At 45.0% G+C, this 72089-nt stretch overlaps 1 protein-coding gene across 1 annotated transcript; it reads left to right on the top strand.

The window, feature by feature from the left end:
- Positions 1-54367: 54367 nt before the first annotated feature.
- Positions 54368-57210, top strand: LOC123110319 (suppressor protein SRP40). The gene is made up of 7 exons (XM_044530808.1): positions 54368-54628; positions 54727-54791; positions 54916-54959; positions 55065-55945; positions 56495-56578; positions 56695-56756; positions 56848-57210. The coding sequence occupies exons 1-7, from the start codon at positions 54395-54397 to the stop codon at positions 56951-56953; spliced, it is 1476 nt and encodes a 491-aa protein (XP_044386743.1). The 5' UTR covers positions 54368-54394; the 3' UTR covers positions 56954-57210.
- The last annotated feature ends 14879 nt before the right edge of the window (positions 57211-72089 follow it).

Below are 72089 nucleotides of genomic sequence, written 5' to 3'. Positions count from 1 at the left end.
GGATCCTTATGAAGGGTAAATAGCAATTGGCATATCACGTTGTGGTTTTTGCATAGGTAAGAAATGTTCTTGCTAGAAACCCATAGCGGCCACGTAAAACACGCAAACAACAATTAGAGGACATCTAACTTGTTTTTGCAGGGCATGCTATGTGATGTGATATGGCCAAAAAGAATGTGATGAATGATATGTGATGTATGAGATTGATCATGTTCTTGTAATAGGAATCACGACTTGCATGTCGATGAGTATGACAACCGGCAGGAGCCATAGGAGTTGTCTTAATTTATTGTATGACCTGCGTGTCATTGAACAACACCATGTAATTACTTTACTTTATTGCTAAAACGTTAGCAGTAGTAGTAGAAGTAATAGTTGGCGAGACAACTTCATGGAGACACGATGATGGAGATCATGATGATGGAGATCATGGTGTCATGCCGGTGACGATGATGATCATGGAGCCCCGAAGATGGAGATCAAAAGGAGAAAAATGATATTGGCCATATCATGTCACTTTTTGATTGCATGTGATGTTTATCATGTTTATGCATCTTATTTGCTTAGAACGACGGTAGTAAATAAGATGATCCCTCATTAAAATTTGAAGAAAGTGTTCCCCCTAACTGTGCACCGTTGCGAAAGTTCGTTGTTTCAAAGCACCACGTGATGATCAGGTGTGATAGATTCTAACATTCACATACAACGGGTGTAAGCCAGATTTACACACGCGAAACACTTAGGTTGACTTGACGAGCCTAGCATGTACAGACATGGCCTCAGAACACAAGAGACCGAAAGGTCGAGCATGAGTCGTATGGTAGATACGATCAACATGAAGATGTTCACCGATGATGACTAGTCCATCTCAGGTGATGATCGGGCACGGCCTAGTTGACTTGGATCATGTAATCACTTAGATGACTAGAGGGATGTCTATCTGAGTGGGAGTTCATAAGATGAACTTAATTATCCTGAACATAGTCAAAAGGTTTTTGCAAATTATGTCGTAGCTCGCGCTTTAGTTCTACTGTTTTAGATATGTTCCTAGAGAAAATTTAGTTGAAAGTTGATAGTAGCAATTATGCGGACTGGGTCCGAAAACTGAGGATTGTCCTCATTGCTGCGTAGAAGGCTTATGTCCTTAATGCACCGCTTGGTGAGCTGAACCTCGAACATTGTCTGTGGATGTTGCAAACATTTGACATACACGTTTTGATACCTACGTGATAGTTCAGTAATGTTAAACGATTTAGAATTGAGGCATCAAAGACGATTTTGAAATGTCGCGGAACATATGAGATGTTTCGAGGGCTGAAATTGGGATTTCAGGCTCGTGCCCACGTCAAGAGGTATAAGACCTCCGACGATTTTCTTAGCCTGCAAACTAAGGGAGAAAAGCTCAATCATTGAGCTTGTGCTCAGATTGTCTAAGTACAACAATCACTTGAATCGAGTGGGAGTTGATCTTCCAGATGAGATAGTGATGTTTCTCCAAAGTCATTGCCACAAAGCTGTTAGAGCTTCGTGATGAACTATAACATATCAGGGATAGATATGATGATCCTTGAAATATTCGCGATGTTTGACACCGCGAAAGTAGAAATCAAGAAGGAGAATCAATTGTTGATGGTTAGTGAAACCACTAGTTTCAAGAAGGGCAAGGGCAAGAAGGGATACTTCATGAAACGGCAAATCAGCTGCTGCTCTAGTGAAGAAACCCAAGGTTGAACCCAAACCCGAGACTAAGTGCTTCTGTAATAAGGGGAACTGTCACTGGAGCAGAATTACCCTAGATACTTGGTAGATAAGAAGGCAGGCAAGGTCGACAGAAGTATATTGAATATACATTATATTAATGTGTACTCTACTAGTACTCCTACTAGCACCATGGTAATAGATACCAGTTCGGTTGCTAAGTGTTAGTAACTCGAAATAAAAGGCTATAGAATAAACGGAGACTAGCTAAAGGCGAGGTGACGATATGTGTTGGAAGTATTTCCAAGGTTGATGTGATCAAACATCGCACGCTCCCTCTACCATCGGGATCGGTGTTAAACCTAAATAATTGTTATTTGGTGTTCGCGTTGAGCATAGACATGAATGGATTATGTCTATTACAATACGGTTATTCATTTAAGGAGAATAATGGTTACTCTGCTTATTTGAATAATACCTTCAATGGTCTTGCACCTAAAATGAATGGTTCATACCAAAAGATATAAGATAGTAATGATAGTACCACCTACTTGTGGCACTGCCATGTAAGTCATATTGCTATAAAACACATGAAGAAGCTCCATGTTGATGGATCTGTGGACTCACTCGTTTTTGAAAAGATTGAGACATGTGAACCATGTCTATTGGTGTATACACATGAAGAAACTCCATGCAGATGGATCGTTTGGACTCACTTGATTTTGAATCACTTGAGACATGCAAATCATACCACATGGGCAAGATGACCGAAAAGCCTCGGTTTCAGTAAGATGGAACAAGAAAGCAACTTGTTAGAAGTAACACATTTTGATGTGTGCAGTCCAATGAGTGCTGAGGCATGCAGTGGATATCGTTATGTTTTTACTTCACAGATGATTTGAGTAGATGTTGAGTATATTTACTTGATAAAACACAAGTCTGAATTATTGAAAGGATCAAGTAATTTTAGAGTGAAGTTGAAGATCTTCGTGACAAGAGGATAAAATGTCTGTGATATGATCATAGAGATGAATATCTGAATCGCGAGTTTGGTACACAATTGAGACATTGTGGAAATTGTTTCACAACTAACACCGCCTGGAACACCATAGTGTGATGGTGTGTCCGAACATCATAGATGCACCCTATTGGATATGGGGCATACCATGATGTCTCTTATCGAATTACCACCAGCGTTCATGGGTTAGGCATTAGAGACAACCGCATTCACTTTAAATAGGGCACCATGCAATTCCGTTGAGGCGACACCGTATGAACTATGGTTTGGAGAAACCTAAGCTGTCGTTCCTTAAAAGTTTGGGGCTGCGACGCTTATGTGAAAAAAGTTTCCGAGTTGATAAGCTGGAAACCCAAAGCGGATAAATGCATCTTCATAGGACACCCAAAAACAGTTGGGTATACTTCTTGTCTCAGTTCCGGAAGCAAAAGTGATTGTTTCTTGAAACGAGTCCTTTCTCGAGGAAAAGTTTCTCTTGAAAGAATTGAGTGGGAGGATGGTGGAGACTTGATAAGGTTATTGAACCATCACTTCAACTAGTGTGTAGCAGGGCACAGGAAGTTGTTCCTGTGGCGCCTACACCAATTGAAGTAGAAGCTTATGATAGTTATCATGAAACTTCGGATCAAATCACTACCAAACCTGGTAGGTCGACAAGGATGCGTACTACTTCAGAGTGGTACGGTAATCCTGTCTTGGAAGTCATGTTGCTAGACAACAATGAACCTACAAGCCATGGAGAAGCGATGGTGGGCCCGGATTCCGGTGAATGGCTCGAGGCCATAAAATCCGGGAGAGGATCCATGTATGAAAACAAAGTGTAGACTTTGGAAGAACTACTTGATGGTCGTGAGGCTGTTGGGTACAGATGGATTTTAAAAGGAAGACGGACAATGATGGTAAGTATCACCATTAAGAAAGCTCGACTTGTCGTTAAGATGTTTTCCGACAAGTTCAAGGAGTTGACTACGATGAGACTTTCTCACTCGTAGAGATGCTAAGAGTCTGTTGGAATTATATTAGCAATTACTGCATGATTTATGAAATCTTGCAGATAGGATGTCAAAACATTATTTACTCGACGATATTATTGAGGAAAGGTTGTATGTGATACAACCAGAAGGTTTTGTCAATCCTGAAAGATGCTAACAAGTATGCAAAGCTCTAGCAATCCTTCTAAGGATTGGAGTAAGCATCTCGGAATTGGAATATACACTTTGATGAAGACGATCAAAGATTTTGGGCTTATACAAAGTTTATGAGAAACTTGTATTTCCAAAGAAGTGAGTGGGAGCACTATAGAATTTCTGATGAGTATATGTTGTTAACATATTGTTGATCAGAAATGTTGTAGAATTTCTGGAAAGCATATAGGGTTATTTGAAAAGTGTTTTTCAATGGAAAACCTGGATTAAGCTGCTTGAACATTGAGCATCAAGATCTATAAGGATAGATCAAAAGATGCTTAATAGTACTTTCAAATGAGTACATACCGTGACAAGATTTTGAAGGAGTTCAAAATAGATCGGCAAAGAAGGAGTCCTTGGCTGTGTTATGAGGTGTGAATATTGAGTAAGACTCAAGACATGACCACGGCAGAAGAGAGAGAAAGGACGAAGGTCATCCCCTATGCTTCAGACGTAGGCTATATAGTATGTTATGCTGTGTACCGCACCTGAAGTGTGCCTTGCCATGAGTCAGTCAAGGGGTACAAGAGTGATCCAAGAATGAATCACAGGACAGCGGTCAAACTTATCCTTAGTAACTAGTGTACTAAGGAATTTTCTCGATTATGGAGGTGGAAAAAGAGTTCGTCGTAAAGGGTTACGCCGATGCAAGCTTTGACACTAATCCAGATTATTTTGAGTAGTAAACCGGATTCGTATAGTAGAACGGTTATTTGGAATAGCTCCAAATAGAGCGTGGTAGCTGCATCTAGGAGATGACATAGAGATTTGCAAAACACACATGTTCAGATCCGTTGACTAAGAACCTCTCTCACAAGCGAGATATGCTCAAACCCCATGGATGTTGATTCATTACAATCACATAGTGATGTGAACTAGATTATTGACTCTGGTGCAAGTGGGAGACAGTTGGAAATATGCCCTAGAGGCAATAATAAAATGGTTATTATTATATTTCCTTGCATATGATAATTGTTTATTATCCATGCTAGAATTGTATTGATAGGAAACTCAGATACATGTGTGGATACATAGACAACACCATGTCCCTAGTAAGCCTCTAGTTGACTAGCTCCTTGATCAATAGATGGTTACGATTTCCTCACCATGGACATTGGATGTCGTTGATAACAGGATCACATCATTAGGAGAATGATGTGATGGACAAGACCCAATCCTAAGCCTAGCACAAGATCGTGTAATTCGTACGCTAAAGCTTTTCTAAATGTCAAGTATCTTTTCCTTAGACCATGAGATGGTGCAACTCCCGGATACCATAGGAATGCTTTGGGTGTACCAAACGTCACAACGTAACTGGGTGGATATAAAGGTACACTACGGGTATCTCCGAAAGTGTCTGTTGGGTTGGCACGAATCGAGACTGGGATTTGTCACTCTGTGTGACGGAGAGGTATCTCTGGGCCCACTCGGTAGGACATCATCATAATGTGCACAATGTGATCAAGGAGTTGATCACGGGATGATGTGTTATGGAACGAGTAAAGAGACTTGCTGGTAACGAGATTGAACAAGGTATCGGCATACCGACGATCGAATCTCGGGCAAGTACTATACCGGTAGACAAAGGGAATTGTATACAGGGTTGATTGAATCCTTGACATCGTGGTTCATCCGATGAGATCATCGTGGAACATGTGGGAGCCAACATGGGTATCCAGATCCCGCTGTTGGTTATTGGCCGGAGAGTTGTCTCGGTCATGTCTACATGGTTCCCGAACCCGTAGGGTCTACACACTTAAGGTTCGATGATGCTAGGGTTATAGCGAATAGATATACGTGGTTACCGAATGTTGTTCGGAGTCCCGGATGAGATCCCGGACGTCACGAGGAGTTCCGGAATGGTCCGGAGGTAAAGATTTATATATGGGAAGTCCTGTTTTGGTCACGGGAAAGGTTTCGGGTGCTATCGGTAACGTACCGGGACCACCGGGAGGGTCCCGGGGGTCCACCGGGTGGGGCCACCAGCCCCAGAGGGCTGCGTAGGCCAAGTGTGGGAGGGGACCAGCCCCAGGTGGGCTGGTGCCCCCCCCACCAAGGCTCAAGGCGCAGGGAGAGTGGGAGGGGGCAAACCCTAGGTCCAGATGGGCCTTAAGGCCCACCCTAGGGCGCCCCCCTCTCCCCCCCCCCTTGGCCGCATCCTAGATGGGTTTTGGGGGCTGTCGTGTAACGCCCCGGATCCGATGCGCCAGGTGTCTATCAGTTATTCGTCGTAGTTGCCATGTCATTTGCTTGCATGTTGCATTTTATCATGTCATCATGTGCATTTCATTTTGCATACGTGTTCGTCTCATGCATCCGAGCATTTTCCCCGTTGAACGTTTTGCAATCCGGCACTCCTATGTCCTCCGGCGTTCCCCTTTTGTCTTCTGTTGTGTGTGGGTGTTAAACGTTCTCGGAATGGACCGAGTCTTGCCAAGCGGCCTTGGTATACCACCGGTAGACCGCCTGTCAAGTTTCGTGCCATTTGGAGGTCGTTTGGTACTCCAACGGTTAACCAGGTAACCGTAAAAGCCTCCTTCTCTTTGCAGCCCAACACCCCTTCCAAAGTGGCCCAAAACTCATCTAACTCCCCTCCATGCTCTCGGTCGTTCGATCACGATCGCGTGGCCGAAAACCGCTCCTCATTTGGACTCTCCTAGCTCCCTCTACCTATAAATATGCCCTCTTCCCCGAAATTCCGGATCATTTCCCCCCAAACCCTAATTTCCCCTTCGCGCCGCGCCGGACATGTCCGGACTGGACCGGACACGTCCAGCCGCCGCCCCGCGCCCAACCAGCTCCCGCCACGTGTCCTCCGCCGCCGTCCCAGCGCCGCCGGCCCGTGGAGCCCATCCGGGGCCTGCGCGGGCCCAGATCCAGCACCGCCCGGCCTGCTCGTCCCCGCCGCCGGCCGCCGCCGCGCGCCGCCCGGCCGCGCCCCGCCTCCTCCCGCGTCGGCCCGGCTGCGCCCTCCGCCGCCGTTGCACCGTCGCCCCCGCCTCGGCTCCTCCCGAGCCGGCCCGCGCGTTGTGCGCGCCGTCCCCGCCGCCCTTCGCCGGCAACCGTCGCCGTGCCTCCTTTGCGGCCACGCCGCCCAGCCGCGAGCGCCCCGCCGCCTCCTCGCCTCCGTCGCGCCTCGCCCCGGGGCGGATCCGGCGAGATCCGCCCGGGAGCACCCCGTCCCCGCCTCCGCCGACCTTCTCCGGCGACGAACTCCGGCGAGATCCGCGGCGGTTGACTTTTCCCCGAGGTCCAAAAATTGTCTAAGTCCCTAAGTTTTTGTCATTTTCATGCCATGTTTAACGTGCTGTATCTCTGTGCATGTAGCTCCGTTTTGTGCGTGTAATATGTCAAATTGTTCGTCTCAACGAGTACATCATTTTATTCCATTGCATCATATTCATTTGTGGTCATCTAGATGCCTGAATCGTCGTTGTAAGAGTGCTTCATAATGTTTTCTGTTGTCTGTTAACAGAACGAGCTCTTTTGTCATTTTTGCCATGATTGATGTGTGCATCCTATGAGGTTGATGTCTTCATGTGTTTTGAACTATGCCATGCCATCTTTACAGGGGTGTTTACCATGTATTTTTGTGATCAATGTGGTGACTAGCACAAGCATGCAAACTAGGCATCGTGATGTTGCTGATTTTAGTCCCTGTTCTGCTGTTATTTTGATGCCATGTAAACTTGATGCTACAGAGAGATCCATGCATATTTTGAGATACTTCAGTAAGGGTGTTTTGAACATATGGTTATTGTCTATCCATTCATGCCTCTTGCTTGCTATTATGGAGTAGTCTAGCATGTCATTTTCGTGCTCTACTTTTGCTTCAAACTGTTTCCTGGCAGATTATTGTTATTCAATTTAGCCAAGGATGCTATAGTTGATCCTTGCATGCTATGGACTTGTTCTTGCCTTGGTTGGTTACACAAACATGTCTTCTTGATGATGCTATGCTTATCTTGTCATGCAATGACTTGTGGTGAGTGAATCGAGCTTGTTAAGTAGTGTACATGATGTTGCTGTTTTGCTAGGCTGAATCTGTTATTTCGTGATGCTATATAAACATGTTTCTACTAATCATTCTATGCATAATCTGGAGATGTTCTATAAACATGTTTTGATCTACATGTCATCCTCTATCCATCCATGCCCCTGGTTGCATTTATAGGTTGCTGTAGCCTGTTGTAATCCTGCTCTAAAGTTGCTTCATAATGTTGCTGCCAGCCTGTTAACATTAAGTTCAGTTGTTTCCATGTGTTTTCCTAGTGATCCATGCACCCTATGAACTTGTTATTGCCATGCTTAGCTTCACAAACATGTCTTCTTACTGTTTGTTGCCTTTCCATGCCATGTATTGCTCTGTAGTGAGTTGCACAAGCTCATCTACATGCCTTCATAATTCTGTTCCTGCCTTGTTTGAATCTGTATTGTAACTTGCCATGTTTACGTGGGTGCCATTATATTTTCTGATCCTTTTTGGCTTATGGTCAGTAAGGGTCTTTTGATCTATGAAATTAGTAGATTCATGCCATGCCTTTGTTTGCCATGATAAGTTCCTGTAACATATTGTTTGATAGCTCTAAACATTGCATCGTGATGTTATTTTCTGCAAAGTCTGAAATTGTTATTACTTGCAATCTCTCCATGCGTGTTTGAGCATGTTCTAGTGATTTCTGGAGATAGCTCAGTGTTCATGTTTTGTAATGCTTTACCTGTACATCATGCCCATGCCTTTTGTTAGTATGTTGAGGTGCTGTAGCATGTTGTTGTGATGCTTGCAATATGCTTAGTTGCTGCTTAGAATTGCATGTAGTTTCATATTATCATGTTGCATCCTTGTTTTGAGGTGTTTTCTTGATGTTTGTATGCATTTTGCATCAATGCCATGTTTAACTTGTTTTGCTCATATCTTCTAGGCCGTAGCTCCGAACTACATGAACTTTATATGTAACTTGACTAGAATCTCATGTAGATTATCTTGGTGCATCTTAACTTGATGTTTAACAACTTGAACATAAGGTTTATTCAGATCTGGACCAATTTCGAAATATGCGTGAGGACTTACCGGAATTGTTATATGTTGCTTCCGGCCTCATTTAAACTTGCCTTGATGTGTTGCTCTTGTTTGCATCATCTCTTGCCATGAGAAGCCTCATCTAGATTTTTCATGCATCATGCTTGTTGTGCATCATGCCTTGTTCATGTGCGGTGTGTTTACTATGTTGTGTGCTTCTTTTCGATAGTTCATGTTTCCGTTGCGATCGTGAGGACTCGTTCGTCTACGCTCGGTTCATCTTCGTGGATTCATCTTCTTCATGGACTCGTTCTTCTTCCTTGCAGGATTTCAGGCAAGATGACCGCTACCCTGGATCTCACTACTATCATTGCAATGCTAGTTTCTTTGTTCTATCACTATGCTGCGCTACCTATTACCTGTTTATCAAGCCATCCCAAATTGCCATGAACCTCTAACCTTTGACACCTTTCCTATGCAAACCGTTGTTTGGCTATGTTACCGCTTTGCTCAGCCCCTCTTATAGCATTGCTAGTTGCAGGTGAAGTTGAAGATTGCTCCATGGTGGACAGGATTTTGGTTGGGATATCACAATATCCTTTATAGTATTAATGCATCTATATACTTGGTAAAGGGTGGAAGACTCGGCCTTTTGCCTAGTGTTTTGTTCCACTCTTGCCGCCCTAGTTTCCGTCATACCGGTGTTATGTTCCCGGATTTTGCGTTCCTTATGTGGTCGGGTGATTTATGGGACCCCTTGACAGTTCGCTTTGAATAAAACTTCTCCAGCAAGGCCCAACCTTGGTTTTACCATTTGCCTCACCTAGCCCTTTTTCCCTTGGGAGTCGCGCTCTCGAGGGTCATCTTTATTTTATCCCCCCCGGGCCAGTGCTCGTCGTGAGTGTTGGTCCAAACTGTCAGCCGCCGGTGGCCACCAGGGGCAACTTTGGGCTGGCCTACCGGAAATTTGGACAATCCGGTGTGCCCTGAGAACGAGATATGTGCAGCTCCTATCGGGATTTGTCGGCGCATCGGGCGGTCTTGCTAGTCTTGTTTTACCATTATCGAAATGTCTTGTAAACCGGGATTCCGAGTCTGATCGGGTCTTCCTGGGAGAAGGTCTATTCCTTCGTTGATCGCGACAGCTTGTCATGGGCTAAGTTGGGACACCCCTGCAGGGTATAATCTTTCAAAAGCCGTGCCTGCGGTTATAGGCAGATGGGAATTTGTTAATGTCCGGTTGTAGATAACTTGATACCAGATCCGAATTAAAACGCATCAACCGCGTGTGTAGCCGTGATGGTCTCTTTTCGGCGGAGTCCGGGAAGTGAATACGGTTTCTGTGTTATGTTTGACGTAAGTAGGAGTTCAGGATCACTTCTTGATCATTACTAGTTGACGACCGTTCTGCTTGCTCTCTTCTCGCTCTTATTTGCGTATATTAGCCACCATATATGCTTAGTCGTTGGTGCAGCCTCACCACTTTACCCCTTCCTTTCCCTTTAAGCTTTGCTAGTCTTGATACCCATGGTAATGGGATTGCTGAGTCCTCGTGGCTCACAGATTACTACAACAACAGTTGCAGGTACAGGTTATACGATGATCATGACGCGAGAGCGATGCTTGCTTGCGTTGAGTTCTTCTTCTGCTTCTTCTTCGATCAGGGGATAGGTTCCAGGTCGGCAGCCTGGGCTAGCAGGGTGGATGTCGTTTGAGTTTCTATTTGTGATTCATCCGTAGCCGGATGTTGCTCTTATGTATTGTGATGTTGTATTCGTGTGGCATTGTATGTCTTATGTATGTATCCCCATCTATTATGTAATGTTGATGTAAAGATATCCACCTTGCAAAAGCGTTTCAATATGCGGGTCTATCCTTCGTGGGACCTTCGAGTTCCTTTTGGATAGGGTCGCATATTGGGCGTGACATGTTAGTATCAGATCCTCGACCAACCCTAGGAGCCCCCTTGATTGATCGTGTAGTTTGGCCGTTGTTGAGTCTAGAAGTAAACTGTTTTTCGGAGTCTAGTTATATCGGAGAGTAGGAATTCTTTTTACTCCTCGGTCCCTTCGTCGCTCTGGTAAGGAATCTGGACGTAGGTGTTTTGAATTACTCCTCTTCCCTTTCAAATTTTCTTTAGGATCACGCAGTTGGTTTTCCGATCGTTGGTTCTCTTCTCTTCATCCGGTGCATTTCTCATCAAGTTGACTCGAGCCTCTTCATCTTTGAGTTCAATCCTCAGTTGTTTTCTTTTCCCACCCGCCCTCCCCTTTTCTTCTCGAAGCCGGAGTCAGTAATCGAGTATCCATCCTACTCGTGCGAAGTCTTTGCTTTCTTTCCTCAATGACTTCAACCGGTGTTTCCTCTTCAAGATATTCGTCGATTTCCCCTTCCAATTTGCTTTTGTTTTCCCACCCTCCCACCCTTTTTCTTCCCGGAGTCTGACTCTCTCTCGACCATTAATTTCATTCGTGCGGAGCCCCTTCAGTCTTTTGTCAATTGTTTCAACCGGTGAATTCTCGTCTTGTTCGTCATTCTTCATCTCTTTATCTTCTCCGGTGGATTCAATTCAAGTTTTTCGGTAGTGATTATATTCTTTCCCTCAGCTCAAGTGTTTTCCCTGCTCGTTTGCCTCCCGCCAGATTGTCATTCCGGAGTGTTCTAGACATCTCTGGAGATTCGTCTGTGTTTGAATTGATTCGAGGTTGTCACCTCATTCAAATATTTCAATTGTTTCGGTGCATCATCTATCTCTTCAACAGTCCTTTTCAACGGTGTTTCTTTTAGTGGGCCCTAACCCATAGGTCTTTTTCCAGGATCTTACCTGACTCTTCTACTTCCCCGGAGTTATTCCTAAATTCTTTTCAAGTTTGACGTAAGTATGAATTTCATCAGTCAGATGCCTTTCCAAGATCGATTTCAATCATTTCATTGTTGGCTCAACCTCTTCGTTTTTCATTCCACCGGAGTATCTCAGTAATTTTGGTGATGTTTCTCGTCGTCATTTGAAGACCGAAGAAGAGTTTTTCCTCTAAATCTTGCCCGTTCTCTCGAAGTTTCGTGGTTCTAGCTTCATGTTATCCTCTTGAATTATTCCATTTGTCAGATATTCTTTTCATCCATCCGGAGTATTTCAGAAGTTGTTCCCCCGTTTCTTTTCACCAGAGGCCATCTTTCCATAAGATTTCTTCATCTTCACATTTTAGCTACCATTATCCAATTATCCCGGTGCTTCGTTCAAGTGTTCTTTAATCAGCTCGTGATCTCTTTGTTCTCTTGCATCTAATCCCCTCAAGAATATTTGTTCTTCTAATTCTTCCCGGTGATTCAGTCCCTTTCATCAGTCATTTTCATTTCTAACGGTGGTAAATTCACATTCTTTTTCCTTCTTTCAATACTACCGGTGGTTCACGAAGACCTTCTCAATTTTTCGATATGTCACTTCTCAATCCTTTTCAAGAAGAATAAGTGGTATGCGAAGTCCATTGCTTGTCATCAATTTAATTTGATGAAGGATAAGCATACAATAAATCTTATTCTTATTTCATCCAAGTGAGTAATCCCTTCCTTCGGAGTTTGTTCTTGATGAATAAATTCTAGTTCCAAGTGTTTCCCATCTTTTCTTTTCCGAAGTTCAACTTCCTCGGCCATTTCGTCGGAACCTCCATCTAAATCATCACAAGCTTTAATCTTATTCTTTCATCATTCATTGTATCTCGTCATCCTTTTGGTTACCGGAGTTCTTCATGGTGGTTCTTCATGATTTAGTTCATTCTTCAAGAGTTCATCAAGATATTGTTGGTGGAATTCAAGTATCTTTTCTTCTTGCATCTCAAAGTGCAATTAATCCTCCATATCCTTTTGACGTGGAGTTTTGCATTTCTTCGTTCTTCGCAGCTGTCCAATCTTTTCCGCTTGTGGTCGGTGATCACCTCATAATTTTGAGATGTTATCCATAAGTCCACAACAAGCTTATTATTTCATTGTTGATTTTCTCAACAACTCCATTCGATCTTTTCTTCTAAGGTTGCTTTATATTTCAGTCGTGGCACAAGTTGTCATTTTCTTAACCGTTCTTTTCATTCAACTCTTTTAATTCTTTCCGGAGGTTTTGTGTCATGTCTTCATCAAGTATCATTCCACCCTCTCAAGCTCGTGTTTTATTCCTTCCATTTTAGCCGGAGTGCTTCTCAAATCCTTTCAGTCTTATCCGTTTTCTTATCTCGTTCTAACCGGAGTGATTTCATAGTCTATCTAATTTCGTGAACATTTGATTCTCGTCATTCTCGTTGTTCCTCTCTTCTTCTCGAGTGCTCTCGATTCTTTGCTTCTTCTCTTGAGTTCTTGTTTCTCCTCATCCCTTTTATCTCCCGTCTCGGTCCTAAGATCTCGGGACGAGATCTCTTGTTAGTGGAGGAGTGTTGTAACGCCCCGGATCCGATGCGCCAGGTGTCTGTCAGTTATTCACCGTAGTTGTCATGTCATTTGCTTGCGTGTTGCATTTTATCATGTCATCATGTGCATTTCATTTTGCATACGTGTTTGTCTCATGCATCCGAGCATTTTCCCCGTTGTCCGTTTTGCAATTCGGCGCTCCTATGTCCTTCGGTGTTCCCCTTTTGTCTCCTGTTGTGTGTGGGTGATAAACGTTCTCGGAATGGATCGAGTCTTGCCAAGCGGCCTTGGTATACCACCGGTAGACTGCCTGTCAAGTTTCGTGCCATTTGGAGGTCGTTTGGTACTCCAACGGTTAACCGGGTAACCGTAAAAGCCTCCTTCTCTTTGCAGCCCAACACCCCTTCCAAAGTGGCCCAAAACCCATCTAACTCCCCTCCATGCTCTCGGTCGTTCGATCACGATCGTGTGGCCGAAAACCGCTCCTCATTTGGACTCTCCTAGCTCCCTCTACCTATAAATATGCCCTCTTCCCCGAAATTCCGGATCATTTCCCCCCAAACCCTAATTTCCCCTCCGCGCCGCGCCGGACATGTCCGGACCGGACAGGACACGTCCAGTCGCCGCCCCGCGCCCAACCAGCTCCCGCCACGTGTCCTCCGCCGCCGCCCCAGCGCCGCCGGCCCGCGGAGCCCATCCGGGGCCCGCGCGGGTCCAGATCTGGCGCCGCCCGGCCCGCTCGTCCCCGCCGCCTCGCGCCTCACCGCCGGCCGCTGCTGCAGGCGCCGCGCGCCGCCTGGCCGCGCCCTCCGCCGCCGTTGCGCCGTCGCCGCCGCCTCGGCTCCTCCCGAGCCGGCCCGCGCGTCGTGCGCACCGTCCCCGGCCGCCCTTCGCCGGCAACCGCCGCCGCCGGTTGCCCCGGGCGCCGCCGTGCCTCCTTCACGGCCGCGCCGCCCGGCCGTGAGCGCCTCGCCGCCTCCTTGCCTCCGTCGCGCCTCGCCCCGGGGCGGATCCGGCGAGATCCGCCCAGGAGCACCCCGTCCCCACCTCCGCCGACCTTCTCCGGCGACGAACTCCGGCGAGATCCGCGGCGGTTGACTTTTCCCCGAGGTCCAAAAGTCGTCTAAGTCCCTAAGTTTTTGTCATTTTCATGCCATGTTTAACCTGTTGTATCTCTATGCATGTAGCTCCGTTTTGTGCGTGTAATATGTCAAATTGTTCGTCTCAACGAGTACATCATTTTATTCCATTGCATCATATTCATTTGTGGTCATCTAGATGCCTGAATCGTTGTTGTAAGAGTGCTTCATAATGTTTTCTGTTGTCTGTTAACAGAACGAGCTCTTTTGTCATTTTTGCCATGATTGATGTGTGCATCCTATGAGGTTGATGTCTTCATGTGTTTTGAACTATGCCATGCCATCTTTATAGGGGTGTTTACCATGTATTTTTGTGATCAATGTGGTGACTAGCACAAGCATGCAAACTAGGCATCGTGATGTTGCTGATTTTAGTCCCTGTTCTGCTGTTATTTTGATGCCATGTAAACTTGATGCTACAGAGAGATCCATGCATATTTTGAGATACTTCAGTAAGGGTGTTTTGAACATATGGTTATTGTCTATCCATTCATGCCTCTTGCTTGCTATTATGGAGTAGTCTAGCATGTCATTTTCGTGCTCTACTTTTGCTTCAAAATGTTTCCTGGCAGATTGTTGTTATTCAATTTAGCCAAGGATGCTATAGTTGATCCTTGCATGCTATGGACTTGTTCTTGCCTTGGTTGGTTACACAAACATGTCTTCTTGATGATGCTATACTTATCTTGTCATGCAATGACTTGTGGTGAGTGAATCGAGCTTGTTAAGTAGTGTACATGATGTTGCTGTTTTGCTAGGCTGAATCTGTTATTTCGTGATGCTATATAAACATGTTTCTACCAATCATTCTATGCATAATCTGGAGATGTTCTATAAACATGTTTTGATCTACATGTCATCCTCTATCCATCCATGCCCCTGGTTGCATTTATAGGTTGTTGTAGCCTATTGTAATCCTGCTCTAAAGTTGCTTCATAATGTTGCTGCCAGCCTGTTAACATTAAGTTCAGTTGTTTCCATGTGTTTTCCTAGTGATACATGCACCCTATGAACTTGCTATTGCCATGCTTAGCTTCACAAACATGTCTTCTTACTGTTGGTTGCCTTGCCATGCCATGTATTGCTCTGTAGTGAGTTGCACAAGCTCATCTACATGCCTTCATAATTATGTTCCTGCCTTGGTTGAATCTGTATTATAACTTGCCATGTTTACGTGGGTGCCATTATATTTTCTGATCCTTTTTGGCTTATGGTCAGTAAGGGTCTTTTGATCTATGCAATTAGTAGATTCATGTCATGCCTTTGTTTGCCATGATAAGTTCCTGTAATATGTTGTTTGATATCTCTAAACATTGCATCATGATGTTATTTTCTGCAAAGTCTGAAATTGTTATTACTTGCAATCTCTCCATGCGTGTTTGAGCATGTTCTAGTGATTTCTGGAGATAGCTCAGTGTTCATGTTTTGTAATGCTTTACCTGTACATCATGCCCATGCCTTTTGTTAATATGTTGAGGTGCTGTAGCATGTTGTTGTGATGCTTGCAATATGCTTAGTTGCTGTTTTGGACAGATTGTTGCTATAACTTGTTTCATGTGTGTGTGTTGAACCGTTGCTCCGTTTTGAGTGTGCTCTATATAAAACTTGCTTAGAATTGCATGTAGTTTCATATTATCATGTTGCATCCTTGTTTTGAGGTGTTTTCTTGATGTTTGTATGCATTTTGCATCAATGCCATGTTTAACTTGTTTTGCTCATATCTTCTAGGCCGTAGCTCCGAACTAAATGAACTTTATATGTAACTTGACTAGAATCTCGTGTAGATCATCTTGGTGCATCTTAACTTGTTGTTTAACAACTTGAACATAAGGTTTATTCAGATCTGGACCAATTTCGAAAATGCATATGAGGACTTACCGGAATTGTTATATGTTGCTTCCGGCCTCATTTAAACTTGCCTTGATGTGTTGCTCTTGTTTGCATCATCTCTTGCCATGAGAAGCCTCATCTAGATTTGTCATGCATCATGTTTGTTGTGCATCATGCCTTGTTCATGTGTGGTGTGTTTACTATGTTGTGTGCTTCTTTTCGATAGTTCCTGTTTCCATTGCGATCGTGAGGACTCGTTCGTCTACGCTCGGTTCGTCTTCGTGGCTTCATCTTCTTCATGGACTCGTTCTTCTTCCTTGCGGGATTTCAGGCAAGATGACCGCTACCCTGGATCTCACTACTATCATTGCTATGCTAGTTGCTTCGTTCTATCGCTATGCTGCGCTACCTATTACCTGTTTATCAAGCCATCCCAAATTGCCATGAACCTCTAACCTTTGACACCTTTCGTATGCAAACCGTTGTTTGGCTATGTTACCGCTTTGCTCAGCCCCTCTTATAGCATTGCTAGTTGCAGGTGAAGTTGAAGATTGCTCCATGGTGGACAGGATTTTGGTTGGGATATCACAATATCCTTTATAGTATTAATGCATCTTATACTTGGTAAAGGGTGGAAGACTCGGCCTTTTGCCTAGTGTTTTGTTCCACTCTTGCCGCCCTAGTTTCCGTCATACCGGTGTTATGTTCCCGGATTTTGCGTTCCTTACGCGGTCGGGTGATTTATGGGACCCCCTTGACAGTTCGCTTTGAATAAAACTCCTCCAGCAAGGCCCAACCTTGGTTTTACCATTTGCCTCACCTAGCCCTTTTTCCCTTGGGAGTCGCGCTCTCGAGGGTCATCTTTATTTTATCCCCCCCGGGTCAGTGCTCGTCGTGAGTGTTGGTCCAAACTGTCAGCCGCCGGTGGCCACCAGGGGCAACTCTGGGCTAGCCTACCGGAAGTTTGGACAATCCGGTGTGCCCTGAGAACGAGATATGTGCATCTCCTATCGGGATTTGTCGGCGCATCGGGCGGTCTTGCTAGTCTTGTTTTACCATTGTCGAAATGTCTTGTCAACCGGGATTCCGAGTCTGATCGGGTCTTCCTGGGAGAAGGTCTATTCCTTCGTTGATCGCGACAGCTTGTCATGGGCTAAGTTGGGACACCCCTGCAGGGTATAATCTTTCAAAAGCCGTGCATGCGGTTATAGGCAGATGGGAATTTGTTAATGTCCGGTTGTAGATAACTTGACACCAGATCCGAATTAAAATGCATCAACCGCGTGTGTAGCCGTGATGGTCTCTTTTCGGCGGAGTCCGGGAAGTGAATACGGTTTCTGTGTTATGTTTGATGTAAGTAGGAGTTCAGGATCACTTCTTGATCATTACTAGTTGACGACCGTTCTGCTTGCTCTCTTCTCGCTCTTATTTGCGTATATTAGCCACCATATATGCTTAGTCGTTGTTGCAGCCTCACCACTTTACCCCTTCCTTTCCCTTTAAGCTTTGCTAGTCTTGATACCCATGGTAATGGGATTGCTGAGTCCTCGTGGCTCACAGATTACTACAACAACAGTTGCAGGTACAGGTTATACGATGATCATGACGCGAGAGCGATGCTTGCTTGCGTTGAGTTCTTCTTCTGCTTCTTCTTCGATCAGGGGATAGGTTCTAGGTCAGCAGCCTGGGCTAGCAGGGTGGATGTCGTTTGAGTTTCTATTTGTGATTCATCCGTAGCCGGATGTTGCTCTTATGTATTGTGATGTTGTATTCGTGTGGCCTTGTATGCCTTATGTATGTATCCCCATATATTATGTAATGTTGATGTAATGATATCCACCTTGCAAAAGCGTTTCAATATGCGGGTCTATCCTTGGTGGGACCTTCGAGTTCCTTTTGGATAGGGTCGCATATTGGGTGTGACATGCCGCCACCCCTAGGGAGGGAACCCTAGATGGGGGCGCAGCCCCTCCCCTTCCCCTATATATACTTGAGGTGTTGGGGGCTGCAAAACACACGAGTTATTCTCTCCAAGGCGCAGCCCTACCTCTCTCCCTCCTCGTCTCTCGCAGTGCTTGGCGAAGCCCTGTAAGAGTGCCACACTCCTCCACCACCACCATGCCGTCGTGCTGCTACTGGACGGAGTCTTCCCCAACCTCTCCCTCTCCCCTTGCTGGATCAAGGCACGGGAGACGTCATCGGGCTGCACGTGTGTTGAACGCGGAGGCGCCGTTGTTCGGCGCTTAGATCAGAATCAACCACGATCTAAATCGCTACGAGTACGACTCCTTCATCCGCGTTCTTATAACGCTTCCGCTTAGCAATCTACAAGGGTATGTAGATGCACTCCCATTTCCCTTGTTGCTAGATTACTCCATAGATTGATCTTGGTGATGCGTAGAAAATTTTAAATTTCTGCTACGATCCCCAACAGTGGCATCATGAGTTAGGTCTATGCGTAGTTTCTATGCACTAGTAGAACACAAGTTGTTGTGGGCATTGATTTTGTTCAATATGCATACCGTTACTAGTCCAATCTTGTTTCGACGGTATTGTGGGATGAAGCGGCCCGGACCGACCTTACACGTACACTTACATGAGACAGGTTCCACCGATTGACATGCACTTGTTGCATAAGGTGGCTAGCGGGTGCCAGTCTCTCCCACTTTAGTCGGATCGGATTCGATGAAAAGGATCCTTATGAAGGGAAAATAGCAATTGGCATATCACGTTGTCGTTTTTGCATAGGTAAGAAACGTTCTTACTAGAAACCCATAGCAGCCACGTAAAACACGCAAACAACAATTAGAGGATGTCTAACTTGTTTTTGCAGGGTATGCTATGTGATGTGATATGGCCAAACAGAATGTGATGAATGATATGTGATGTATGAGATTGATCATGTTCTTGTAATAGGAATCACGACTTGCATGTCGATGAGTGTGACAACCGGCAGGAGCCATAGGAGTTGTCTTAATTTATTGTATGACCTGCGTGTCATTGAACAACGCCATGTAATTACTTTACTTTATTGCTAAAACGTTAGACCTAGTAGTAGAAGTAATAGTTGGCGAGACAACTTCATGGAGACACGATGATGGAGATCATGATGATGGAGATCATGGTGTCATGCCGGTGACGATGATGATCATGGAGCCCCAAAGATGGAGATCAAAAGGAGCAAAATGATATTGGCCATATCATGTTACTTTTTGATTCCATGTGATGTTTATCATGTTTATGCATCTTATTTGCTTAGAACGACGGTAGTAAATAAGATGATACCTCATTAAAATTTCAAGAAAGTGTTCCCCCTAACTGTGCACCGTTGCGAAAGTTCGTTGTTTCGAAGCACCACGTGATGATCAGGTGTGATAGATTCTAACGTTCACATACAACGGGTGTAAGCCAGATTTACACACATGAAACACTTAGGTTGACTTGACGAGCCTAGCATGTACAGGCATGGCCTCGGAACACAAGAGACCGAAAGGTCGAGCATGAGTCGTATGGTAGATACGATCAACATGGAGATGTTCACCGATGATGACTAGTCCATCTCACGTGATGATCGGACATGGCCTAGTTGACTCGGATCATGTAATCACTTAGATGACTAGAGGGATGTCTATGTGAGTGGGAGTTCATAAGATCAACTTAATTATCCTGAACATAGTCAAAAGGTTTTTGCAAATTATGTCGTAGCTCGCGTTTTAGTTCTACTATTTTAGATATGTTCCTGGAGAAAATTTAGTCGAAAGTTGATAGTAGCAATTATGCGGACTGGGTCCGAAAACTGAGGATTGTCCTCATTGCTGCGTAGAAGGCTTATGTCCTTAATGCACCGCTTGGTGAGCTGAACCTCGAACGTTGTCTGTGGATGTTGCGAACATTTGACATACACGTTTTGATAACTACCTGATAGTTCAGTAATGTTAAACGATTTAGAATTGAGGCACCGAAGACAATTTTGAAACGTCGCGGAACATATGAGATGTTTCGAGGGCTGAAATTGGGATTTCAGGCTCGTGCCCACGTCAAGAGGTATAAGACCTCCGATGATTTTCTTAGCCTGCAAACTAAGGGAGAAAAGCTCAATCGTTGAGCTTGTGCTCAGATTGTCTGAGTACTACAATCACTTGAATCGAGTGGGAGTTGATCTTCCAGATGAGATAGTGATGTTTCTCCAAAGTCATTGCCACCAAGCTGTTAGAGCTTCGTGATGAACTATAACATATCAGGGATAGATATGATGATCCTTGAAATATTCGCGATGTTTGACACCGCGAAAGTAGAAATCAAGAAGGAGCATCAATTGTTGATGGTTAGTGAAACCACTAGTTTCAAGAAGGGCAAGGGCAAGAAGGGATACTTCATGAAACGGCAAATCAGCTGCTGCTCTAGTGAAGAAACCCAAGGTTGAACCCAAACCCGAGACTAAGTGCTTCTGCAATAAGGGGAACAATCACTGGAGCAGAATTACCCTAGATACTTGGTAGATAAGAAGGAAGGCAAGGTCGACAGAAGTATATTGAATATACATTATATTAATGTGTACTCTACTAGTACTCCTAGTAGCACCATGGTAATAGATACCAGTTCGGTTGCTAAGTGTTAGTAACTCGAAATAAAAGGCTATAGAATAAACGGAGACTAGCTAAAGGCGAGGTGACGATATGTGTTGGAAGTATTTCCAAGGTTGATGTGATCAAACATCGCACGCTCCCTCTACCATCGGGATTGGTGTTAAACCTAAATAATTGTCATTTGGTGGTTGCGTTGAGCATAGACATGAATGGATTATGTCTATTGCAATACAGTTATTCATTTAAGGAGAATAATGGTTACTCTGTTTATTTCAATAATACCTTCAATGGTCTTGCACCTAAAATGAATGGTTTATTGAATCTCGATCGTAGTGATATACATGTTCATACCAAAAGATATAAGATAGTAATGATAGTACCACCTACTTGTGGCACTGCCATGTAAGTCATATTGCTATAAAACACATGAAGAAGCTCCATGTTGATGGATCTTTGGACTCACTCGTTTTTGAAAAGATTGAGACATGCGAACCATGTCTATTGGTGTATACACATGAAGAAACTCCATGCAGATGGATCGTTTGGACTCACTTGATTTTGAATCACTTGAGACATGCAAATCATACCACATGGGCAAGATGACTGAAAAGCCTCGGTTTCAGTAAGATGGAACAGTCAGGACCCCGATCCTAAGTCACACCGATCTAGCATGTAACCCATCATATCACTTTGCGGCCTCACGCACGGTATTTCAACGGGTGCCACCTTACCTGGCCCGGGACCGTTTGCGTATTTTGGCTCATGTATATGATAGTGCCGCTAGCATCCATATGACAAAGAACCCGAGATGACGTGGCTAGTCGTAAACCCAAAGTGGCACAAACTTACAGGAACAGGCATCCATGACCCAGCATCGAACGTGTCGATCATCAGCGAGTGAATCCAGGCTGTAGCACTGGGCTAGCAGGACTCCGGTGAACCGGGCTGTAGCAGGCTAATAGGACTCCGATATTCATCGCGTGACATTTCCCCGAAGGGACAGACACAGGAACGAATAAGGACACATGCCGGCCAGCCTAAGTGTTCCGGAGCAGTAGCAAGCTACCATAGCTCAGTGGAAGCACTAGGAGACATTTCCCGGTAAGAGAGGCTACCAAGGATAAACAACTAGGTTGTCAGATCCCACACATACCAAGCATTTCAATAACATACACACAATATGCTCGATATGTGCAAATACAACATGGCATCACAACATGACTCTACAACTCAAGTATTTTATTCAATAGGCTCCGAGGAGCAAGATATTACAATCATGGGTCTCATGACCCAACATTCAGAGCAAACAAATCAAGCACAAGCGGAAGCTTAACATGTCTGAGTACAGACATCTAGAAATGAAAAAGGCTGAAAAGCCTGACTATCTACCAGATCCTGCTGAGGGCACAAGATCGTAGCTGAGGTAACAAGCTAAATGTCGAAGTCCACGCGGTACTACTAGCGAGACTGAAGTCTCTCTGCAAAAACATAAATTAAGCAACGTGAGTACAAATGTACCCAGCAAGACTTACATCAGAACTAACTACATATGCATCATTATCAACAAAGGGGGTGGTGGGGTTTAACTGCAGCAAGCCAGCTTTGACTCAGTGGCTAACCTGAACTATGACTACAAGTAACTCTTTTGAGGTGGCGCACACGAGTCCACATATTCACCATATCAATACACCACTATGGATTCGCTTCCGTCTCCCTACAAGAACGCCATCCATAGCACTCACGCTTATCTTGCGTATTTTAGAGTATCCACTTTCACTTGTCTATGAACTGTACAGGCAACCCAGAAGTCCTTTACCGCGGACACGGCTATTCGAATAGATCATATTAAACCTGCAGGGGTGTACTTCTTCACACACGCTCTCACCACTTACCGCTGTTTACACGACATGTACTCGGCAACCTTCAAGCGGAAGCCCAGCGAGGGTGTCGGCCACGACCTGACTAACCACACAAGTCTCTCATCCAGGTTTATCGCCTATTCGGGTTCCATCCGCAAGGAGATCCGGCCGGGGTATCGCTCACGGCCCCAAACGATGTGTGCAGGGTTCCCAAGCCCACCATCCGCCACTTGGTACACCGGGCCACTGTGCCTAGTCTGTCCCAAGCCCACCTGTACCGGGTGCCACTTGGTAGACTACTAACACTACCAACAAACACCAGAAACTAGTTGCGACTCCTGGACAGAGATCAAGTTGATTAATAAGCCGAGAGGGGCCGAGTTACCGGAACCCAATGTGTGGTGGTAGCTGTTCATGGATCACAAACATAGAACTCAATTTCTAAGGACGGCTACAATGAGACAACCCACCATGTACTCCTACATGGCCTCTCACCGCTACCTTTACCAACTCGTGTTCACACACTTAGCTCACACACAGTAGGACATGTTTACACACCTCCAATTCATCCCTGATGAATCAGACCTGACACAACTCTAAGCAATAGCAGGCATGACAAACAAGCATGAATGAGTAGGCACATCAGGGCTCAAACAACTCCTACTCATGCTAGTGGGTTTCATCTATTTACTGTGGCAATGACAGGTCATGCAGAGGACAAAGGGGTTCAACTACCGCAGCAAGTAACAGTTGTATCGTTGTTGTCCTAATGCAGTAAAATAGAGCAGGAGCAAGAGAGTGGGATTGTATCGGAATGAACAAGGGGGTTTTGCTTTCCTGGCACTTCTGAAGATGATATAACTCTTCATCGGTGTTATCGAACTCATCGTCAGAACCACGTCTACTGAGAGGGGACAAATACCGGCAAACAAGGAAGAACACAATCAATGCAATGCAGCAATATGATGCATGATCATGACATGGCAATATGTTGTGGTTTGAGCTAATGCAACTAGCAGCAAGTTAAATGAAGTTTATTTGAATCAAAGATTCAAATTCAAACTCCATATATGATGGTTTAAATGCCCTTTATATGATTTGTCCTAAACAGCAGCTATAAGTTGTTCTAACATGCATGAAAATGGTACAGATGGATAGATTGGATTTTTCTGATATTTTTCATATATAATTTATCTTATTTGGAGTTACAGATAATTTTCTATGAATTTAAGAAGTTTTAGCTATTTTCTGGAATTTCCTGAGTAAGAATAAATCCAGAAAAACCTATTACTGCATCAGCATTGCATCATGCTGACCTCAGCAGGTCAACAGGCGCCGTCCAGGTCAAACCTGACGTGTGGGGTCCACTGGTCAGTGACCAAGTGCTGTACAGTGTCAATGACAGGTGGGTCCGGCCAACGAACACGTCAGCACAGTCAATGTTGACGTGTGGGTCCAGGGTAATTAGATTAAACTTAATCTAGTTTAGTTAGCCAGTTAGTTAGGATGTGGGGCCCAGCTATCAGTTTCACTGGATGTTAATTAGTGGGGTCATCAGTGGCTAATGACGTGCCACATCACCGACCACCGGAGTTCGGCCGGCGGCGACCCGAAACGCGGCGGATGTTCGTCGGGGCTGCGCTACAGGCGGCGGCTGGGCAAGAGAAGGGCACAGGGAGGAGGCCCTCGCTCGCGCGCATCGAACGGAGCAGGTGGGAGGTCGCGGGGTGGTCGGAGCTCGCCGGAAGTGAGCTCGCGGCAGCGTCGGAGGTCGGGTGAGGGCGGGGTTGGCGCTGTGGTGCACGGGAGGGCAAGTTAGCATGTGCGTTATGCTCCTGGTGGCTTCCTGAGCGCGGTGACGCGCTCCTAATCGAGCTCAAGCGGCTGCAGGGACGGCGGCGACATGGCCGGCGGCAGGGGAAGCTCGGCCACGGCAGGGCTACGGCCTAGAGGGCGGGCGCGACCAGGGGAGAAGGGGGAGACGACGCGGGTGCTCACAGCGCGTCCGATGGCGTCGTCGGCGAGGTCGGGGCGGTCGGGTTGCTGCGAATCGACGACGACGACTGTCGGTGCAGAGGGCGAAGACAATGGCGATGGCGGCGCTGCGGGGCGCTCCGGCATCGTTTAGCTCGGCGGAGACGAAGAAGAGGTCGGGGCGGAGCTCTTGGGGACGGCAGAGGGGCAAGGGGGGGTGACTGTGGCCGTGTGGCAGCGAACGGCGGCTACAAGCACGTCGGCCATAGCGGGGGAGGACGAGGGAGAGATCCAGGGAGAGAGGGGAGAGGTGCAGGGGGTCGAGGGGGAGTGTGTGGTGACGTCTAGAGCGTACGGGCGTCGAGGGGGAGGGGCAGGCAGGTAGGGTGGTGGCGTGGCAAGCTCGGCGGCGTCGCGGTGTCCCTCCTCTGCCTACTGGCAGAGGTAGGCGATGACTGGCAGCGGCGCTGGGTTGGGCCGGCCAGGTGGGCTGGGCAGCTGCGCTACGACAGGTGAGGCCAGGTAAGTCTCCTTTCCACTGTTTTCTATTTTGTTTGTATTTTCTATTATTTCTGCAAGTTTGTGGCATTTCTAAAAATGCTTAGGCATCTTAAAAAACCACCGAACTGCTCGTGCCCACTGTATAGAGTATATACAACATGGAACATTTCAGTTTGAGATTATTTGGACATTTAAAATTATTATATAGCATTTAATTGTCCAAATTCAAATACGTAAGAATTAACTCCAAAATCCAGAAATGTCCTAGAAATGTGTGCATCATTTTTGGAAGAAGTTTTTACCCATTCCAAAATTGATGAACTTTTCTAAAGGCCATTTTGGGTAGATGGAAAAGATTTAATTTGACCCTAGTTGTATTTCATTTGCTACTAGGGTTTAACAGTCCCCATTTCAAGTTTAATTAAAACTTAGACATGATGCAACACAAGACGCTAGCGCTAAGCATTGCCGGAACTAGGGATGAGTTGTCACATCCCTAATTCTGGTCTGACCTATGCCAACTTCCATATGTGCATCATGTTTAAATTCAAGTGAAATTTGAATTGAGGAATTTTCAAAGCCTCAGAAAACCCCTAAAAATAACCAACATTTAAATCTCATAAAATGAGTCCAAGAAAATGTTCCTGTTATTCTGTGAAAATATTGGCATGAGGTGAAATTCAAACCAATATTTTTGGAGTCACAAAAATAATTTATTCGGGCCTTTGATTTAAATCAATAATATATTTGGGTTGGAATTATTTTTGTTATATATGAAATAATGTCCAAATGATCCTAAACTGAAATGTTCCATGTTGGGTTTATTCCATACAGTGAGCATGAGCAGTTTAGTGATTTTTGAAAGTGCCTGGGTATTTATAGAAAAGCCACAAACTTGCAGAAATAATAGAAAATAAAACAAAATAGAGAAACAGAGAGAGAGAGTTACCTGGGCCGGCCTACCTGTTCTGGCACTGTAGCGGCCCCGCTGCACCAGCCCAGCCCATCGTGGCAGAGCGGCTGTTTTCAACCTCTGCTAGTAGGCAGAGGCGAAGTCGCACGCGCACACGGGGAGGCCTCCACCTCCTGCTTCGCCGTGGCAGCCTCCCCGACATCCTCGCGACGCCACGGAGACACCCAGAGCCTCCCCTCGTTCTCCCCACTCCCTCTGGACCGCTCCCCCTCCTCTGGCTCCCTCTTCCCCTCTCTTCCCTGTGAGCCCCGAGAGCACGCCGTCGCCGTAGCCGTGGCCATAGGCCACCACCCGCCCAACCAGCACGGCGAAGAGCTCCACCACGACGCCGTGGAGCTACACACTGACGCATGCGACCATGGGAGCCCGGCAACGTCATCCCCAGCCTCATCTTCAACCTCTAGCCGCCGGTGACTTCGCAGTCGATTCGCGGGCTCCAGCACTTCCCCGACCTCGTCGTCGACTCTGCTAGTCCCTACGTGAGCCACTCTCCATTTTCCCCCTGGAATCCCCGTCGTTCCCCTCCCCTAGCTAGCTTCCCCACCTTGGCCGAGCTCCGGCCGCCGCCAAAGCTCGCCGTCGCCGCCGCTAAAGCCAGTCTCCGCACCTGCCGCATCCACCACTCGACGCGTCGCGTCGCCCTGAGTACGTAGAGCCCAAGCCCGCTTGCTCTCGTCGCCGGAGACGGCCAGACAGGGAGCGCCGCCGCGTCCCGCTTAGCACCGGCGACTAATCGTCGTTTAGATGACGTGGCGTCATTAGTTTAGAGTTAAGCATGGCTTAATTAGCCACTAATCACCGCCCCGTGCCACTGACAGCCGGGCCCCACCGTCTAACTAAACATGGTTTAGTTTTTGTTTAGATTAAATTAACCCCGCTGGTCCCACAGGTCAGTTTGACCTGGCCACGTCACCTGTTGACCCGACCCCACATATCAATGACACAAACAACACTGGGTCACTGACCAGTGGACCCCACTGGTCAGGTTTGACCCGGGTCAGCCCTGTTGACTATGCTGAGGTTAGCATGACGCCATGCTGACGCAATATTCCTTTTCTGGAATTAGTTTATTTTCTAAATAATCAAGGAAATTCCAGAAAATACACTAAACTTCTAAAATTCATAGAAAATCAACCGTAACTCCAAATGAAATAATTTATATATGAAAAATGATTAGAAAAATCCAATCTATCCATCTGTACCATTTTCAAAGAAAGAAACTTGTTAGAAGTAACAAATTTTGATGTGTGCAGTCCAATGAGTGCTGAGGCATGCAGTGGATATCGTTATGTTTTTACTTCACAGATGATTTGAGTAGATGTTGAGTATATTTACTTGATAAAATACAAGTCTGAATTATTGAAAGGTTCAAGTAATTTCAGAGTGAAGTTGAAGATCTTCGTGACAAGAGGATAAAATGTCTGCGATATGATCATAGAGATGAATATCTGAATCGCGAGTTTGGTACACAATTGAGACATTGTGGAAATTGTTTCACAACTAACACCGCTTGGAACACCATAGTGTGATTTTGTGTCCGAACATCATAGATGCACCCTATTGGATATGGGGCATACCATGATGTCTCTTATCGAATTACCACCATCGTTCATGGGTTAGGCATTAGAGACAACCGCATTCACTTTAAATAGGGCACCACGCAATTCCGTTGAGGCGACACTGTATGAACTATGGTTTGGAGAAACCTAAGCTGTCGTTCCTTAAAAGTTTGGGGCTGCGACGCTTATGTGAAAAAAGTTTCCAGGTTGATAAGCTGGAAACCCAAAGCGGATAAATGCATCTTCATAGGACACCCAAAAACAGTTGGGTATACCTCTTGTCTCAGTTCCGGAAGCAAAAGTGATTGTTTCTAGAAACGGGTCCTTTCTCGCGGAAAAGTTTCTCTCGAAAGAATTGAGTGGGAGGATGGTGGAGACTTGATAAGGTTATTGAACCATCACTTCAACTAGTGTGTAGCAGGGCACAGGAAGTTGTTCCTGTGGCGCCTACACCAATTTAAGTAGAATCTTATGATAGTGATCATGAAACTTCGGATCAAGTCACTACCAAACCTGGTAGGTCGACAAGGATGCGTACTACTTCAGAGTGGTACGGTAATCCTGTCTTGGAAGTCATGTTGCTAGACAACAATGAACCTACAGGCCATGGAGAAGCGATGGTGGGCCCGGATTCCAACGAATGGCTCGAGGCCATAAAATCCGAGAGAGGATCCATGTATGAAAACAAAGTGTAGACTTTGGAAGAACTACTTGATGGTCGTGAGGCTGTTGGGTACAGATGGATTTTAAAAGGAAGACGGACAATGATGGTAAGTATCACCATTAAGAAAGCTCGACTTGTCGTTAAGATGTTTTCCGACAAGTTCAAGGAGTTGACTACGATGAGACTTTCTCACTCATAGCGATGCTAAGAGTCTGTTGGAATTATATTAGCAATTACTGCATGATTTATGAAATCTTGCAGATAGGATGTCAAAACATTATTTCCTCGTTGATATTCTTGAGGAAAGGTTGTATGTGATACAACCAGAAGGTTTTGTCAATCCCGAAAGGTGCTAACAAGTATGCAAAGCTCTAGCAATCCTTCTAAGGATTGGAGTAAGCATCTCGGAATTGGAATATACACTTTGGTGAAGACGATCAAAGATTTTGGGCTTATACAAAGTTTATGAGAAACTTGTATTTCCAAAGAAGTGAGTGGGAGCACTATAGAATTTCTGATGAGTATATGTTGTTAACATATTGTTGATCAGAAATGTTATAGAATTTCTGGAAAGCATATAGGATTATTTGAAAAGTGTTTTTCAATGGAAAACCTGGATTAAGCTGCTTGAACATTAAGCATCAAGATCTATAAGGATAGATTAAAAGACGCTTAATAGTACTTTCAAATGAATAAATACCGTGACAAGATTTTGAAGGAGTTCAAAATAGATCGGCAAAGAAGGAGTTCTTGGCTGTGTTATGAGGTGTGAATATTGAGTAAGACTCAAGACATGACCACGGCAGAAGAGAGAGAAAGGACGAAGGTCATCCCCTATGCTTCAGACGTAGGCTCTATAGTATGTTATGTTGTGTACCGCACCTGAAGTGTGCCTTGCCATGAGTCAGTCAAGGGGTACAAGAGTGATCCAAGAATGAATACTTATCCTTAGTAACTAGTGGACTAAGGAATTTTCTCGATTATGGAGGTGGAAAAAGAGTTTGTCATAAAGGGTTACACCTATGCAAGCTTTAACACTAATCCGGATTATTTTGAGTAGTAAACCGGATACGTATAGTAGAACGGTTATTTGGAATAACTCCAAATAGAGCGTGGTAGCTGCATCTAGGAGATGACATAGAGATTGTCAAAACACACATGGATCTGAAAGGTTCAGATCTATTGACTAAGAACCTCTCTCACAAGCGAGATATGATCAAACCCCATGGGTGTTGATTCATTACAATCACATAGTGATGTGAACTAGATTATTGACTCTAGTGCAAGTGGGAGACAGTTGGAAATATGCCCTAGAGGCAATAATAAAATGGTTATTATTATATTTCCTTGTTTATGATAATTGTTTATTATCCATGCTAGAATTGTATTGATAGCAAACTCAGAAACATGTGTGGATACATAGACAACACCATGTCCCTAGTAAGCCTCTAGTTGACTAGCTCGTTGATCAATAGATGGTTACGGTTTCCTGAACATGGACATTCGATGTCGTTGATAACGGGATCACATCATTAGGAGAATGATGTGATGGACAAGACCCAATCCTAAGCCTAGCACAAGATCGTGTAGTTCGTATGCTAAAGCTTTTCTAAATGTCAAGTATCTTTTCCTTAGACCATGAGATGGTGCAACTCCCGGATACCATAGGAATGCTTTGGGTGTACCAAACGTCACAACGTAACTGGGTGGCTATAAAGGTACACTATGGGTATCTCCGAAAGTGTCTGTTGGGCTGGCACGAATCGAGACTGGGATTTGTCACTCCATGTGATGGAGAGGTATCTCTGGGCCCACTCAGTAGGACATCATCATAATGTGCACAATGTGATCAAGGAGTTGATCGCGGGATGATGTGTTACGGAACGAGTAAAGAGACTTGCTGGTAACGAGATTGAACAAGGTATCGGCATACCGACGATCGAATCTCGGGCAAGTACTATACCGGTAGACAAAGGGAATTGTATACGGGATAGATTGAATCCTTGACATCGTGGTTCATCCGATGAGATCATCGTGGAACATGTGAGAGCCAACATGGGTATCCAGATCCCGTTGTTGGTTATTGGCCGGAGAGTTGTCTCGGTCATGTCTACATGGTTCCCGAACCCGTAGGGTCTACACACTTAAGGTTCGATGATGCTAGGGTTATAGGGAATAGATATACGTGGTTACCAAATGTTGTTCGGAGTCCCAGATGAGATCCCGGACGTCACGAGGAGTTCCGGAATGGTCCGGAGGTAAAGATTTATATATGGGAAGTCCTGTTTTGGTCACCGGGAAGGTTTCGGGTGCTATCGGTAACGTACCGGGACCACCGGGAGGGTCCCGGGGGTCCACCAGGTGGGGCCACCGGCCCCAGAGGGCTGCATAGGACAAGTGTGGGAGGGGACCAGCCCCAGGTGGGCTGGTGTGCCCCCCCCCCCACCAAGGCTCAAGGCGCAGGGAGAGTGGGAGGGGGCAAACCCTAGGTCCAGATGGGCCTTAAGGCCCACCCTAGGGCGCCCCCCTCTCTTCCCCCCCTTGGCCGCACCCTAGATGGGTTTTGGGGGCTGCGGCCACCCCTAGGGAGGGAACCCTAGATGGGGGCGCATCCCCTCCCCTTCCCCTATATATACTTGAGATATCTTCCAAGTGATGATTTCTCCATTTGGTATCCTTTTCACTTGGCATTTTTTGTCTTTTGGTTTAGGGTTTTGAAAGTCTTGAGCATGCATGTTTACTTCATGTATTTCATTTGGCATGCTTTCTTTCTTTGACTCAATATATAGGGGAAACTCCACCTAGTCTCAATTTGGATGAGATGTGCATGAAATTCATTTTCATATCTATATGCACATATTTATGTGGAGTTTGTCCTATGTATTGGTGTTTCTAACTATTTGGTCCCGATAAGTTTGGGTACCGTTTAGTTTGTGTTGTTCTTCTAGGAACATTTGGAGATGCATTGGATGCTCGGCTCACTCACAAGGAAGGTGTTGTCACCATGTGCATATTGGAGTCAAGCTAGGATGATCAATGAACTACTATCTACCTTCAATTGGTATCTACTACATCCTTCCAATGATATATCGGTAACAAGTATCTATTCATGCTTTCTCCTCTTGCATTCAACCTTGTGTAGGTTGCATCTTGGCATGATTTTCATTTCATATCTTGTGATACTTGTTTCCTTTCTCAAAGCATCCCAACGATGATCTCTTGTTGCTAGTTGTGATGCCCTTGATGGATGTGTGTTTGGACTTCATTTATATACAATAAGACCATATCTAGCCAAGTGCTATGCTTTCAAGCAAATATCTTATTGGTATATTTATGACTTCCTTGTGGATATCTTGTTCCTTCGTGTTGTAACTATTTCGGGTGTACATTCTTCTTTGTAGATATATATATCATCATGATTTCGTCTACATAGAACCTTATACACTTGAGAGAAATTACATCTCTAGTTGATATCCTTTCTTTCACGTCCACCTTGTCTTTCTTATGTTATTTCTTTGGTGGCTCCGTGAAAGCTTTTGCCTTGAGTGTGTGTCCTCTATCCTTGCATCTTGATGCACTCTTGTGTGGTGAAGATTATTTTCCTCATGCTTATCGTTACGAGGCTTTTGCCATCTTAATTGGCATCCCTCATCTTGATGAGGCTTTTATCTTCTATCTTCACCACGGGTTGTCACAAGCACAAGTTCTTTATATGCTTATTAGTAAGCTTGTGAACCCATTTGCTAGTTGTGTGTGGGAATGACAGGCCTTGCACCGTGTGCCTCATTCTTTCAAGACTATGTTGATGCTTAATGCTCATCCTAATTTTAGTCTTCTCAAGTGCTTCGCCATGACTCACACACATCATTTTGGTTGAGCCCATTCTTAAGTTGCCTCTTTTACTTGTTGCTCAACCATGTGTTTGTTGCAAGTACTATGCTTTGTTTCCTATATGCTCACTTGCACTTGTTGTAAGTTTCCATTGATTTTGGGGGAGATATGATCCTATTTTGTGCACTTTGTATCCAAATACAAAAATTCTTGATGTGCACAAATCATGGGGAGCTTCTCTAGTTTCTTTAGAACACTGCTCCGCTCTTATCATAATATCCTTTATTCATGTGGCTCGTAGGATCATTGGCCTAGTTGGTTCAATTGGTATCTTTTGATAGCTTACTTCAATTGGTATCTTTTGATTGCTTGATTGCTTGTTTTCTCTCTTTGATTATGTCTTTGTGGCATATCTTCCTTTTGCAATCTTTGGGCATCAATATAGTTTGTCTTCCTCCAAGTATTTACCGTTGGATATGTGTATTGCATTCCACTCTCTTGTTGAGAAATACACAATTTATGGAGGAACACATTTTATATTGGCCTTCTAAGCTTTTAGCCCGTTTTGGCAATCGATGCCAATGGGGGAGAAGTTTCAGAGAGTTTTGTGGAGAAGTTTAGAGAGTTGTCTCCTCTTGCTTTGGTTTTGTTCCTTAGCATTTGCATCTCATTCGCATGCACTATTGGTTGTTGCATTGCATGGTGATGCATAATTCCTTGTATAAACTCTCTTGAAAGTGATTGTCATCAATTACCAAAATGGGGGAGATTGAAAGAACATGCGATGCCCCCATGTTTGGTTTTGGTAATTGATGACAATCTCTATGGACTAATGGTTGCCTTGAGTTATATTTGAAGGTTTTGTCCATAGGCTTTTCTTGAAGTCCATGTGTTGGTTTCAAGGAGTTTATGAGTTGACCAAGGTGCTATTAAGGAATTATCCAAAGATTGGTCATGTGAGTGTTGAGCTTATTGCAAGCATGTCTTGAAGAAGAAGATTATGTGATCATTCATGTTTACCTTCAAGACATCATCCAAATGAAGAGAGTTGGAAAGATTCAAGGTTGATCTAGCCTAAGTACAGAGAGTGATTCAAGTTGATCAACACACAAAGCGCACAAGTTGTACCGAGAGGGACCAAGTGTTCCCATGGTATGGTAAGCATTGTTCATTACGCTTTGTGTACTAACCCATGGTCTACGTGAGAGTTCTTTGTGGGGTTAGGTATGTTTCCATGGTCTTGCGTCAAGAGGAAGATCCCATACAACCCATGGAGGATGACATCAAGTGGTGATCGTCATCAAGTTTGTTGTGTGCAAGTTCAAGTGGAGCAACACGAAGAGTGGCTCACCCATAATGGAGTATGGGGGAGCAATCAAGTTTGAATCTTGCCATCCATTGTGGTGTCAATGGACTTGTGAAGATGTGCCGAAGAGTCGCTCACCCATAGTGGACTATGGGGGAGCAATCATCTAGTCTTCATCGAGCCAACGCAATCAAGAAAGGTGGTCCAACTTGAGGGAGTCAAGATCGTCTTCATCTAGCTCAAGTGGACCATGTGCAAGGCAAAGGTTTGCCCTTGATAGGTTTTCTATTTTACCGGTCTCGTGGTGGTAGTTGGGAGACCGGGTTATAGGATCGTTTGCCGTACTATCAAGGGGGGCTCTCAAGTTGGTAGCTTGATCGTATCGTTAGTAGAGAGCTCAAACCATTGCATCCTTGCATCATGTTTCTTTGTTCTTGTTTGGTTCTCTTTGTGAGTCTTAGAGCTTATGGTCATCTTGATGACAAGCTTGAGTTCATCGAAAACGGAGTTCGCATGCGTCTTCTATGATGTTTTCGGTGTTGGAGGTTTTACCGGTCTTATCCAAGGAAGGGTTCTCACCATTTTCTTATGGGCCTTTTCTCATTTGCTTCTTATTGATATTTCTATCAAGATTGTGTTAGCCCTTGTTGCTAGCTTTCCAACAAACTTGGTTTCATCGAATTCGGAGCTCGTATGCGAAAGTTGTGGCTGTTTTGATATTGCCTGTTTTACATAGAGAGGTTGTACCGCCCCGTAGAGAGGTTGTACCGGTTGACCGGTACAACCGGTGTTTGGAGCGGTTGTACCGCTCCAGAATTGGTCCGGAGGTTGTACCGGCCATGTACCGCTCTACCACCGAACTAGTTTCTGTTTTGGAGCGGTTCTTGGGCGGTTGTTGACCGGTTTAACCGGTACTACCGGTTCCCCAGGCTGTTGTACCGCTTAGAGCTTTTCCCAGGTTGGTTTTTCCTCTGCTTTGGCCGGTTGTACCGGTTCGTGCACCGGTTGTACCGGTCCTACAGGTTTCTGCACCTAACGGGCAGATTCGTGGGGACCTATTTAAGGGGGTCTTCTTCCCCAATGGTTCCCCATCTCTTGAGCTCGTTTTTGCCCCCATTGTTGACCTTCTTCGAGCTTGCTAACTCTCAATCCCTCCATGGATTCTTGCTAGTTTTTGAGGGAAAAGAGAGAGGAGATCTAGATCCACATTTCCACCAATCACTTTCTCCTCTATGTGAGGGGAACCCCTTGGATCTAGTTCTTGGAGTTCTTGGTGTTCTCCTTCTTGTTCTTCCTCTCATTTTCCTCCCTAGCATTAGTTGCTTTGGTGGGATTTGAGAGAGAAGGACTTGGGCACTCCGTGTGCCCTTGCCATTGCATTTGGTGCATCGGTTTGAGTTCTTCACGGTGATACGTGGAAGTTACAAGTTGAGAAGCTTATTACTCTTGGGTGCTTGGTGCCCTTGAGCTTGTTCCTCTTGGGTGCTTGGGCGCCCTAGACGGTTGGTGGTGTTCGGAGCTCAATCATTGTGGTGTAAAGCTCCGGGCAAGCGTCGGGGTCTCCAATTAGGTTGTGGAGATCGCCCCGAGCAATTTGACGGGTACCGGTGACCGCCCCCAAGGGTTGCCAAAGTGTACGGGTTCGGTGACCGCCCCCAAGGGTTGCCATTTGTACGGGTTCGGTGACCGCCCTCAAGGGTCCCTTAGTGGAATCACGGCATCTTGCATTGTGCGAGGGCGTGAGGAGATTACGGTGGCCCTAGTGGCTTCTTGGGGAGCATTGTGCCTCCACACCGCTCCAAACGGAGATTAGCATCCGCAAGGGTGTGAACTTCGGGATACATCGTCGTCTCCGCGTGCCTCGGTTATCTCTTACCCGAGCCCTTTACTTATGCACTTTACTTTGTGATAGCCATATTGTTCTTTGTCATATATCTTGCTATCACATAGTTGCTTATCTTGCTTAGCATAAGTTGTTGGTGCACATAGGTGAGCCTAGTTGTTTTAGGTTTTGTGCTTGACAAATTAACCGCTAGGTTTATTCCGCATTTGTTCAAGCCTAAACCGTAATTATTTTAAAGCGCCTATTCACCCCCCCCCTCTAGGCGACATCCACGATCTTTCAATTGGTATCAGAGCCTCGTCTCTCTTTATTAGGCTTTACCGCCTAGAGAGTAAAGATGTCGACTAGGGGATTAGGATTCTCTGACACTCTTAGTTTCGATGGCACAAATTTTGATGTTTGGGTAATTCGCATGCTTAATCTCTTTAGGGTCATGGACCCAAATTTAGAGCGAATTGTAGATATGGGTGTTTCTCCTCCAAAGGATCCCCAAAGATTATCTTTAGAGGATGAGAAAAACTCTTATCTCAATGCTCAAGCTTCTAATGTGCTTTTCGATGCTTTGAGCAATGTAGTTATATTTCAACTCATGCCGTTCCGAGATGCTCATGAGTTGTGGACGAAGCTTCAAGATAAATATGGTGTGTCCAAGATTTGTGGGGATGATTGTTCTCCCTCCACCTCCGGTCGTATAGTCTTCTCAACTTCTTCTACTTCACCTACATGTGGTTTGCCACAAGGTAATGATATGGTGAGTAGTGTTGGTCATTGCAATGATGATAGTATGCTTATTGTGGATGATCCTTCATCACTATATTATTGCAATGCTCCTTCTTTGGGCTTTAACACTTCGAGCACTCCAAATGTTTCACATGCTTGTGTTGATAGTCCTTGCATATCATGTAGAAATTGCTTGACTAAATCTCATGATGATATGCTTGCTATGTCTTGTTGCCATGATAAAAATGCATCTATTTCCTCGAATTGTTGTGCTAACAATGTAGAGGAAACCGAACACTCCATGGAACAAGATGTGGTGTTTAATGGTGCCTCAAGGGATCCTACATCATCATCTATTGCTTTTTGCCTTATGGCTAAGGCGTCAAAGGTATCTCCTACTTTGTACCCCAATATGTCTCTTGATGATGATGTTGATGCTAATGATGATGAGGATAATGATGAAGAGAATGATAATGTTGCCTCCTTAAAAACTAAGGGGGAAATGATTTTTAAAGCTCTTCATAAAAATAAAATTGCTCGTTCCAACTTCATGGAAATAATGTCCATTGCCATTGATGGCAAGAAATACATTGAGGAGTTGGAATCTCATCTAGAGGAGCATGAGGCCACCATTGATAAAATGGAAGGTCATGGGCGTGATTACGCTAATGAGATTGCGGACCTCTCTCAAGCTCTTGAACTTGAACAAACCACCAAGGAATCTCTTGAGGAGACTTTTGCTCTAGAATTGTCTAAGTGAAGGAATCTACTGATAGAGCTCTTAAGGTGGCCAATGTTTTGAAACTAAAAATGCTAAGCTTGAAGTTGCTCATGCTAGACTCCTTGAGGATTTTGAGCACCTCGAAAATGGCTCAAGGGTCATCAAGGGTGAGCTCATCAAACTCACCGAGTCTCATGCTCAACTTGAAGCTTCTTATTTAAAAGAGCTTGCCAAGTTGCCTTCTCCTCTTGTTGTTAATGATGATGCTTGTGCTACTAATTCTATTACTTGTGAAGCATCCATTTTGAAGGAGAATGTTGAGCTACGGGCTCAACTTGAGGTGCTATCTTGCAATTATGGGAAATTGGAAGAAAGTCATGAAAAGCTCTCAAGCTCTCATGATGATCTTCTAGTATCCCATAGTGTGCTAAAGATAGCTCATGAGGCCATGATTGCTAAGGTAACATCTAGTGAGCCTCATGTGGATACTAGCACTACTTCTAGTCAAAATAGTATATTGCCATGTGCTAGTCCTTGTAATTCATCTACTCACAATGTTGGTACATCTTGTGATGAATTGCTTTCCTTGCCTTGTTGCTCTAACGATGAAGCTTATACTTCCTCTAGTACTTGTGTTGAGACTAACCATGTAGAGGAAATCAAAGAGCTCAAGGCCCAAGTCACTTCTTTGAAGAAAGACTTGGAAAAGTGTCATGAAGGGAAGGCCACACTCAACAATATCTTGAGTGTGCAAAAATCCCCCAATGACAAAGGTGGACTTGGATTCAACTCCAACAAGAAGAAGAAGTCCAAGTTGAACAAGAAGAAGGGCCAAGAACAAGTCAAGAATTCGGCCAAGATTGTTTGCTTCAAGTGCAAAGTTGAAGGGCATCATGTTAGATCTTGCCCATTGAAGAAGAAGGCCATTAGTGTCAAGCAACAAGGGAAGAGGGCACAAGTTCAATCTCATGCTCAACATCAAGTTGAAGAAAGGCCTCTTCCCAAGAAGACTCAAGTTAATGCTTCTCAAATTGAGAAATCAAGTGAGAAGAAAGTGAAGAGTAGACGTTGCTACTTATGTCGTGAGAAAGGTCACGTCGCTTCTTCATGCACTAGTGGTAACTTATCCAACCCAATTATTATTGATGATATCTATTCTCTTGGTAAGGATAAGGTTGGCAATGTGTTTGCCAAGTTTGTTGGTACTCAAAGTGGTGTCAAGCAAAGAACCATTTGGGTAGCCAAACCTATTGTGACTAACCTCTTAGGACCCAACTTGGTTGGGGACCAACAAGCTCAAACTTGATCAATAGGTGTTGTTGGAGGGCATTGGAGACTTGGCTACATTATGAAGAATTAAGGGGACTTCATCATTCTCTTTGTCTCAAGCCAAGTCAATTGGATTATCAAGTTTCTATCTTATATCCAATGTGCCTCCTTGCGGTAACTTGTACTTAAATTGTTTACCTTGAAAGTTACTTGCCCCCTTGCATGTTTTGGTTTTGTTCCTTGCATGTGTTTGTATATGTTGCGCTTCCAACTTGCTTATCTTGAGCAATCAAGTATGTGTGTGTTGGTTTGCACATCATGTACGTGTGCGTCGTGCGTTGAGCCTTTTTGCTTCCTGTTTGTATCCTAGTTGGCTCGTGTGAGAGATCAATGGAACATCCCATTTTGGGGGAGTGATGTGCTTTGTGCACCTCACAATCCTATAAATGTGTGTACATGAGGAATACCATCTAGTATTGATATTACAAGATTATCTAGTCGCTAGGTGGTATATCTCTCATGAGAAATTCAAATTCTAAAATTCCATTGATTATCTCGTGTTGGATCCTCTTATTGCCTCTTGTTTAGTTCTTATTGGTATCACATTATGGGGGAGTAATATGCTAAGTGCATATTACAAGCCTAGAAAATGTGTACATTTGAGATATTGTCACCTAGAATTGATATTGTAAATTATCTTGTTCCTAGGTGGCATGTTAGCTCTACAAGTTGCAATTTGCTTGTGTGTGGTGTGAAGATGATGTTGGATATCCTTGCTATCTACCACCGGGAATTCTTTCCATCTACTTCTTGTCTTTTGACAATTGGTAGTCACTTATGTGTGGTAGAATTTAATTGATCATCTTTACATTGGCTTTTGTTTATTTGCCTTTTCTCTTGCCAAGGTTTGTGTTAACTCCCGTTGTCTTCCATACCACTTGTGGATCTTGTTTATTTCTTGTTCTTGTCTAGTGTTTTCTAGATATAGTGAAAGCAGTGATCCCACCTTGTGCATTTTGTATTCAAATACAAATCCTATATAATGCACAACTCGTGGGGGAGCTATTCTATTTTCTTCACTCTTCTTGTGATCCTTATCAAGTGTGTTTTGGTGGAAGGCAAGCCATTTCTTTTTGGTACTTTGTGCCATCATGAAACTTTGTTGAGAGCTTGGTATGTTTGGAACCATCCTCTCTTTGGGAGTTTGACATCTTTAGTTTAGTGTGTATCAATGGATATCTCATTCCTTGATGTATCTTTAATGATATCTTCCAAGTGATGATTTCTCCATTTGGTATCCTTTTCACTTGGCATTTATTTGTCTTTTGGTTTCGGGTTTTGAAAGTCTTGAGCATGCATGTTTACTTCATGTATTTCATTTGGCATGCTTTCTTTCTTTGACTCAATATATAGGGGAAACTCCACCTAGTCTCAATTTGGATGAGATGTGCATGAAATTCATTTTCATATCTATATGCACATATTTATGTGGAGTTTGTCCTATGTATTGGTGTTTCTAACTATTTGGTCCCGATGAGTTTGGGTACCGTTTAGTTTGTGTTGTTCTTCTAGGAACATTTGGAGATGCATTGGATGCTCGGCTCACTCACAAGGAAGGTGTTGTCACCATGTGCATATTGGAGTCAAGCTAGGATGATCAATGAACTACTATCTACCTTCAATTGGTATCTACTACATCCTTCCAATGATATCTCGGTAACAAGTATCTATTCATGCTTTCTCCTCTTGCATTCAACCTTGTGTAGGTTGCATCTTGGCATGATTTTCATTTCATATCTTGTGATACTTGTTTCCTTCTCAAAGCATCCCAACGATGATCTCTTGTTGCTAGTTGTGATGCCCTTGATGGATGTGTGTTTGGACTTCATTTATATACAATAAGACCATATCTAGCCAAGTGCTATGCTTTCAAGCAAATATCTTATTGGTATATTTATGACTTCCTTGTGGATATCTTGTTCCTTCGTGTTGTAACTATTTCGGGTGTACATTCTTCTTTGTAGATATATATATCATCATGATTTCGTCTACATAGAACCTTATACACTTGAGAGAAATTACATCTCTAGTTGATATCCTTTCTTTCACGTCCACCTTGTCTTTCTTATGTTATTTCTTTGGTGGCTCCGTGAAAGCTTTTGCCTTGAGTGTGTGTCCTCTATCCTTGCATCTTGATGCACTCTTGTGTGGTGAAGATTATTTTCCTCATGCTTATCGTTACGAGGCTTTTGCCATCTTAATTGGCATCCCTCATCTTGATGAGGCTTTTATCTTCTATCTTCACCACGGGTTGTCACAAGCACAAGTTCTTTATATGCTTATTAGTAAGCTTGTGAACCCATTTGCTAGTTGTGTGTGGGAATGACAGGCCTTGCACCGTGTGCCTCATTCTTTCAAGACTATGTTGATGCTTAATGCTCATCCTAATTTTAGTCTTCTCAAGTGCTTCGCCATGACTCACACACATCATTTTGGTTGAGCCCATTCTTAAGTTGCCTCTTTTACTTGTTGCTCAACCATGTGTTTGTTGCAAGTACTATGCTTTGTTTCCTATATGCTCACTTGCACTTGTTGTAAGTTTCTATTGATTTTGGGGGAGCTATGATCCTATTTTGTGCACTTTGTATCCAATACAAAAATTCTTATTGTGCACAAATCATGGGGAGCTTCTCTAGTTTCTTTAGAACACTCCTCCGCTCTTATCATAATATCCTTATTCATGTGGCTCGTAGGATCATTGGCCTAGTTGGTTCAATTGATATCTTTGATAGCTTGCTTCAATTGGTATCTTTTGATTGCTTGATTGCTTGTTTCTCTCTTTGTTATGTCTTTGTGGCATATCTTCTTTTGCAATCTTTGGGCCTCAATATAGTTTGTCTTCCTCCAAGTATTTACCGTTGGATATGTGTATTGCATTCCACTCTCTTGTTGAGAAATACACAATTTATGGAGGAACACATTTTATATTGGCCTTCTAAGCTTTTAGCCCGTTTTGGCAATCGGTGCCAATGGGGGAGAAGTTTCGGAGAGTTTTGTGGAGAAGTTTAGAGAGTTGTCTCCTCTTGCTTTGGTTTTGTTTTTTAGCATTTGCATCTCATTCGCATGCACTATTGGTTGTTGCATTGCATGGTGATGCATAATTCCTTGTATAAACTCTCTTGAAAGTGATTTTCATCAATTACCAAAATGGGGGAGATTGAAAGAACATGCGATGCCCCCATGTTTGGTTTTGGTAATTGATGACAATCTCTATGGACTAATGGTTGCCTTGAGTTATATTTGAAGGTTTTGTCCATAGGCTTTTCTTGAAGTCCATGTGTTGGTTTCTAGGAGTTTATGAGTTGACCAAGGTGCTATTAAGGAATTATCCAAAGATTGGTCATGTGAGTGTTGAGCTTATTGCAAGCATGTCTTGAAAAAGAAGATTATGTGATCATTCATGTTTACCTTCAAGACATCATCCAAATGAAGAGAGTTGGAAAGATTCAAGGTTGATCTAGCCTAAGTACAGAGAGTGATTGAAGTTGATCAACACACAAAGCGCACAAGTTGTACCGAGAGGGACCAAGTGTTCCCATGGTATGGTAAGCATTGTTCATTACGCTTTGTGTACTAACCCATGGTCTACGTGAGAGTTCTTTGTGGGGTTAGGTATGTTTCCATGGTCTTGCGTCAAGAGGAAGATCCCATACAACCCATGGAGGATGACATCAAGTGGTGATCGCCATCAAGTTTGTTGTGTGCAAGTTCAAGTGGAGCAACACGAAGAGTGGCTCACCCATAATGGAGTATGGGGGAGCAATCAAGTTTGAATCTTGCCATCCATTGTGGTGTCAATGGACTTGTGAAGATGTGCCGAAGAGTCGCTCACCCATAGTGGACTATGGGGGAGCAATCATCTAGTCTTCATCGAGCCAACGCAATCAAGAAAGGTGGTCCAACTTGAGGGAGTCAAGACCGTCTTCATCTATCTCAAGTGGACCATGTGCAAGGCAAAGGTTTGCCCTTGATAGGTTTTCTATTTTACCGGTCTCGTGGTGGTAGTTGGGAGACCGGGTTATAGGATCGTTTGTCGTACTATCAAGGGGGGCTCTCAAGTTGGTAGCTTGATCGTATCGTTAGTAGAGAGCTCAAACCATTGCATCCTTGCATCATGTTTCTTTGTTCTTGTTTGGTTCTCTTTGTGAGTCTTAGAGCTTATGGTCATCTTGATGACAAGCTTGAGTTTATCGAAAACGGAGTTCGCATGCGTCTTCTATGATGTTTTCGGTGTTGGAGGTTTTACCGATCTTATCCAAGGAAGGGTTCTCACCATTTTCTTGTGGGCCTTTTCTCATTTTCTTCTTATTGATATTTTTATCAAGATTGTGTTAGCCCTTGTTGCTAGATTTCCAACAAACTTGGTTTCATCGAATTCAGAGCTCGTATGCAAAAGTTGTGGCTGTTTTGATATTGTGTGTTTTACATAGAGAGGTTGTACCGCCCCGTAGAGAGGTTGTACCGGTTGACCGGTACAACCGGTGTTTGGAGCGGTTGTACCGCTCTAGAATTGGTCCGGAGGTTGTACCGGCCATGTACCGCTCTACCACCGAACTAGTTTCTGTTTTGGAGCGGTTCTTGGGCGGTTGTTGACCGGTTTAACCGGTTTAACCGGTACTACCGGTTCCCCAGGCTGTTGTACCGCTTAGAGCTTTTCCCAGGTTGGTTTTTCCTCTGCTTTGGCCGGTTGTACCGGTTCTTGCATCGGTTGTACTGGTCCTACAGGTTTCTGCACCTAACGGGCAGATTCGTGGGGACCTATTTAAGGGGGTCTTCTTCCCCAATGGTTCCCCATCTCTTGAGCTCGTTTTTGCCCCCATTGTTGACCTTCTTCGAGCTTGCTAACTCTCAATCCCTCCATGGATTCTTGCTAGTTTTTGAGGGAAAAGAGAGAGGAGATCTAGATCCACATTTCCACCAATCACTTTCTCCTCTATGTGAGGGGAACCCCTTGGATCTAGTTCTTGGAGTTCTTGGTGTTCTCCTTCTTGTTCTTCCTCTCATTTTCCTCCCTAGCATTAGTTGCTTTGGTGGGATTTTGAGAGAGAAGGACTTGGGCACTCCGTGTGCCCTTGCCATTGCATTTGGTGCATCGGTTTGAGTTCTCCACGGTGACACGTGGAAGTTACAAGTTGAGAAGCTTTTTACTCTTGGGTGCTTGGTGCCCTTGAGCTTGTTCATCTTGGGTGCTTGGGCGCCCTAGACGGTTGGTGGTGTTCGGAGCTCAATCTTTGTGGTGTAAAGCTCCGGGCAAGCGTCGGGGTCTCCAATTAGGTTGTGGAGATCGCCCCGAGCAATTTGACGGGTACCAGTGACCGCCCCCAAGGGTTGCCAAAGTGTACGGGTTCGATGACCGCCCCCAAGGGTTGCCATTTGTACGGGTTCGGTGACCGCCCTCAAGGGTCCCTTAGTGGAATCACGGCATCTTGCATTGTGCGAGGGCGTGAGGAGATTACGGTGGCCCTAGTGGCTTCTTGGGGAGCATTGTGCCTCCACACCGCTCCAAACGGAGATTAGCATCCGCAAGGGTGTGAACTTCGGGATACATCGTCGTCTCCGCGTGCCTCGGTTATCTCTTACCCGAGCCCTTTACTTATGCACTTTACTTTGTGATAGCCATATTGTTCTTTGTCATATATCTTGATATCGCATAGTTACTTATCTTGCTTAGCATAAGTTGTTGGTGCACATAGGTGAGCCTAGTTGTTTTAGGTTTTGTGCTTGACAAATTAACCGCTAGGTTTATTCCGCATTTGTTCAAGCCTAAACCGTAATTATTTTAAAGCGCCTATTCACCCCCCCCCCTCTAGGCGACATCCACGATCTTTCAGCTGCTACTGGACAGAGTCTTCCCCAACCTCTCCCTCTCCCCTTGCTAGATCAAGGCACGTGAGACGTCATCGGGATGCACGTGTGTTGAACGCGGAGGCACCATTGTTCGGCGCTTAGATTGGAATCAACCGCGATCTGAATCGCTACGAGTACGACTCCTTCATCCGCGTTCTTGTAACGCTTCCTCTTAGCGATCTACAAGGGTATGTAGATGCACTCCCCTTTCCCTCGTTGCTAGATTACTCCATAGATTGATCTTGGTGATGCGTAGAAAATTTTAAATTTCTGCTACGATCCCCAATAGAATTGTTCATTCCTCTCAAGAAAATGATGATGAAACATAGCTTCTTTATCCAAATAAATAGGAGGTATTATCATATCTCTTTCTCATGGGACTATACAAGATAATTAGCCACACGGGTTGCATAAATTCCTCCAAAGAAATCTCCCTTTCTACTATTATTCTGCAACCTACGTGCAACTATTGCCCCCAAGTTATAACCTTTATAACCTAACACAGAACTCTTGAGGACACACAGATTAGGGACACACATGTGACATGCTTCATCCTTACCGTTAATACATCTACCTATGAAGAGAGCAAAATAATGTATAGCAGGAAAATGAATGCTCCCTATGGTAGCTTGTGATATGTCCCTAGATTCTCCCACCGTAATACTAGCAAGAAAATCTCTAAATTCATATTTGTGAGGATTATTAATATTACCCCACTGCGTTGCAAGCAGTTGTGAAATCCTCTAAATCCATGGTATAAGATGTATCATAAATATCAAATATAACACTAGGAGAATTACGCGCACAATTATATTTGAACCTCCGCACAAAAGAATCAGTCAATTGATGATATTGCGGACACTTATCTTGTAAGAAGTCCTTCAGCTCAGCATTACGCACATACGCGTCAAATTCCTCCTTGAAGCCTGCTCTGACCATAAAATCATCGGATGGCCACTCACAAGCTCGTACATTCGCGTCCCTCGGCAATTCAACATCTTGCTCACGCATAGCAATCCTTGGCCCTTTCTTTGCCGAGGAACCACCTTGGTACATTCTTCTAAGCATAATTCTTTTTCTGAAATAAATCTGAAATTTTAGTAACTTCCAAATAAAAGTGAACAAAACTAAACAAGATTGATAGCAACTACTCCTACAAGTGCCTAGAGCCTATATCATGCATTAGAATTGCTTTGGACCTCATAAATTTAACATGTAAGCTCAAGAACATGGTCACCTATGCAGCAAAAATTTGTAATGAATAAAGCACTAGAACAAAAACTAATTGGACCAATGGAGGAGTCACATACCAAACAACAATCTCCCAAAGCAGTTTTGTGAATGGAGCTTTGAGCAAGGAGATCGAAAATCGCAGCAAAACGAGCTAGAACTCGTGCTTGAGCTGGATGGGGATTTTTTGGGTAGAAGATGAAGTGTGTGGGTGCTGGCATAAGTGGCGGGGGCCACCAGGGGCCCACGAGATAGGGGGGCGCACCCTATAGGGGGGGCGCCTTCCTCTCTCGTGACCTGGTGCTTGCCCCTCCTGCAGTGATTTCAGTGCCTAAAATCCTCAAATATTCCAGAAAAATCATACTAAATTTGCAGGGCATTTGGAGCACTTTTATTTTCGAACTATTTTTTAATGCACGGATAAATCAGAAAACAGACAGATAATACTATTTTTCTTTATTTATTCTAAATAACAGAAAGTAAAAGGAGGGTACAGAAGGTTGTGCCTTCTAGTTTCATCCATCTCATGATCATCAAAATTAATCCACTAACAAGGTTGATCAAGTCTTGTTAACAAACTCATTCCGAATAGCACGGAACTGGAGATATTTGGAATAACACTAAGTTACCTCAACGGGGATATGAAAATCCCCAACAATAAGAATATCATACTTTTTCTTGACAGTAGGGAGAGAAAATTCAAAACCTCCAAAAATAATAGTTGGAACTTTTTCAATAGAATTGATGCTATGAACTTGAGATTGTTTCCTCGGAAAGTGTACTGTATGCTCATTACCATTAACATGAAAAGTGACATTGCCTTTGTTGCAATCAATAACAGCCCATGCAGTATTAAGAAAAGGTCTACCAAGGATAATAGACATACTATCGTCCTCGGGAATATCAAGAATAACAAAGTCCGTTAAGATAGTGACATTTGCAACCACAATAGGCACATCCTCACAAATGCCGACAGGTATAGTAGTTGATTTATCAGCCATTTGCAAAGATATTTCAGTAGGTGTCAACTTATTCAATTCAAGTCTACGATATAAAGAGAGAGGCATAAAACTAACGCCGGCTCCAAGATCACATAAAGCAGTTCTAACATAATTTCTTTTAATGGAGCATGGTATAGTTGGGACACCCGGATCTCCAAGTTTCTTTGGTATTCCACCCTTAAAAGTGTAATTAGCAAGCATGGTGGAAATTTCAGCTTCTGGTATCTTTCTTTTGTTTGTAATGATATCCTTCATATACTTAGCATAAGGATTTACTTTCAGCATATCAGTTAAGCGCATACGTAAGAAAATAGGTCTAATCATTTCAGCAAAGCGCTCAAAATCCTCATCATCCTTTGACTTGGATGGTTTAGGAGGAAAGGGCATGGGTTTCTGAACCCATGGTTCTCTTTCTTTACCGTGCTTCCTAGCAACAAAATCTTTCTTATCATAACGTTGATTCTTTGATTGTGGGTTATCAAGATCAACAGCAGGTTCAATCTCTACATCATTGTTTTTGCTAGGTTGAGCATCAACATGAACATTATCATTAACATTATCACTAGGTTCATGTTCATCACCTGATTGAGTTTCAGCATCGGAAATAGAAATATCATTGGGATTATCAGGTGTGTCTACAGTGGGTTCACTAGAAGCATGCAAAGTCTTGTCTTTTTCTTTTTCTTCTTTTTAGAAGAACTAGGTGCCTCTAAATTATTTCTCTGAGAATCTTGCTCGATTCTCTTAGGGTGGCCTTCAGGATACAAAGGTTCCTGAGTCATTCTACTAGTTCTAGTAGCCACTCTAACAGCAAAGTCATTTTTATTATTTAATTCCTCAAGCAAATCATTTTGAGCTTTAAGTACTTGCTCAGCTTGAGTAGCAACCATAGAAGCATATTTGCTAACGAGGTAAAGTTCATCTTTAACTCTAGCCAGATTATCACTTACACGTCCTATCTCAAAAGCATTATTCTTTAACTCTCTACCAACATAAGCATTAAAACTTTCTTGTATAGACATAAAGTCATCAAATTCATCTAAGCATGGGCTATGAAATTTAGTAAAGGGGATTTCAACTTTATCATATCTATAGAGAGAATTTACCTTTACTACCTGTGTCGGGTTATCAAGACAATATGGTTCTTCAACAGGTGGTATATTAAGACCATGTATTTCTTCAATAGGTGGTAAATTCTTAACATCTTCAGCTTTAATACCTTTTTATTTCATTGATTTCTTTGCCTCTTGCATATCTTCAGGACTGAGAAATAAAACACCTCTCTTCTTTGGAGTGGGTTTAGGAATAGGCTCAGGAATTGGCTCAATTGGTTCAGGAATTAGCTCAGGAAGAGTCCAATTATTTTCATTAGTCAACATATTATTCAATAATATTTCAGCTTCGTTGACTGTTCTTTTCCTGAAAACACAACCAGCACAACTATCCAAGTAGTCCTTGGAAGCATCGGTTAGTCCATTATAAAATATATCAAGTATTTCATTTTTCTTAAGAGGATGATCAGGCAAATCATTAAGTAACCGGAGAAGCCTCCCCCAAGCTTGTGGGAGACTCTCTTCTTTGATTTGCACAAAATTATATATTTCCTGCAAGGCAGCTTGTTTCTTATGAGCAGGGAAATCTTTAGCAGAGAAGTAATAAATCATATCCTGGGGACTACGCACACAACCAGGAGCAAGAGAATTATACCAAGTCTTAGCATCACCCTTTAACGAGAACAGAAATATCTTAAGGATATAAAAATAGCGAGACTTCTCATCATTAGTAAACAGGGTAGCTATATCATTCAACTTGGTAAGATGTGCCACAACAGTTTCAGATTCAACTAAAGTAATAATTTCAGGATCAACAGAGAATTCATAATCCTTATCAGTAACACAGATAGGTGAAGTAGCAAAAGTAGGGTCGGGTTTCATTCTAGCATTAAGAGACTGTTGCTTCCATTTAGCTAATAATTTCTTAAGATCATTTCTATCATTGCAAGCAAAGATTTCCCTAGCAACTTCTTCATTCATAACATAACCCTTAGAAACAACAGGCAAAACATAATCATTGGGAGAACTTTCATCATCACTATCATCAATAATAGCACCTTCAATATTTTCATTCCCCCTAACTCTAGCAAGTTGTTCATCAAGAAATTCACCTAATGGAAAAGTAGTATCACGCACAGAAGTAGTTTCATCATGCATAGCAGAAGTGGCATCATCAATAACATGCGACATATCAGAATTCATAGCAGTAGCAGGTTTAGGTGTCGCAAGCCTACTAATAACGGAAGGAGAATCTAGTGCAGAGCTAGATGGCAGTTCCTTACCTCCCCTCGTAGTTGAGGGCAAAATCTTGGTTTTAGCGTCTTTCAAGTTCTTCATAGTGATCAACAGATATAAATCCCAAGTGACTCAGAGAATAGAGCTATGCTCCCCAGCAACGGCGCCAGAAATTAGTCTTGATAACCCACAAGTGTAGGGGATGGCAACAACTTTCGAGCGTGAAGTACAACCCAAATTTATTGATTCGACACAAGGGGAGCCAAAGAATATTCTTGAGTATTAGTAGTTGAGTTGTCAATTCAACCACACCTGGATAACTTAGTATCTGCAACAAAGTATTTAGTAGCAAAAGTGGTATGATAATAAAGGTAACAGTAGCAAAAGTAAAGATAAATGTTTTTGGGTTTTTGTAGCAGTTGTAACAGTAGCAACGGAATAGTAAATAAGAGAAGAACAATATATGAAAAGCTCATAGGCAATGGATCAGTGATGGATAATTATGCCGGATGTGATTCCTCATCTAATAGTTATAACATAGGGTGACACAGAACTAGCTCCAATTCATCAATGTAATGTAGGCATGTATTCCATAAATAGTCATACGTGCTTATGGAAAAGAACTTGCATGGCATCTTTTGTCCTACCCTCCCGTGGCAGCGGGGTCCTAGTGGAAACTAAGGGATATTAAGGCCTCCTTTTAATAGAGAACCAGACCAAAGCATTAACACATAGTGAATACATGAAATCCTCAAACTACGGTCATCACCAAGAAGTATCCCGATTATTGTCATTTCGGGGTTGTCGGATCATAACACATAATAGGTGACTATAGACTTGCAAGATAGGATCAAGAACACACATATATTCATGAAAACATAATAGGTTCAGATCTGAAATCATGGCACTCGGGCCCTAGTGACAAGCATTAAGCATAGCAAAGTCATAGCAACATCAATCTCAGAACATAGTGGATACTAGGGATCAAACCCTAACAAAACTAACTTGATTACATGGTAAATCTCATCCAACCCATCACCGTCCAGCAAGCCTACGATGGAATTACTCACGCACAACGGTGAGCATCATGAAATTGGTGATGGAGAATGGTTGATGATGACGACAGCGACGAATCCCCCTCTCCGAAGCCCCGAACGGACTCCAGATCAGCCCTCCCGAGAGAGATTAGGGCTTGGCGGCTCCGTGTCGTAAAACGCGATGAAACTTTCTCTCTGATTTTTTCTCCCCGAGACGGAATATATGGAGTTGGAGTTGAGGTCGGTGGAGGTCCAGGGGGCCCACGAGATAGGGGATGCGCCCTAGGGAGCGGGGCGCACCCCCCTGTCTTGTGGACAGCCTGTGGGGCCCCTGGTGCATATCTTTCGCCCAGAAATTCTTATTAATTCCAAAAAGTGCCTCCGTGGATTTTCAGGACATTCCGAGAACTTTTCTTTTCTACACATAAAACAACATCATGGCAGTTCTGCTGAAAACAGCGTCAGTCCGGGTTAGTTTCATTCAAATCATGCAAGTTAGAGTCCAAAACAAGGGCAAAAGTGTTTGGAAAAGTAGATACGTTGGAGACGTATCACTTACTATACTATGGGATCACTTGATCCCTCTTGGTACATCTTGTACGCTTTGTGTGTTGATCAACTTGATTCACTCTTGACTTAGTCTTGATCAACCTTGTATCGTGTCTTCTACATGACCACTCTTTGGATAATTCCTTGAATAGCACATTGGTCAACATATAAACTCCTTGAAACCAACAAATGGACTTTAATAAAATCTTGTGGACAAATCCTTCAAATATAACTCAAGATAACCATTAGTCCATAGAGATTGTCATCAATTACCAAAACCAAACATGGGGGCACTGCATGTTCTTTCATCCGTAGAGGTCGCGGTCTCCAAAGGAGAAGTATCAAGTGGACGAACAAAGCTCTACCTCTCAAATGAGCTATCACAATGCTAACCCTGAAACACGAGGGAGAGGGAGTATATATAGTCTAGGGATGCAAAGAGATACATGGGCCTCGGGCCTTTACTATGCGCAGACAAATGGAGCCGGACGTCTGGGCGTCAGGCCGGATGTCTGGGCTTTCCTGAGGTGCCGGATGTTTGGGTGTTGGGGCTGGATATCTGGGCTAGCAGGGCCTAGCTTCTGTGATGGGCGCCGGATTTCTGGGCGTTGGGCCGGATGTCCGGGCATGTTGCCGGATGTCCGAGCTGACTTGGCCGATTCTGGTTGCTCTCTGGATAGGAGGAGCCAGATTTTCGGGCATCGGGCCGGATGTCTGGGCGGGGCCGGATGTTCGGTACTGGGCTGGATGTCCGGGCCCTTTAGCCTTGGCTGGTGGGCAGCTGTTGTGGTTGATGCTCCAGGGGCTTGGGGCTGGATGTCCGGGTCCTGTGGACTTCTCCGATTCCTTTCATCGTTCCTCTTCATCCGTGAACTTGGGGACTTGTCTGTCTTCACGTGCGTCTTCGAGAGGGCCTTCTTGGTACCTGATCATGCACAACATTCTGGACTTAGGTAGTAGCCATGTCTCGAGTGGATCATATGGAACATCACTAAGGACAAATGTCACCTCGGTCTCGAGAGCTCTAGCTCACTCGTGTCATTAGTCCTCTTGGCACTTGGTGAGATGATGGTATATCCATGGGAATGACCATAGGATGCTCCGTATCAACCATGCCCATGGGATAAAATGCATCGCTAAGGAGTTGGAGCTCCTGAAGTGTGAGTTACCGGACAAGTTTGCTGTGGGTTGCATTATTGCAAAACTCCCTCTTGGATGAAGGAACTTTGCTACTTCTCTCAAGCACTTGAGATGTGAATTCCCTGTTGAGGATGTCATTGATCATCTAAGTGTTGGGCAAAACTCAAGAGCAAAGGACTCACACGTGAAAGGGTCAGAGGGTTCTTCTAGCACTAATATGGTGCAGAAGAATTCCCACAAGTTCAAGGGAAAGAACTCTGTCCAGCAGAATACTACCTTTAAGAAGAAGGGTGAGAAGAAAGACAAAAAGAGAAATGGTTGCTTTATTTGTGGTTCAGAGGAACACTGGGCAAATAAGTGCCCAAACAAGTACAAGAAGCCAGGACAGGACTCTAAGTCTGTCAATGTCACTCTGAGCAACAATGATGCGGCATCTGGGAAAGTGCGGCTGGGCCTTTTCCTTTCTTTCTTTTATCCTGTTCAAAATAAATAGACACATCCAAGATGGAAAAGGCCATGTGTTCTGGAAAGGAACCTCTCAGAGATAAAAATATAACTGGAATCCTGGATTTATGCCCTATTTCAAAAAAAAATGTTTTGGACACTTTTAGAGATATAAAAATAATTCAAGTTTGAATTAAATTCAAAATTGAGCCTTTTTTGAACCCAACCAATTCAAGTCAAATTATCTAAAATTTGACAAAGAGGTCGAAGGCAAGGTGTAGGATATATAGGGAAAAGTTGAACATTATTTGAGGCAGGAAAAATGGCACTTGCAATAATGGGTGAAATTTGGTAGAAGGAAGAAGTGAAATGGTTTTGCGCTTGGTGAAAGGTATTGATGAAATAATGAAGATGCAAACAACCATAGGAGGAGGAGGGAAATATGGTGAGCAAAAAAACACATCAACATGAAGAATGCAATCCACATGGTGATCATGATGAATTGCAATAAAATGACACAAGGCATATCAAATCATATAGCATATAACAAAGTGAGATAACCATGGCAACAACAAGGATGCACAATGCAATACAACCAATGATGAACATGATGCAAGAAGAAACATATGACAATGGCTCTCATCATGATCATGGCAACAAACATGGTTTTATTGAAATGGTTGATAAATCGCATGCATTACATCCGAGTTGTTACACGAAACCCCTTTGTTCTATGACCAATAGCGGAACCGTGGACATATGTATCGGTCCCTATGATTACACGAATGATATATTAGAGTGAACCTTTGGTTATCATGTGATGTTCCGTTTGCTTCATGATACTTTACAAAATCCGGTGTGCATCGGTATCCTCCTGAGTCATAACCATGCCCACTATATCGTTGCTCCCGTTACCAGTTTTGTTCTTCTTTCTCGTTAATATGTTTCGGCATCCCTGTGACGTATTCAACTGTGTCTGGCTAGACGATGATGGATGCCGTTACACTGAGAGGACCCTAAGAATATCTCTCCATCATGAGAGGAGCAAATCCCACTCTTTAGCTATCCGGTCACTTGTCAAACTTTCCGGTGAGCCTGAAAGTTGTCGTCATGATCACCTTATTACAGATGACGTTTGAGCAATCCCAAAGCCCATCGTCTGGTAGGAGGTGACCGAGACACTCTCATCGTTCGAGGAACTAAAACACATGCTAACACTCTATGTTATAACAGATGATTTCAGGCGATATAATCACAAAGTATAACAGACAAGTTTGGGTCGATTCAATATGATCATTCTTCTAACATCATACCCTCAATGTTGTTTTAGGACTATGTTACACTTAACGATATCCTAAGATCCGGAAAACGGTGATCACCAACAAGTCTTGAGCCAGCCTTGGAGGCGAGACATATTGTTTACCATTTATCATTTGACATGTGCATATGAGTTTTCCACTGAATCGCATATTCCAGAATCATAATAGTTATAGCATGAAATATAAACTCCTAATTATAAATAATGAAAATATAATAATACAATACTATTGCCTGTAGGGTATATTTCCAACAATCTGCAAATGCACCCTCTATACGAGGCTTTGAAAATCGTAATAGCCACTCGTCACTTGTAGAGAGATCTAAAAACCGTTGAAGCAGCATCAGTTGCAAACCATCATCACCGGTTTAAAGGGTTGGAGAAGACGAACCATGCCACAGAACAATACAGAAGAAGATGCTGAAGTTGTCACACAAATATTCAACCAATAGCTCTCCTTGAAAGGCGCACCAATTGTCAAGATCTCAAGGGAAGCAATAGATCTGGTGACATAAACTTTTACAGTCTTCGTCGACGCACGATCGGACATTGTCGAGGTATGGAGAGATCCAATAGACCTTATTCCAACATGCCATCGCCGCCACCACCTCGTTAACGTTGTTGGGGAAACAAAAACCTAAGGGAAAGAAAACTAAACAGATGGGTCCTCATTCCTCTTGCCGCCGACTAGACCGTCAAACGGGAAAAATGAGGGGGCCAAAGGGGCAGCGTGTAGGGATCCTGTGGCGGCGGCTAGGGTTAGGAGTCTTTTCGTGCCTCCAAACACCCTCTTTGTGATTAGGGTTCTATTCCAGGTAAAGCAATGATGAAAAGTTACATGAGCGGACATTAGGGTTTGTTGAAAAGATGGAGAGGTGGATCTATACTGTACTTATGTTTTGAAGAAAGCTCTTCCAAATTCTAAATTGGAAGTCATTCAAGATTCAAGTCCTAGACTTGACACTGATGTCCGCATTTTCCTGGATTTATCCTAGACCGCCCGGTGATGTGCGTCCAGTGAGAGGAGACTTTACGTCGATCACGAAGGCGTCTGTGACAAACTTCGTCATATGTACTGTGTTTAAAAAAAAGACGTCGATAGGTCCTGAACGTCAGGATCGAACAATTTTTGTGGCAATTTATAGTTTTATCATTTCCGAAAGAAAAAAAAGCTCTTCCACGTGTAAAAAAAAACTCTTCCAAATTTGAATTCATTCCACGTGTGGACAAACAAAATGAAAGGAATCACTCCCATTGGTCACGCGGGCCCACCAAACCAGCGGTCCCACATGTCATGCCCACACACCACACCCAAACCCAAGTCCAACCCAAGTCCTGACCCGGTGTATAAACCCCGACCACCAAACCCTAGCCTTCCCCCTCTTTGATGCTCTTCGTCCCGCGCCAGGTAGCACTCGCCTCCCTACCCTCCACCCCCGCCGCCGCCGCCGCCATGGCCAAGGAGGAGGCCAAGAAGGAGAAGAAGAGCAAGAGCAAGGGGGCCGCCGCCAAGGCCTCCCCCGCCCCCAACGCGCGGGTCCTGGCCGCCGTCGCCGCCTTCCTCGAGGCCAGCGGCCTCCCCCGCACGCTCGCCGCCCTCCAGTCCGAGGCCAACCTCGAGGTACGTCTCGCCACCTCTCTCTCCGATGCGCATCCGCGTGTATTGTCATTTCGGCGGACGATTATTACGTCGGGAGGCTGTGAATTGGCTGCTTCCAGGGAGATGCTTGGAGGTCGTCGCCGGTGAACCTGGAGGACGCGGTCTCCAAGTTGTTGGAATCAAGGTACCTCTGTCACGACTCACGAGAGAGTCTTCATTGTTGTTAAATTGCTTCTGTTGGTGAGCTATATGCTCCCCTGGAAACTGGGATTGCTGACTCTTAATGCAATTTTGGTTGTTGTGTGCAGCACTTCTTCTCCAGGAGCTGACATTGCTGCGGGCAATGAGCAAGGTAGCTGCATCTTTGTTTGTTACTATGAGTTGTCCTAGTTTGGTATAGACCGTGTATTCCCTTTTGATTGGTGCTCACCTGAATTTTTTGGTACCGAGAAAACAGATGATGCCGTAGCAGAAGAGAAAGGTGCGGGCAAGAAAAAGAAGAACAAGAAAGGCGGTGCTGAAGGTCATGAGTCGGAGGGTAAGCCAAGTGAGCCCTCTGCCCCTGAAAAGCCCAGCGAGAAGGCGGATGATGAGACGAAAGAAAAGAAACGGAAGAAGAAGAAGGATAGCTCATCAGCGGGGGATGATGGCGAGGCAAATGCAGTAGTGAAGACTGATGATCAGAAGGCTGATGGCAAGAAAAAGAAAAGCAAGAAACAGGAAAACGATGAGGATGTTGAAGCTAGGCTGGAAAAGGTGGAATTAGCAGTAAAAGCCAAGTTTGAGGCGGCGGGGAAACTCAAGGTTGATGACAAGAAATCTGGTGAGGATGAACCTAAGACTCAGAATGATGAGGCTAACGAGAACGATTTGAGTGATGGTGCTCCTCTGGACAAGGGGAAGAAAAAGAAGAAGAGTAAATCAACTTCGGAGACCTCAGATAAGACTGATGCAGGAACTGCACCTGCTGAGGCCGAGGTGAAATCTAATGGTGCCAGTGAAAATAGTGATGCTGTAGGAGAAGGGAAAGAAGTTAATGAGAAGAAAAGTAAAAAGAAGAAAAAGAAGTCAGGTTCTGAAGAAAATGTTCAGGTAGAAGATAAACAAGTTGCAGGGAAAGATCCCAAACCAGATGATGAAAACAAGACTGCGATGGACATTGAGAATGGAGAAGATGGAAAGGCTTCAGCTGATGATGCAGTTGTTAGCAAGAAAAGGAAACTGCAAGAAGTTGAAGGAAGCGAACCCCCTGCCAAAGAAGATATCACTGCCACCGAAGATGATGTGAAGGAGCCCAGCACTGCATCGAAATCAAATAAACGGCAGAAACTTTCTGAGGTATGATGTTTGCTGCCTCTCCAATTGCGTGTGATGTTTAATATCTCTCCAATTTCTTTGAGTATTGCTTGTTTGTCATGTCACAGTTAATCACCCTGACAGTTGAAAGTCTCAATCGTATTTTCTGGTAGCTTCTTACATTCTCTTACATGAAACCTTATTTAGCTTTCTTATATATTATGTAGTTAATTGTATCTATTAACATTATCATGCTAAGTCTGTACATATTTGTGTTATAATTTGTATATATATTGCTAATACCGAAAGTACTTATTATTGTTGTTGTTGTTCCTGTTATTATTATTATTATTATTATTGTTATTATTTTGTACTAAGAAATATGTTTCAGTTAGAAGCTACCAGTAAGTAAAAGTTCACTTCCCAAGAGGCTGATGTGACCACTGACCAGTGGTACTTACTATGATAATTTTCTAGGGCTTTTAGGATATGCTGACCTCTTAGTATTGATGTTCTGAAGATAAAGCTTGCATAAGCATTCTGAGAATTGGCAAGATCTTGATTATCCATGTCTTTGTTCATTCACTGCAGCCTAAAATTGCATTCCAACGGGTAAAGACTGAAGGTATTAAATTTGCTGATGAAAGACTACAAGATAATTCATATTGGGCCAAGGTACTTACTGTTGGAAGATATCTCTCTGAGGTTTATTGATCATAAGCTCATCGCAATTCGACCATTTCTCAATGATGCTAAACTTCCTTGGTTGATCTGTACTTATCTCCTCACAGGGTGGTGCCGACTCTGGGTACGGTGCAAAGGCACAGGAGATTCTTGGACAAGTTAGAGGAAGGTTGAAGACTTGCTCTTGTTTTCTTCGTCTTTTGCTGAACTCCATACTGCTGAACATGGTTTCATGATTGGTGTTCAATTTTTTTTTGCAGGGATTTTAGGCACGAGAAGACCAAGAAGAAGCGCGGAACCTACAAGGGCGGGTTCATTGATCTACAAACCCACTCGATTAAGTTTAACAATTCAGATGACGAGTAATCGCATCATTTGTGCAAGTCGTGCGACGTTTTCCATTCTTACCCTCGTTACTCGGTCAGTCTTGCTGAAAGGAAGAAGTGAAGGCATGCCTGCTTTGCAACGAAGAAGCAAAAACATTGAATTGTTGTATCCTGCCCTTTTTGTTATGCTGCATGCTCTGTTAAGTCATCAGAATTTTGTAATGGACTCAGTGAGACGTACCATTTTGGCTATGCCAATGGGAAATGAAATATTATTACATAGTAAGTATCGTTTTACTTGCTGCCGTGCCTCTAGCTGCACCTGTCCCTGGTTTGCTGCACTCTTTTACATCACAGAAATTGCAAAGCTGTCTTTTTTTTATTGAACTGAGGCTGTTTTCTTGAGAGAAAATATATTATATTTTTATTTTATATTTTGAAAGGGATAGGCGGATAGCAGGATATATTTTTTCAATCTAACAAAAGGGTATACTTTTTTTGAGCTTATAAGAGGATTTTTTTTAAAGAATTACAAGAGGATATAATTGAGCATCATGTATTAGCTGCATGAGCAACTAGGTCAGGCGTGATCAGTTGGATTTGGCATTTTGGCTATGCTAATGCGAAATGAAATATCTCCGTTCACTTTTATATTTCCAAGAGCGCCCAAAAGAGTGTGAAAAGACATTTCTACCCTGGTCAGTTTGAATTTCGAATCATGATCGCGATTGCCCCACGCGCTTCTTCCTTGCCTAGATGTTGCCAGAGGGGAGTGCATCTACTTGCAGTGCTCCCGTTGCCTCCTCCACCACCTCCCCCGGAGTAGCCGCTCCACCGTCGGTGCCCGCGTGGCCGCAACGGGTTACTGCGAGGCTGTGACGCAATTTGCCAGGCCTAAGCTGAGGCATTAGCCACACGAAGTGTGGTGGCTAAAACAAGCGCCACATCTTTGGCGAAAATTTCTACTGCCGAAGCTTCGTAAGGAACCAAACGCCTACCTAGCAAGTGTAGCGGCTAAAGCTGGCAACCAAACAGCCCCTGCGTCGCTCTCCCCCCTAGTACCGCCGCCCCTCCCCCTCCTGCTCGGCGGCGACTCCGATGTGCCGGGATCCACGACCACGTCCCTGATTAACCGTTAGTACTGACTGCGCCCTTTCTACTACTTGAAGAAAATGCAAAGCTCTCTGTCCCTGATTTACTGTTAGTACAGACTACTACTCTTTTATACAGTATCACAAAAAATGCGAAGCTATCTGTTTGAAGTGAGGTTATTAATTTTCAAAAATAAAACATTATTATTTTTTATATAATTTGAAAGGCAAAAGCAGGATTTGTCAGGATGGTTACTTAAGGATATTATGGAGCATCATGTATTAGCCTTTTTAGAACAACACCATGTATTACAGTATTAGCTTTTTTTAGCAGACATCATGTTTTTTTTGTTGAGAAACAACAGACATCCTGTAGAGAGCAACTAGTTGGCGAGCGCTCCTTAAGGAGCCTCCCAATGATAATTTAGGGTGGGCTGAGATCACGCCAAGTGGCGCGCTCTCTGCCGCCGCCACGTGTCGCGCTTTGGGTGCTCCCTCCGGTTTTTTTTATTTTTCCTTCCGTGTTTTCGGCTTTTTAGATGGGTTTTTCGGGGTTTTTCGACTTTTCAGTTTTCATCGGTCTTTTCTATCTTTTTGACAAAAATAATTGATAAAAAAAAGTTTGCGCAGAAAAACACATTTTCCTTTTTTTCTTTCATGAGAGGCACGACCGTGCCTCTCGGAAACAGAAAAAAATGTGCTTTTTCTTTTCTTTTTCTTTCGTGAGAGCCACGGTTTTGCTTCCCCAGAGACACACTCGGGCTCTCGAAAAAAAATGTTTTTCTTTTTTCTGTGAGAAGCACTGTTTTGCTTTCGCAAGAGGCACGACCGTGCCTCTCAAAAACAGGAAAAAAACGCGGTTTTTTCTTCCGTGAGAGGCACGACTTTGCTTCCGCGAGAGGCGCGGCCGTGCCTCTCGGAAACGAAAAAACACACGTTTTCTCCTTTATTTTCTTCCGCGAGAGGCATGGATTTGGTCCTCAGAAAGGGCAAAAAATGTGCTCCCGGTTCACGTCCTTTTTTTTGTCCGGTTTTTTTTGTGAAAAAAGTTCTTCCAAATCTATCAACATGGGATCTAGTTTTGAAGATCTCAACGCGAGGAATCCATCGGTGTCGAGATTTGGACGCACGGTTTTAGAGACAAACCGTTTTGAATAAACAGATCTACGAAAAAGGAAAAACTACAGTGTGTCACTTGTCGCAACCTGAAGAGGTGGGAGTGAATTTTTGAAAGGAATACTCCTCGATTAGTGATTCCGCATCATGTATATTATCTGCATGAGCAGCTGGGCCAGGCCACCAAGGCATCACAAGGTTGCTTGGGTGTACTAGGTGGGCTGGGCCTTGGGCCTAAGTTGGTCCTCCATTTGCTTAGCCCATTGCCCAGTACACAGCACGCGCACAGAGGGCCCAGTCCACACGTCACAAAGGGGTCAAAGCTGCAGTCCACAGAGACAGAGGGAGAAGGAAGCAGAAGCAGAGCTGATTGCTGTGAAGAGAGTGCCTGTTGTCTGTTGCCTGCCATGATGAGCACAGCAACATTGGAGCAAACTCCATGGCAATGATGGTGGTAATGATGATGGCTGCATCAGCATCCATCTGAGTGGCCTGTCTTTGAACAGCCTGACCCAGTTCAAATCCAGTCAAGATAAACTTGAGCTGCTGCCCTGCTGGTCCGGTCCAGTGCTCCACTCACTCACTCAATCCATGGCGGTCAAGATCCTCCCAGACCAAAGCCAGGCAGGAGGAGACGTGCCGCTGCAGCAACCTACTACCAGCACAGTAGCCATTGTAGGCTTGTAGCTAACAGTGGCCAGCACACACAACCTGTGACCTACCCTATGGAAACCTAAGGCAGGTCACCTCCAAGGTGCGTGCGTACATGTCTTGTATTGACATGCTGCACGTACTGTAGCCATGCCCATGCCTGGTCTGCCCCCTGGAAGAATTGCCTTCCCTTCCTTGCCTGTACAAATCACAATGCAGAGAAAGTTTTTCCTTTTGGATTTCATGCGGTTTCTCTCTCTCTCTATCTCCTGGTTTGGTGAAGCTCATCATGTCCAAGCATCAAAGGGGCTGAAAGACCAGAGAGCATTCACGCATCCTGATGAAGATGCTGTGCACATCCTGGCCCGTGAGTGCACCCATGTCTGTCTTTCCCCCTGTCAGGGATCTCCTTTGGGTTTCACAAAAGAAAGAAAGAGGTTTTTTTTTCTTCTCTCATCTGATTGGACCGATCCTATGCCTCCTCATCTACATACATATGCTGCTGTCAGTTCCATGCATATATCTATCTGAAACTCTGAATAATTACAAATATCCAATCTGAAAAAAACAATTCCACGTGATAGATGCGCGTGCAGCTGAAACTGCACACACCTTTTTTTTTTGTTTACCTTTTTTAGATGATTTTAATTTTTACCCGTGCCATTAAGGAATCGGGAGGTGCTGCAAGAAACAAAGAATCCATTCAAACTCCTCTGAAGAACTGTTTGCAACAATGCAGAGAAAGAAAAGAGGTGTGATGAGGAACCCATTCAAACTCTGAATAAATAACTGTTTGGTCATCTGGTCCGGTGACTTGTACCTCACAAAACTCTCAAGAACCGCTGCTGCTGGCCTGTACCTCACACATCACCATAACTGCCCGCATGCCACACAGTACAGCATGAGGAGGAGACGAGAGACTTCACCTGCTGCAAGCAAGCAAGCAAGACTGCTGACTGCTGCTACTATAGCTAGCTAGATTGAGTGGGGTTTCCAACATGTACGCACGTACGTACTACTACAAATGCAGACGTACACCTTTTGCAGATCTCTTTCCCTTGGATTGCAAGCAAGCCAAAGCCAGTGGTGACTGGTATGCCACAGGCCATTCGTCTGCTGATACTGTACAAAACTATGCCCCAAAAGTCATGATCGCCTCTGCTGCCATTCAAATGTGGGCATAAAAGGGCACACCTAACGTATTTAGGGCATGGGCACTTTGGAATGATTAGCGTTCTTAAAAGCATAGCACCCCAAGCTCTAAATGATTTACTAGTCCATGGTGCCATGGCAGAAGAAGAAGCATTATGTTGACTAGGAGCACTAGTGGGGGTACAGATGTCCTCCAATTTGAACCAAGCAGGTTTGGCGCCAAAGTCCATCTCAGGAGACAAATTGGAATTTCCCATGGCACCTACTGTTGAAACTTATCATCCTTGGGACGAGCACTCCAATTCACATGAATATTTCCAGGATGGTGACATCAAAGCGTTGGGCAATGTGACCTAAAAAAACCCAACAGATATTAACAAATGTAAGGGCTAAATAAACTACACTACATGGGTGAGGCTAACTAGAAGGAACAGGACAAGAAACCACAGGAGTGTGTCACCTTATATTAAAAAAATAGTCTGGTTAGTAACAGAAATGTGTTTGATGGACAGAGACTAATGTTGTGTGTTTTTTTAGGGAGACTGATAATGTTGTGTATGTGGGGGAGGACATGAGCTGATGGCCTTGCTAAACCCAAGAGGAAAAGGTGAGGCTAACCTGTGGTTTGTGTCCTCTTAGGAGGAGCAAATCAGTTAACAAAGCTGCCTTTGTGTGGGGGTTTGGGCTTTGGAGTCTTCTCCCCCTCGCTTTTCTTTGTGGCTTTATCTTTGAGGGTGTGCATGGGGGTCTGGTGATGGATAGGGTGGGCATGCAGTAGACTAGAGGGGATTTTAGTACAAACATATACAATAATTCAAATATTTCAAATATTTTACATGTCTCTTAGAAAATTTAAAATTGTGTGTAAATATCACCTCTTTGAGACTCCAAGTCAAGGATTTCAGCAAGCCAAATACCTCTGAAAATACAACAACTTAAGAACTGCTTTTGTGTCATCCAGTTGCAAGCCAATGCCATTTTCTCATTTGCACCGTCTTGGAAAATAAACCTTGATAGATAATTCGTACTACAATACGACGTAACCCCCTCGCGTCGCTCTTGCGAGCGACCGAGGGGGCGAACCCTAGCCGCCGGGGCTAGTCGGCCTCTTCCAGCTCCCTCCATTGCCGCCGCCCGTGTGCGCCGCCCAATCCGGTCGACGTAGGCAGCAGCGGGGATCTTTCTTCTCCTCGCTCAATGCCGTGGGAAGCGGGACGACGGCTTCGGCGATGGTGTCATGCGGATCCAAGGCACGGCGGCGCAGCGGCTCCCAGCGGCAGTGCGGGTGAAGATCGGTTGGGCGTGGCGTGGCGTTCGGCTGGACGTGGCTAGAAGATGAAGGTGGGGCTTGCCGGCGGCGGTGGCGGTGGCGGCGGCGGCTCCAGCCTGGATCCTGTCTTGGCGGTGGCGACGGCGATGGATGGCCCGGATCCGACCATGCTGGTCGCGGCGTCCCCTCTGCCGGGGATGACGGGCCAGGTGGTGGGTCCTTGTGGAGGAGGCGGTGGCGGCGGATCTTGTGATCCGTGTTCGGACTCGATACAGGACGCGCCTGGCGGCCGGAGCTTCCTCCGGCGTCGACAACGCTTGATGCGGGATCGCGGCGGTGGTTCTCATTGTGTGGGCGACGACAATGACTGGTGCAACGGTGGGTGCTCCCTGTAGCTCCCGGAATCGGGGGCGGTGGCCCCTCTTCATCAACGACGGCGGACTTCGGGGTCATGTGGGCGACTCGGAATCCGGATCTAGAGATGGTGGTGGCCTTCTAAGGCCGGTGGAGGTATGGGACGTCCCTTCCATCAACAGATCGGGTTCGATGCGGTTTGACATGTGACACATGTGTCTCTTTCATAGTTGTCAGGCGGTGCCTATCGTCGGCAGGTGAACCCACCGGTGGATGTGCTATCGGCGGATGCTATGCACGACGTCTTATACGGAGAGGTTAAGTCATGCCTGCTACCGGCAGGTGATGCATGGTGGCTCTGGTGGAGGTGTCAAGTTTAGCCTGTTGTTGTTAGATCGAAGGTGGTGCGACAGTAGCGGGAGGCGAAGGGTATGGGACATCTTTGTCTTTCATTGTCTTCTCCAGAGGTATCCAGCTATCGAGGTGTTGGTAGACGGATAAGGGCGGATGGTACAGACGGCTTCAACAACGATCTGATGCATTCCGGTGGAAACACAAGATCTCTGATCGGGCTATATTATCGCGCGCCTGTGTCGTGTCCTTGCTGAAGGTGGTGGATTGCAGCTTTGCTTCCGGGATGAGAATCCGAAGTTCAACCTTGTGGTGGACTCGCCATCATCGGCGCACGTGCGGCGATTCCTTCTTGAAGGCATAGCCTAAGAGTTGTGTATTTTTCGTCTATGTTATGTCTTGTATCATAGGGTTAGTGGTTTTCTGGGGGAGTTATAGTCGTGAGGTATACGGCTTGAGGGTTTGTTTTCCACTCTTTTTCCGGATCAATGATGTTCGGCTGCTGGATTTTGCATTATTAATAATATATGGTTGCGTGCATCGTCATGATGCAGAGGCCGGGGATTATCCTCTTTTTCAAAAACAATAATAATATTTCTAAATTTAACAAATAGAAGGATTTTTTTAATATGTGAATATGAATGTGAATGTGCAGAGAGCAGTACTTTTTAAACATAAATTAATCAAACGATTTTACACTGCCAATTCTATTGTTGATAAAAGATGTCGTTGGTAAGAGATAGGGTGGGCATGCGGTAGGCTAGAAGGGATTTTAGTACAGACATAATAAATAATTGAATTAATTCACATGTCTCTTAGAAAATTTGAAATGGTGTGTTCATAATATCTCCTTGAGACTCCAAGTCAAGGATTCCAGCAAGCCAAATATCTCTGAAAATACAGCAACTTAAGAAATGCTTTCATGTCATCCAGTTGCAAGCCAATGCCATTTTCTCCATTTGCATTGTCTTGGAAAAAAAAGTCAATAGATAATTTGTACTATAATATATTTCTGAATTTAGCAAATATAGGAATTTTTAAAATATTAACATCAATGTAAATGTGTAAAGAGTAGTATTTTGCGAGGATAAATTAGTCAGTGATTTTTACATCGCCAATTCAGATGGTGATAAAAAAAAGTATAAAAAACTAAGAGCAAGTCTAGCAGAGTTGCCATATGACCTCGATTGTCATAATAATTGTCAATACAGTGTTTTGGCCCAAAATGGCACTCTAGCAGAGTTCTCATAGCCTCATGGTCTTCATAATTTATGAAGCTCGCTAAAAAATGAGGTTGGAGCCATAATTTATGAAACTTGCTCAAAAATGAGCTTGCAGCCTCCATATTTGGAGGTTGTGGAGGTTCACTATAGAGCTCGCTCCAAAACCATCTGTTAACATGGGAGGAAAGTTTCAGCTTCTTCGTCCTCATGTTGCACGTGAGCGTTGAAGCAGCCTAACCTCCAACTCACCACCGGCAACAACCCCGACCTGACTCCTCGGCTTCCCATGGCAGCTCATCGGATGGTCGTCACGCGACATCATCTCTTGGCTTGCGTGTGAGCAAGCCGGGAGGAGCCATGTGAGCAGGCCGCCGCAACGATTCTTACCGGTTGACACACCCTTTGACCGCCCGCCAGCAGCCGCCTTTCACCCCCACCTGACTCCTTAATGGCGCGTGTGGCGGCCTATAAAAGGCCGGCGCCCCCCTCTCTATCGTTTAAATCCTCTCCTCGGCGCATCTCATCCTCATCTTGATGGCCTCCAATTCACCACCCGCTTTCTCATGAACGGTGCACCTTGAGGAGCTCTGCCTTGTCTTTAGTTTTGGGGATGAGGTGAAGGAGGAGCCGGATCCCCTCACAAAAGATTGGGCCAACTATGAGGTGGTGGCCAAAGAGGCATGCGACCAAAGGTGACGGAAAGGGATCGGCGAATTTGAGATCCCATGCCCGCCCTGCCACCAATATCAATGAATGGCCGGCCTGGGTCGACGCCACTAAGGGATGGCCGGGCTAGGACTTGATGCTTGAGGCACATTTATCGGCCATGGAGGCCCGCCTTCTATGTTAACCGTGTGGTGGTGGCGGTTGTTTGTGGCCGTGGCCGTGGAGGTGGTGATGGCCATGGCCGTGGTTGTGACATATGGGAGCTAGTTTGCATCCATCGGTAGCCACCTTCCTCCTCCCTAACTGTCTCCTTAATGGCGCGTGTGGCGGCATATAAAAGGCTGGCGCCATTCGCTCCGTCGTTTAAATCCTTTCTCCGACAGCTCTCATTCTCATCTCGATTGCCTCCAATCCACCACTCATTTTCTCGTCAATGGTGCACACGTAGGAGCTCCGCCTTGTCTTCAATTTTGGGGATGAGGTGGAGGAGGAGGAGCTGGATCCCCTCGTCAAAGATTGGGCCAATTATGAGGTGGCCAAAGAGGCGTGGCGGCAGAATGGGAGCGGCGAATTTGACATCCCGTGCCTGCCCTGCTGGGTCGATGTTGAATCCATACGGTTGAAATTTATAGGATTATTTTTCCTAAAAAATTGTTGCGTTGCATTTGAAAGGAAATTTTTTGCATCCACTTTCAATGTCATGCAAATAATTTTTTGTTTTTGCATGGTTCAATCGAACACACTGTCTAGGATTTGAGCGGGCATACTACCGCATTCCTCGTTTTCCTATCCCTGCGTGCTTTCTTGTCCCGCGAACAACAACAAAAAAGCTCTTAAGAACCAACAGAATTCAAATTGAATCGAAAATTCATAGTCCTAGTGTAGCGCAGCGTGCAGCCAGCTGCTGGGCGTGGCCGGACACGACGGTCGAGGCCGAAATGCTGCGACCCGACACGTACGTACCGAGATTGCCCGTGCGCACGTCGCGACCGATGACACAGGCTGCCGCAGAACTCACGCGGCGGCCAAGCCGCCGTTTCGTTCGTGCTGGAAGAACGACGAAGCTGGGCGAGGAGAAAAGAAGCGCAAAATAACATTAAAAATATGAAAGATCCGGCGCGTGTAGAAAGGAGCGACGGCACGTCCGTGCGTGCAAGTCTAGCTACGAGCTGCTGCGCGGTTCGGCGTGCACTGCTTCCCCCCACGCGCCATTGTCCCGACAGCGTCCGTCCGATCCGGCGACGTGTCGATCGCACGGCCCAGCGGCACGCGCTCCCCCTCCTCCCTCCTCCTCGTTGCCAAGCGCCGCGTGCCTTCCTCCCTCCCTCATCCGGCCTCCCTTCGTTTGCGCCCGCGCACTGGGTCGTCTGGTTTGTTTATTTTACCTCAAACGGACGCACCTAGACATGATGGGGTCACGCGCTAGAGTTGGCATCAGGGGATCGAGCTTGCGCTCACGTAATATCACAACACGATGCTTACTATCAATGTCCGGACTAAGCAACCGTATTCTCTCCATTTTTACAGTTATTTAAACATAGTGCCACACACAATATAAATTCAATAAAACATAGTGCTACACTTAATATAAATTTAAAACTTAGTGCCACACCACACTTAATACAAATTTAAAACTTAGTGCCACACTTACCATGGTTTTGAGGGATACTAGGAATAACACAAGTGTGATGTACTAAGTCACTGATCACCCAACTTGTGCCATACTTAGGGAGATAGCCATGCACCCTGCGGGGACAATGTATGTTCTTGCATACCATTGTCAAGTATTTCTGACTTGACACCTGAGTTCTGAAAACCCTTTGCGTGGACATTGCCCATTTAGTAATTGCATCCTTCAGAGCTTCCTTGTCGCGATGCATAGCACCCGTCGTAATGTTGTTTTGCTGATATTGCCGAGTAGAATCATGGCCATCGTTCACGGTCATTGCAGATGAGAAGTCATGTTTTCATGATGCAGGATTAGGCACCTCCTCCGCGTTCTCTTCTTCATCGGAATCATCACCATGACCACCATCCCCATGTGTATCTTCATCTTCTATCTGGTTTTGCATGTGCCCATCTACCTCATCAGCATCCGCCTCGCCATTGTGATAACCAACAACATTTCCTCCTTCTACCCGGCTACCTTGCCCTGATTCGTAACCATCATCTCTCATCCCTTCACCGCTCTGGCCAGGATCGTAACCACCCTCGCCTTCAGGTGCACGAACCTCCTTCACGACGGGAAGCACTAAGGCGACAGGATGGAATCCCCTGTTTTCGCAAGCTTGTAACCAACGCACCCACTGAGAGTACCGCTCTATTGGCCTCAAATGAAAGTAAACAAGTGAACTTGACCGGGTCCACTATGCATGAACACCGACGGTGTGTGTTTCAGTATTAAGCCCTAAACATCTTGTCAACCAATCTGTCAACTGACTAACAGACCATGTTTGCGGGGCAGTCAGTGGCACCTCTATGTACTGAAAATCACTTAGATCAGCTCCCATCTCATTCGTTCGGACAGTACCAGGACCGTAGTAAAAGACGAACTTCACTACATCAGTCATCTCTTGCTGGCCTAAAAAATTATTCAACATGAACAACTATTGAGCAGCATGACCAAACTACAAGTATCCGCACACCTAAAAAATTAACATCTAAATGTATTAGCGGACAAACTAAATAACCGCACACATTAATATTTCACATCTAAATATATTACCTAATACTATTGGACCAACTATAACCACCGAATATCCGCACACATATGCAAATATGACGGACAAAAAATTAGTTGAATCTTACCCCTGAAGCGTGCGAAGCAACTCCGATCGGTGGCCTTCAGTCACCGGAGCAGCACCACCACCACCACCACGCAGTCATCCAACACCACCACCACCACCACGGGCAGCACCGCAACCACCTCCACCGCCACCACGATGACTACGAGCTATCCCATCACGAGATCGAGGTTTCCCTTGTGTCGTGGTACTAAAGCTGACAGTAGAATGGGGGGTAGGTATGGAGAGGCAAGATCCTAGCTATGGAGGAGTTGTGCACACAAGAGATTTACGAGTTCAGGCCCTTCTCGAAAGAAGTAACAGCCCTACGTCTCGGAGCCCGGAGGCGGTCGACTGGATTATAAGTGTAAGAGTTACAGGGGTGCGAACCCTTTACACTGAGGAGGGGGGTGGCTTATATAGAGTTCGCCAGACCTCTCCGGTCCTCAGTTATGCAGGGTTTAAAGTACATTAAGACAGGGGGTTACTGGTAACGCCCACATAAAGTGCTATGAAGACTATTAAAGCTACTTAATGACAGATCGTTACGTGCTGCGTGACTTTAGGTCTCCTGGCCGTCGAGTGGTTAGCTTCATGGCCGAGTGGTTATCTTCATCGTCGAGTGTCCTTGAGTTCGTCGAGTGTAGTCCCTCTTGGTCGACTGGAAGGTAGCTTCTTCTAAAGATGTCCTTGGGTAGGGTATTTTAGACAGGTCCATGACCCTACCCTAGGTATATGACTTCATCATTAGCCCCCGAATGGATCGAGGTTTGAGTGAGGAAGGAGTTGATAATTTTTCCGACCTATTTTCCGTGTTCTGAGTATGTCATATTCTGGATCAATGACCTTTTTTAGCGATGGCATCAACTTTTCTTTCAGTCGCCTTGATCCATTCTGTTCCTATGTCGAGTGAACTTTTGGATTTGGTGGACTTCCTAACGACGGATCGTAAGGAATCTGCCGCCTGACAGGTTGATCTGCTGTTAGCGGATTTAGTGGGATCCGAATTTTGGGAAGCGCGCGAAGCGGAGAGGGCCGCGGTACTCGGATGGGATAAGGCGAAGACGCCTCGATTTCCGCACCAACTTTTTCGCCACGTATCACGCGCACGCCTGTTTCGGGATTTGACAGGACTGCCCGGGCCTACCCGTCAGCCACTCGGAAGTGTCCTTATATAAGGTGCCGGACGAGGGTTTTTGAACAAAGTGTCTCCATTCCCCTCTCCACTTTCCTCTACCTCGCCCGCTGCACCCGCTTTTTCCTCCGCCCATCCGCTCCTCGCACGCCTCGCCGGCGACGATGGTGAAGGGGAAGACGGCGGCCTTGGAGCGAGCGAAGAAGGCTACGGCAACAGTGAAAGCAAAGGGGAGAGCGCCCAGTCGGGGTGGATCTTCATCGCGGTCCCGCCTGCCGCAAGGTTGGGTCCAAGGAGATTGGATCCGCTCGACCATCACCCAGAAGGATCTCGACGATCTGGCCAATGAGGGACTGATCCCTCATGGGTCAGCAAGACTTCCGGGGACCGAGTGGCAACTGCAGCCGCTGGAGGGTGAGTGCGTTCTCTTAGCCACTCATGTAGATCGCGGGTTCTCTCTGCCACCGAATCTTTTCTTCCGAGGGTTTCTGAACTTCTTTGGGGCACAACTCCACCATTTCACTCCCAATTCCATTGCCTACCTCGTCGCTTCCGTGTCTCTGTGCGAAAACTTCCTGGGTTGTCGGCCGCACTGGGGTCTCTTTAAGCACATATTCACTTGTCGCTCTCAGACGGTGAAAAAGGCGAGTCCGGATGATGAGAGGACCAAGGTTATCCAGATGTGTGGGGGGCTTGGGATCCAAATGAGGAGTAAGAGTGCCTTTCCAGCCATGACCCTTCCCGAGTCGGTTAGAGGGTGGCAGTCGACCTGGTTCTACTGCCAAGACGAGGTGACGCTGGGGCAGTCGACTGGTCTCCCTCCGTTCTCCATGGACCTAGTGAACAAGCCATCTTCCCTAAAGGTACTTCCGGAAGAAAAGGCTCAGGTTAAAATGTTGGTGGAGCGTGTGGTTCAACTCATTCGTGACGGTGTCACTGGCATGGATCTTTTGGAGGTGTTTCTTCGACGGCGCATTCAGCCGCTCCAGTACCGAGGTCACCCGATGTGGTTGTACTCTGGTACCGAGGACACCACTCGGGTCCACCCAGAGGAGGTTGACGACGCCACACTGGAGAGGTGGATGACTGCCATCACGGGGAACAAAGATAACCCTCATGGGGCTAGGAGGATCCCACCACTCGACCAGTCTTATCAGCCAGACACGGTATGACCATTTACTCCTGGTGGTGCTCCTGTTTCATTCACTTTGTTTCATTGTCAATCGGTCGATTAACCTTTGTCTTGTCTCGTTGTTTGTCAGGCCACCACTGAGTTGTACTCGATGCCCAATGGGGCGCAGGCACCGACTGAGGAGGAGGAAGGAAGTGGAGGTGAAAGTCAAGAGGAGTGGGAATCGGATGGCGATGAGGTGATGAAGATGGTGATTCCGATGAGGAAGAGGAGGAGGAAGAGGAGGAGGAAGTCGCGCCTCCCCGTTCTGAAAGGAGATCCAAGCTTACTCATGACCCTGCAGTCGAACGTGGCAAGGGGACTGCGCCTGTCGTACAGTCGACCAAGCGTCCTCGGGCGACCTCTCCGGCACCGAATGAGAAAGCGCCGAAGCAATCTCGAGTGGCGCCGTCAAAGCCGACGAAGGCCTTGCCGAAGATGAAGATGGCGATTCCCACTATTACTGGGTAATGACGTAACTTGCGTCTTCTTGTTTCTCATGAATTTACTCTTGGTCGATTTGTTCGTTGACTGACTGACTTCTGGAACTGCAGTGCTGCGACTTCTGAGACCTCGACCAAACCTGAAGATCAAGAGATGGAGGATGCTGTTACTTCCAACCCTGGTATGACCTTTGTAGTTTCGTTTTCAGTCGACGGGATCTTCATTTTTAACTCCGAATCTTTTCTGTAGCTCCACCTAGTATCGTCATTAATCTTCCTAATGATGATGACGAGGAACCACTTGAGGCAGAGGAGGAATAGGAGAGCGTCTGCTGACCAGACAACTCAGGTCGTATCAGCACTTGAGATGTTGGTTGCGGAGGGGGACCATGTCACTCAGCCTACCGTATCCTTTGTGGTGCCGCTGACGAGTGCTCGCCCTTCATCGTCGAGTGCTGATCAGCCTTCACTTTTCTCTACCCACCACGTCCCAGAAGACCAAGCAAGCGCTGCTAGAGAAGCCATACGCCAGGCGGGGGTTATGATGGAGCAAGTGAAGGCGATCCGAGACGCCAGTCAAGCGGCTTATGACGCCAGTTCAGCCCTTCAGAGCAATGTTCAGGTTGGTCGATCACCGCCTGTTCTGTTAGGATATGATACCTGAAAACTTTTCTTTCTAAAAATCTTAGTATCTGTCGTACGCCCATTGGGTGTGTCAGTTGAATATCTGGATTGGTGGGGGCACGCTGAGTGCACCCACTGGGTGTAGTCCCCAAGGCTATGGTGGACTGCTGGCAGTCGACCATAGTCTTAATGCCTTGAACTTTTTCATTGCTTGTTTACTCGATCTGGTCGATTGGAATCGTAAACCGGTGGGGGCACGCTGAGTGCACCCACTGGGTGTAGTTCCCGAGACTGTGGTCGACTGCTGGCAGGCGACTACAGTCTGAAGAACACTCTTTTTTTTACCTGTGACTAACTGTTGGTGGTTAGCCTTTCTGTCTTTTTCGGTCGACTGATCGACTCTAGCTGATAGAACCAGTGGGGGCACGCTGAGTGCACCCACTGGGTGTAGTCCCCGAGACTACAGTTGAATGTTTAGATTCGGCTGTAGTCTTAGAAATACTACGCCTTTTCTCTTAGTCACTCGGAAGTGATCTATTTTTGATGTTTGTCGATTGATCCCTCGCAGAAATCTTGTGAGCTTGCAGCTCGTTATACTGAATTGGAGAACAAGCATATCCAGCTTGAGCTTGATCTGAAGCTTGTCCAAGAGAACTTCACGAAGGCGAAGGAGGAGGCAAAAGGTATGTTTGGTGAGAACCTCGACGACTGCCTTTGTTCCTTGATCGTTCCCGAGCTTGACCTTGCTGTTATTTCGCAGACAAACTAAGGGACTCTCTGAAAAAGAAGGATCTTGAACTCGCTGAGGCGCACAAAGCAGCTTCGGAAAAGACCAAACTTGCAGAAGAAAAGTTGGCTTCCGTCAGCAAACTTGAAGAGGAGAATACCAATCTGAAAGCTGCTCTCAACATGGCTAACAAGTATGCCAGTCGACTGAAGAGTGACAAGTTGGCCTTGAGTGATAAGGCTAGTGAGCTGGCTGGAAAGAAGAACGACTTGGAGATTTATCTGGGGGGCTCGCCAAGAAGTTGTTCCTCATGCTCGAAGGTAACCCCATATATCCGACTAGTTAACACTGACTTATTGTAGAAATGTTGACTTATCCTTGGATCGTATCCGCAGAATTCTGCCAAAGCTTTGAAGAGG

This window comes from Triticum aestivum, chromosome 5B, assembly GCF_018294505.1.
Source record: "Triticum aestivum cultivar Chinese Spring chromosome 5B, IWGSC CS RefSeq v2.1, whole genome shotgun sequence".
NCBI classification, from domain to species: Eukaryota; Viridiplantae; Streptophyta; class Magnoliopsida; order Poales; family Poaceae; genus Triticum; species Triticum aestivum.
The sequence above is the reverse complement of the archived record's forward strand: the minus strand, read 5'-3'. Positions and strand labels throughout refer to the sequence as shown.

Excerpts from the sequence above, each read along its gene's own strand:
- LOC123110319 (XM_044530808.1), top strand. The coding sequence starts at position 54,395 with ATGCTCTTCGTCCCGCGCCAGGTAGCACTCGCCTCCCTACCCTCCACC. Across the intron at positions 56,579-56,694 it reads ATAATTCATATTGGGCCAAG|GGTGGTGCCGACTCTGGGTA; the intron begins GTACTTACTGTT and ends ATCTCCTCACAG. Across the intron at positions 56,757-56,847 it reads CTTGGACAAGTTAGAGGAAG|GGATTTTAGGCACGAGAAGA; the intron begins GTTGAAGACTTG and ends TTTTTTTTGCAG.